Raw genomic sequence first — 72,089 nt, 5'->3', positions numbered from 1 at the left:
GAAGTGTCCTTCCTTATCTTTTTTGATTAATTTTGAATGAAAGTCAATTTTATTTGATATTAGAATGGCTACTCCAGCTTGTTTCTTGGGACCATTGGCTTGGATAATTGTTTTCCACCCTTTTATTCTGAGGTAGTGTCAGTCTTTGTCACTGAGGTGCCTTTCTTGTATGCTGCAAAATTCTGGGTCTTGTTTGTGTATCCAGTCTGATAGTCTGTGTCGTTTTATTGGGGAATTGAGACCATTGATGTTAAGAGATATTAAGGAAAAATGATTGTGGCTTCCTGTTATTTTTTTTATTAGAGGTAGAATTATGTTTGTATAGTTATTTTCTTTCGGGGTTGTTGGAAGATTACTTCCTTGCCTTTTCTAGGTTGTAGTTTCCCTCCTTGCGTTGGCGTTTTCCATCAATTATCCTTTGAAGTGCTGGGTTTGTGGGAAGATATTGTGCAAATTTGGTTTTGTCATGGAATATCTTGGTTTCACCATCTATAGTGATTGAGAGTTTTGCTGGATATAGTAATCTGGGCTGGCAATTGTGTCCTCTTAGGGTCTGTATGATGTCAGTCCAGGCTCTTCTAGCTTTTATAGTCTCTGGTGAGAAGTCTGGTGTAATTTTTATAGGTCTGCCTTTACATGTTACTTGACCTTTTTCCCTTACTGCTTTTAGTATTTTTTCTTTGTTTTGTGCATCTGATGTTTTGATCATTATGTGACGGGAGGTATTTCTTTTCTGGTCTAGTCTATTTGGTGTTTTGTAGGCTTCTTGTATGTTTATGGGCATCTTGTTCTTTAGGTTAGGGAAGTTTTCCTCAATAACTTTGTTGAAGATATTTACTGTCCCTTTAAGTTGGGAGTCTTCATTCTCATCTATACCTATTATCCTTAGGTTTGGTCTTCTCATTGTGTCCTGGATTTCCTGGATGTTTTGAGTTAGGATTTTTTTGCATTTTGCATTTTCTTTGACAATTGTGTCAGTATTTTCCACTGTATCTTCTGCACCTGAGATTCTCTCTTCTATCTCTTGTATTCGGTTGGTGATGCTTGTGTCTATGACTCCTGATCTCTTTCTTAGGTTTTCTATCTCCATGGTTGTCTCCCTTTGAGATTTCTTTATTGTTTCTATTTCCATTTTCATATCCTGAATGTTTTTGTTTAATTTCTTCTTTGTGTTTTCTTGCATTTCTTTAAGCGATTTCTGTGATTCCTCTTTAAGGGCTTCTACCTGTTTACTTGTACTCTCTTGTATTTCTTTAAGGGAGTTACTTATGTCCTTCTTATAATCCTCTATCATCATCATGAGAAGTGATTTTAATTCTGAATCCCGCTTTTCCAGTGTGATGGTGTGTCCAGGGCTTGCTATATTGGGAGAACTGGGTACTGATGATGCCAAGAAACTTTGGTTTCTGTTGCTTATGTTCTTGCGCTTGCCTTTCACCATCTGGTTAACTCTAGTGTTACCTGCCCTCACTGTGTAAGACTGGAGTCTGTATTTCCAGTTATCTTGCTTGTTGCAGAGCTCCTCAGAGTCCAGATGTCTCTTTGGTCTTATGATCCTAATCTCCTGGGTGGAAGAATTCCTGGGACTCAGGCCACCTCTTGGATCTGGAAATCCTTCTGCTCTTGGTGCAGTGGTTCCTCTAGGATGGCTCAGGATACAATTTCTGCCAAGTGCAAACCACCTTGGTGTCTGCTGCTCTGAGTGCAGTGGCTCCTCTAGGATGGCTCAGGATTCAGTATCTCCACAGGAGCAGACCAAGTCTGTGTTGGCTGTTCTGAGTGCAGTGGCTCCTCTAGGATGGCTCAGGATTCAGTATCCCCACAGGAGCAGACCAACTCTGTGTCTGCCCCAGCCCAAAGGACCAGGCAGGGGCAGAAGGGAAGTGAAATTCCAGAGGGGTGGAGTTTGGGTAGCTGGAGTGTCCTGAATGTCCCTGGCTCCCAGATGTATCTCTGGGGCTTAGGGAGTGAGATGGAGTTCTTACCGGCTGCTCTGAGTGCAGTGGCTCCTCTAGGATGGCTCAGGATTCAGTATCTCCACAGGAGCAGACCAACTCTGTGTCTGCCCAGCCCAAAGGACCAGGCAGGGCTCAACATTTCTTTAGAAAGCATAATGTCAAGTCAAAGGTAAAAGCTGAAACTAGTTCTATAAATAACCAATAATTTGAATTTGGGTTTGGATGGGCTTAGTTCTATAAGTTGAGATATAATCATACTTAAATTATTACAATTAAAACGAAATTTTAACTTCTTAACAAACAATATAGCTATTATAAACATCATTTCTTTTTTTTTACCAATATCTTCTTGAAAGAAATCAAGAAGTTTAAAAGTCCTAGAATTCATCAAGTATGAAAGCCCAACTTTAACACAGAAGTAAGAAAGATATAGGCAACTGTGCTTCTGTGCAGATACATTTCACAAGCTGGGGAGAAGTTTTATGTACTAATATATTGTCAAAAAAAGACCTCATCAATTAGAGAAGTATGGGCTCTTACCAAAAGACAATGCATGAACAAATCAATTCTCTGTGAGAGTCTATGGGGAATTCCCTTTAGAACAGTGACTGTTCTCCTAGGCATTGTGGAGTTGAACCATCTACAGAGAAACTTCAACAGTTTCACTGGGTTTTGCAACCTTTGGAATCATAAACAAAGTGACTGCACACCATTGTGTTTTTATTATTTATTTATTTATTTATTTATTTTGTTATTTTATTTATTTACATTTTAAATGCTGTCCTCCTTCCTGGTCTTACCTCTACAACCTTCCCCATTCCATCTCCCCTCCCCTTTACCTCTATGTAGGTGCACTTCCACCCCCCCAACACCCACTCCCTGCCTCATCCCTCTACTATTCCCCTATGCTGGGGCATCAAGCCTCCATATGACGAACGGCCTTCCCTCCCATTGACGCCAGACAAGGCAGTCCTCTGCTATATATGTAGCTGGAGCCATAGACCCATCCATGTATACTGTTTGGCTGGCATTTTAGTCCCTGGGAGCTCTGGGTAGTCCAGTTAGTTGATATTGTTGTTCTTATGGGGTTACAATCCCTTCAGCTTCTTCATTCCTTCCTTTAACTTTTCCATTGGGGTTCCTGGACTCAGTCCTATCATTAGTTGTGAGTATCTGTATCTGTATTAGCTAGGTACTGGAAGAGCCTCTCAGGAGGCAGCTATACCAGGCTCCTGTCAGTAAGCATTTCTTGGCATCAGCAAGAGTGTCTGGGTTTGCTGTCTACAGATGGGATGGATCCCTAGGTGAGACAGTCTCTGGCTGGCCTTTCCTTCAGTCTCTTCTCCATTTTTTGCCCCTGTATCTGTTTAAAAAGGAACAATTCTGGGTTAAAAATTTTGAGATGGGCGGGTGGCAACATCCCTCAACAGGGAGACGTGCCTAAAATGTGTATTATATTTAAAATTTTGTGATTTTCTACCTAAGGGTAGAATTTAGAAGAAGACTTGACAAATCTCTACTTCAAGTAGATAACGTCTGATATGTTTAGACAAATTTTAACTTATGTGGAAAATATATTCCTTCTGCTTTGAGTTGTATTATTTCTGAACTAAAAGAGATTTTGGTAAGGTCAAAGAACTAGATGCTCTTCTGGTACCAACTCCAGATGGAGCTGGCAGAGAATGCTACCCCAAGTTCCAGATGGAGAGCTTTACTCCACTTAAATCTAGTGGGAAAGTGTACTAATGAATGTCAAGGGGATGGAGAAGAGCACGAAAATAGACAAAGACTCTCCATGGCATGCGTCTAGAGCTCTGCCTCCCGAATATGACTACCACCAATTTTGTCAGAGAGCATGTTTTAAAAATGCAGATTCTGTTTCAGTAGTGGGGTTGGGGCTCAGGTACCTTCTTCTTCTTCTTCTTTTTCTTTTTAGTTATTTATTTATTTTTTAAAATCAAATCATAATTTTTACTTATTCACACAGGGGTTATAAACACAAAAAGGCAGGACATGGGGAAGGGAATGACACCAGAGCATGGGTGTACAGGGGGAATACAGATATCTTTCAGAACAAGGTATAGGCTGGGTGAAGGTTCAGGAGACAGGTCACTGTGACTCTGCCTATGATTCACTTTTTCTACCTAATCATTTGGAAAGAACCAGGGATGCTTTTAGTAACTAGTGAATAAGTGAAGCCACACAGAAGAACACATACCCAGTGGAATGTTTCCTTTCTTTTTTATTTAGCATGACATGAAAACTTAAAGAGACTCTAGCATTTTCAGATTAGAAATCCCAACAATTTAAGAATTTTATTAGGCTGGGCAGTGGTGGCGCACACCTTTAATCCCAGCACTTGGGAGGCAGAGACAGGTGGATTTCTGAGTTCAAGGCCAGCCTGGTCTACAGAGTGAGTTCCAGGACAGCCAGGGCTATACAGAGAAACCTTGTCAATGCTACCTTATCATTGTTACAATACTTAGATTCATTTAATTAGACTGTAGAAATGTGATGATTATAATTTCAAAAATCTTTGAACATTTTCTAAAACAAAAACATACCAAACTGGCAAATTCTGTGGCTCTTTTATTTTTTATTTATTTTTTCAGAGTTGAGGACCAGACTAAGGGCCTTGCGCTTGCTAGGCAAGCACTCTACCACTGAGCTAAATCCCCAAACCTCTGTGGCTGTTTTTTAGTTAATGGACAAGAGACTTTCAAGCACTAAACATGCCTCTCTAATCTTTTTTTCAGTGAATCTGTGACTTGTTTGTTCCTCAGGCTGTAGATAATTGGGTTTAGCACAGGAATTATGACTGTATAAAACAGAGAGTCCATCATACCTTGCCCATCTGTTTGTTGAGATGCAGGGAGCACATACATGAAGAGAAGAGGCCCATAATATAAAGACACAGATAAGAGATGGGCACCACAGGTGGAGAAAGCCTTCTTTATACCTTGGAGAGACTTCATTTTTAAAATTGTAAACAGCACGAGTGTATATGAAACCAGGACAGTCATAATGGTGAATACCTGTATTGAGCCAGACAAAATAAATACTAATAGAAGGTTAAGAGTAGGGTCAGTACAGGAAATATTATACAATGGTATGATATCACAATAAAAGTGATGGATTATGTTAGAATTACAGAAGGTTAATCTGAATAAAAACAATACATGAAACAAGGAATGAAGAAAGCCACCTACGAATACTGAAACTAGTAGGCGGATGCATAGTCTGTTGGTCATAATAACTGGATAAAGTAATGGTTTGCATATGGCCACATAACGATCATAAGCCATTGTACCCAAAAGAAAGCATTCTGTGGTCCCACCAAATGCAAAGGCAAAAAACTGTATCATGCACTCAGAAAGTGATATCATCTTGTTCTTGGATAACAAATCAAATAACATATTAGGAGTCACTGTGGATGATATCCAGGCATCCACAAAAGCCAAACTCCCAAGGAAAAAGTACATGGGGATATGCAGGTTGGGGTCACTCCAGATGAGAACAATCAGACCTAGGTTCCCCACAAGAGTGATGAGATATATCATTAAGAATAGCAGGAACAGGGGCACCTGCAGCCCTTGATGATCTGTGAGCCCTGTGAGAACAAACTCTGTCAGCAGTGTTACATTCTCTTCTTCCATGTGCTGCTCACCAGACATTGCCTGAAATGAAATAAACATTCACTAATATTTTAAGGTTAACATGTGAACAGGATTTGATACGAAATCACATCTTTACCAGAACAGTCTTTTAGTTTTTCCAAACTTTTTGGAACTGGGATTACAGGTGACTGTGAGCCTCCATGTGGGCCCTAGACACTGAACCTGGGTTCTCTCTGCAAGACTAGCAAGCACCCATCCTCTTAGCCATCCATCTAGACACGGTTTTGCCATTTTTTATTTTAGCACTGATTTCCATTCAATTAACTCAGTTCCTATGTTAAACCAAAGCTGTACACATCCAAACTGGAGAGAAGAAAGAGGCAATGAACGAATATTAAGCACAGTGATCAAAGAAAACATCAGGTGTTATCCAGAAGACTGTGTATTGTGAACAATAAAAAAAGACAATGAGAATAGTTCAGAAATAAACTGTGAAGTGCAAAAATAACGTGCTAGTGTACTAGTTCTCAACCATTCTAATGCTGCTACCCTTTAACAGAGTTCTTTATGTTGTGGTGATCCCCAACCATAAAAATATTTTCGATGCTACTTTATATCTGTAACTTTGCTACTTTTTATAAATCATAATTGAATATTTGTGTTTTCTGATGGCCTTAGGTATCCCTGGGAAAGGATTGTTCAACTCCCAGATTGAAAACTTGAGAACTGCTGTTCTATGGAAAGAAGAGAGAGAGAGAGAGAGAGAGAGAGAGAGAGAGAGAGAGAGACAAGAGGACTTTCCTTTATTAAATGGAATTTAAAATCATAGAATAACAAGTTGTTCATGTAAAAGGAGTGGCATGAGAATAAAAGAAAAATGAATGTTACAGTACACTCCATCAGAGCACAGAGGGCAGTAGATCCACCTGACTCTTCTATAAAATACTTTAAGCAAATTCTCAAAATGAAGAGTAGGAAAGTAGAAAGAAATTGAGATCAAACAGAGGAAAAAAAAGGAAGAGTGAGGAAAAAGCTAAATTTATGTGAAATGAAAGAAAATGAAAGGCCATGAAAAAAATAGCAAAAGTAGCCATCAGAAGTTGCTAAGTATGGTTAAAGCAAACCATGGAGGGAAGAGAGAGCATGAAAGTCTCACAAAGCAAAATAATGAGAAAAGCTCAGAGGCCTGAGGGAAACATTTGCCCTAACCATGTGTTCATTAATACCTGTTTTATCAGAATCACTTCACTTTATTTAAAAATGCAAGTCTATTTTATGGAATTTACTTATAGTTAAGAGGCTTCAACTTGAATTTTTTTCCTTTTTTATAAGTAGAGAGATAGTGTCTGAAGGTTCATTCTGTTCTTTATCTCATATTTTTTGCAAGTAACAAGAGCCAAATACTGACTCATGACTATATGAAGAATATGTCAATCCTTGCACATATAAAGTAAAATTTTATACAGAATGAGTTTGCTTACTTGCTATCTCAAAAGTATTGAAAATCCTCAAATAAAGTATGTATACGTATCTTTCAAATAACATATATATGCACACATATATATGTGAGCCTGTGTACACATATATATAGTCAAATATACACACATTCATTTAGATATATTCTTCTATGAATAGATAATTAATATTACATATAAATTACTCATACTTCTCAGTAATTTTCCAGTTTTACCATACATTTGTTCATCTACATATAATTGTAACATGAAGAGCCATGAAAGAATTACTACTTAATAGGTATTTAATAGGTAAATCTTCAACTTTAATCAGAGATTGTATTGATCTTTATATAATAATTGTCTAACTATTTCTTATACAATCATAATGTCATCAGTCTGAAAACTGATCTTGGAGGCATATATATTTTATCTCAGCACAACTGATAAGGTATTCATAAATATGGGGGGTGATAATGAAACTTGTTACATGGAATAGTTAATAACCATGCTTCTTGTCCATATTTTAGTCTAAAAATAAAATGTATGGATTTTCAATTTTTGCTTTTTGAAAATATTCCCTGAACATTTTCACATATTGTACATAAATTCCAAAATTACTATAAATTTATAGACTTTTAATCTTGTAAATTTTAAATCTTCTTTACAAAGATTATTAGGAAATATTTTCAATGTTACCAGTATCTTCTAAGGAATTATGGAAATCCTTTAAAAGTCTTTGAATTTTTCAAAAGCAGAAATAACACATAACAGCCCTGATGTGAGGAGTGTGTAGTTCACTGACTCACTCAGATGGCTTCACTAACAGAGCTAAGAAAACGATGTTTATATCACTGCTCCTGCATCCTAGAAGAACACACTTGTGCATTTTTTTCCTAGGGAAGATGTGAAGAACTGAAATTCCCCTCAGAATGCCTTAGGATTCTCTGTGGGATAAAAGGAAGATCATCAACTGGGCATTGCTGATGGAGGTGTGTGCAAAATTCAGGTCTCCCCAGAGGATCGATAGACAACAAATCACTCTGAGCAAATCTAGCTTAAGAAATTAAACTCAGATACAATGTCATCATATTTCATCATCAGTGACATGCTTGATGACTTTGTGGCAACTTTGGTTTAGATATAAAATTGAATGCTGTAGGTGATTTGACGTCACGATGTCTCTACTAATCAAAACATAATTTTAATTAAGCAGCTGTCTATATTTCCTACAAGAGAAAAATCAAAAAATAACATTGCTCTGCTAATACAAATAACATCTTACATTTAAACATGTCTTAACTCACTTAATTTAATCATAAATATAATATTCAAAATTATAATAAGCTATAGGGATACATCAGAGGAAAAATAAAAGCAAATATTATAGGGTAGCAGCCAATAGCTTTTCTGTCCAAATAGGTCCATAAATTTGAAAATGTGAAAGACCAACCAAGGTGATGCTAACTGGGAGAATTTATTTCAATGAATAAGTCTTTAAGAGACATTTTATATTCAAAAACAGAATGTGTGAGCGTGTGCATTCGTCTGTAAATGTGTATCCATATACATATCTATATACATACATTTTTATAACAGAGGAATATTTCATAACAATAATATGCTTTATTTCTTGAACTGATAATAAAGTCAAACTCTGTATTATAGTTTTCTATGTATTATTTATTTCCTTTTCCTCCAGCAAATATATCTTCTGATCATGGTACTTCAAAAGGCATGGTAATGTTAGATTTGATCCTTTGTAGTTCTGAGCACTTAGTATTATTACCTGGATAGGCTTGATAAATTATTTCATTGAATTTAATTTTATGAATCTTCATTTATTTTTATGGCCTATTTCCTAAACCATATACTGTTTTAAAAGTTTTGCTTGGTATAATTTATTGAAAATAATCTAGAAATCACTTCAAAGTATGATCTATGTCCCAGAGTACCAGATAATCAGGAACTGAAAGGTCAAGGTCACCTGAGCAAATAGATTTGGGATAGCCTGGACAAGAGTGAAAAATGTGCTACTGAAGTTGTTAAACAGTTAAAATAAATAAAGTACATGAGTAATTTTAATTATAAGAGGTTGTAATAGATTAAAATACAAAGACATTTTCTGTAATGGTCTTGATCATCCACATACTTTGGTATGCAGAAGTCTTTCAAACAATCTTGTTCAAATATCAAGAGATGACATCATGCTGTTTCAAACTCTGAAATTAAGTTCCTAATACATTTAAACAAATTTTACAAAGAACGTGCATTTTTGAGATAAGCTTACTATTCTCACAGCTAGTAAGCATCTAGCGAACAACAGTTGAGATTTCATCTTATCACAGAAAGAATGTGATAAGATCAGAATCACAAATGATGACAGATGTTGGTATGGATGTATGAAAAGGGTAATACTTATTTACTACTGGTGAATGTGCAAACAGGTGTAGTGACATGGAAATCATTATGAATGTTCTCTGAAAAGCTAGAAATTGGTCTACCACATGATCCAGCTATACCTTTCTTGATCATATACCCAGAGGACTCTAAATTCTCCTGTAAAGATATCTGATCACCCATAGTCATTGTGGTACTATTCCTATACCAGGAGCTGTGTAGTATTAATGAATCATAAAGTTCAGTGAAAGAAATTAGTTACAGCTTTATAACTTTCTCGGTGCTTCTGACACCCACTAAACTTTCAGAAGCATGCATCCTCTGAAAGGGGCACCGGAAGGAAGGATATATCAAGGGCAAATAAGTCAAATTAGCATATGTTCAACATTTTCTTATAGTCAGATCTCAGAATAAAGCCAGACTGAAATTCCTTTCTAGGACAAATCTTGGATTTCACATAAGTACTAGCCTTTCAATGGTTCTCCAGCTTCAGATGTGTCCCCTCAGGGGAATCACTGAGAACAAAATGAGTTGCAGGTATCTTGGGATATGGATCTCTGGAATTACACCATACCATAGTATTGCCTGTTTTAAGTATTTAAAGTACTTTAATCTTTCCAATTGTTTCTCTATAATGCTTTGTCACAGTCTATCAAAAATTCAAGTTTAAGGAAACTATCATTTTAGTCGTGTGATACTTATGTCTACCAAGATAAAAACAGTGGAAGCAATAGTAGTTTGAATTGGTATGCAGCAACTGTTCTAGACAAAGTATTGGATTCACACTTATTCTTTTACATTTGTTTTTTATGTCGTGTGTTTGTGTGTGTGTGTGTGTGTGTGCCACAGAGCATCTACAAGGATTAGACAAAACCATGGGAGTGAATTCTGTCCACCATGTGGGCCCTGAATGAACTGAATTCAAGTATCAATTCCTTTTTTTTAATTTTTATTTTAAAAGCTTTTACTTTTAAAAATATTTATTTTATTTTATGTATATGAGTACACTATAGCTGTCTTTAGACACATCAGAAGAGGGCATTGGGTCCCATTACAGATGGTTTTGAGCCATCATGTAGTTGCTGGGAACCAAACTCAGAACCTCTGAAAGAACAGTCAGTGTTCTTAACTGCTGAGTCAACCCTCCCAGCCTCTCAAGCCTCAATTCTTAAGGGTTGGTAGCAAACTTTTACCAGGAGAGAAGAGATGTCTCACCAACTATCGACTCTGTTGTCATTAAAGAGAGTAACATACTTGCTGCATTTTGTGTATTTGTGAAGACCAGTTCATTTCATTTTCAGAAACATTTTTGTAAGTCTCACATATGTAAGCTTCTCTGATACAAACAACAAAAGAGATAGCAATCTATGAGCCAAAGCTAAGAGTCACACCAGGTCAGGTTAGGCCCAAGAAGTACAAGTGATTAAATTCTTCTAATGAGTGATGTTTTCTGTTCTAGTTGAGGTTATGTAAAAGCTTTGTAGGAAAGCAATCATGGTCATAGTTTGTCAGACTATGAAGAAAATGCACTGCTTCAATTTTAAAATAAGATGGGGCAATAATGGTAAGGGTGGAAAAAGATATGGCAGGGATTCTGTGTGAAGAGGACTTTTGAAGGAAAGAAAGTATGTAAGACAGTAAAGTAGGTCCAGAAGACCTCTAAGTGATGTGTCTTGGATATAACAAAATTTTCATTTGGAGAATTTTGAGACTTCAGAGTTAGAGTAGGCTTCACTGGAAAGGATTTCAAATCACACCAATGTGGGAAACCCATGGTAGAGAAAAAAATGTAAATGTGCCCACATCAGCATATAGAATAGATCTCTGCAAAATATATGCAAATGAATACAATTAGATATTAATAAGGTATGTGGAGATAGTCTTATAGTTATGGAAATACTAAATATAAAAAGGGAGATGATTTCATTTGTTTTGGTTATGAAAAATTACCTCAAAGCAACATCTACGAAAAAAGAGAGTATCTGCAGGCTGGAGGATGTAAGAACTACAGTTTTATATAAACAGAGATGAGTGGATTCTATAGCAAGGGTCTCTGCTGCAACAATAGAATTGTGTATGGCATTTCTGTGGTGATAAAAAGGCAGGGTGGAATTGTAGATGGATAGCTCAGGAGGGATAAAGACTTGTGCAATGTGTGAAAGGCCAGTAGGAAAATTATTCTCTCTCTCTCTCTCTCTCTCTCTCTCTCTCTCTCTCTCTCTCAAACTTATGCATGCATACACACACACACCCTCATTTGCATGTGTCTTCTCATTTTTACATTTCCCCTAAAATTCACATTGTTCTACAATACTATACTATAATGTGTTACCATTGTTTAATCTCTGGTAATATGCGCTTAAAGCTTTCACTTTTCAAGCAGACATTTCAATAATTGTGGCTAGAGTATTTCAGTCAATAGCTTTAGTTTACTTAAATTGTAAAAAAATCAACACCCTTTCTTCCCCATCTTGTACACTTTTCAGCACATTTCTCTCAACTTGGTTGGCTTTTTTGAACTACTGTCATACAATATAAAGCAGCACTAGAAACGGCCTTACCAGGAACCTTAGACTATAGAAGTGGCCTCTGTTCACTCAGACAAGAAATCTAAGCTCAGAGCATTGCCTCACAGTTCTCCCTTGCTTTCATGATTATCATCTTGCACTCTCTTTTCAGATGATTTCTCTTGTAAGTTTTAGATTGATTTGCTCTAAGAAGTTAAATTAAGTATGTCCTACATAAGTGAAATAAAAGATATGTCGCTGGCTAGCCATATACCACAGATCTGTTTCTATTCACTAAAACAAAAATGTATCTCCTCTACACAGGTAGATATGGTATTTCTCAAAACTACACAGCAGTATTGGTATCAAGGAAATAATATTTAAGCATGTTTTGTAGAAATATTATTTTTAACACTTATATATACTTACATAGCTACACTAAAAAAGACTAAATAACATAATAAATAAGCTTAAACGTTGATTCCATTTGTTTTCTGCTGTGATTGTACCTATATATAATAACATTTGTCAGAAAGGATTCATGTTTCTGATACATTTATGTTTTAAGGAGATTTTAGGCACTTATGCTTTTGTTTGTTAAAGTTTTAAGTGAGTTACAATAGTAAAATATCTTCATATTTAACACTTGACTTCATATTTAGCACATTTAACATTGACTGTTTAGTGATTATTTACCCAAATGTAACAGATAGTTGCAAGAAATCTAAACATTTCTCTTTAATAATTTTGCCAATGAATCGATGACTTGCTTATTTCGAAAACTGTAAATAATTGGATTTAACACAGGAATTATGACAGTATAAAACAGAGAGTCTATCATATCTTGATCATCTACTTCTGAAGATGCTGGGTGCACGTACATGAAGAGAAGAGGCCCATAGTATAAAGACACAGAAAGGAGATGGGCGCCGCAGGTAGAGAAGGCTTTCCTTATGCCTTTGGAAGATTTCTTTTTTAAGATTGTAAACAAAATAATAGTGTAAGAGACAAGGATAGTTGAAATAGTGAAAACTTGGATTGAGCCAGAGAAAATAAAAACAATGAGGTAATTAAGAGAAGGGTTAGTACAGGAAATCTTTAACAATGATATAATGTCACAATAAAAGTGATGTATCATGTTGGAATTACAGAAGGTTAATCTCAATAAAAAACCTTCATGAATCAAAGCATGAATAATTCCACCTACAAAAGACAAGACTATCAGCCACACACACAGACCATTGGTCATAACTACTGAGTAGAGCAAAGGTTTGCATATAGCTACATAGCGATCATAGGCCATCGCTGCCAAGAGGAAACATTCTGTGGTTGCACTGATATTAAATAAAAAAAATTGTACCATACATTCAGATAGAGTGATCATCTTGCTCTTACCAAAGAAGTTAAGAAGCATCTTTGGAACCACTATGGAAGAAATAGATGTATCTACAAAAGCCAAACTTCCAAGGAACAGATACATGGGGATGTGAAGGTGAGGGTCAGTCCAGATGAGAGTGATCAAACTGACGTTTCCCACAATGGTGATGAGGTAGATCACCAAGAAGATGAGGAACAGAGGAATTTTCCACAATTCCTGGTGACTCAGTCCTGTGAGAACAAACTCTGTCAGCAGTGTAGCATTCTTTTCCATGGTGTCACTGGACAGTTCTGAAATGAAAGGTAAGTGTGCATGAGTGTAGGTACCCATGGAGATCAGAAGGGAGTGTAGTATCTTGAGGAGCTGGAGTTACACACATTCATAAGCATGCAAGCTGCACAAGAATTAAGCTCCAGTCCCTTGTAAAAGTAGTACTGCTCTTAACCTCTGAGTCATCTCACCAGTACTGGATGTCAAGGATGCTAAGCAATTAGAACACACTGACCATTTTAAAAAACACTCAGATGTTACAAAGTAAAATCAACTGGCTAGCCTACCGTAGTGGTCCTTAAAATGGGACAGATACTAATGATGGCAAAATCAAGCAAAACACCGACAGTCAAACTAAAAACACTGGTAGGGCAAGTGAAGAAAATCTAAGTGCTGAAATTAAGAATCTCTCAGGAGCTTTGCTGAGAAGAGCTGTATGCGGAAACAAGCTGTGTGAGAGAATAAAAGGAACGAGTAAGCAGCAGGATCCCTTACGGGAAGCTGAAGAACCATGGACAGTTACACCTTGTCTTGTGATCTCATACTTTATGTACAGAATGCCTACACATGTTTTAAATATAAGGATAAACACATCAAGAAGTTAAGAGGAAGGAACCAAGAGAAAGAACAATAGGACAGGAAAGGGATATTTGCGTGGGCAAGAAGAGAACCAGTGCAAGAAGAGACATAGCACTGGAGTGACAGATCACAAACCATGGGGAGAAATTGACATCAGTTTCAACTAAGTATCTCTAGAAATTGTTCTGATTTTATCTGAGAAAATTCTCATTTTTTCTAGTTTTTTTTTTTTTGGCAAGATAAAACTAAATGCTTTATTCCTTGTAGTCTCAAATAAAAGAATTAGAAATTTTCAAATAAATTCATGTTTCAATTGTAAGTATGGGAAAGAGTCATCATGTCATGGAATGATGTTCTCTGCATGTTTCCTGTCTTTTCATACGTGAAGTGTATGCTTGTGTAAAACAAACACACACAGAGATGAAACATGCAGTTTATATATACTTTATGTTACTCCCCTCTGTATCTTTGTAAATGTTTTTTAATGTAAATCATTAGATGAAGACGAGAGTATAGAGGAGTTAGAGAATGTTCCCAAATAAATAAAATAGTCACCTTTACTGAATTTACCATAATTGTTTGCTATATAAGAGCAACTTAGTATTTTAGCTCATCATCACTAAACATTATGGTTAATTAACTAGGTAACAAAGCATCTCTATCCATGAGAATTCAGGTTAAATTATTCTGTTTATTCATATTTAATCAGAAAATAAAATATACAGACATTGCTCTTGCTTTTTTTCCATATTTATCTAGACTCTGAAAGGCAAATCTATAATTATTATATATTTAATGGTGTTTTGGCTCTTCATAGAGAGGATACAGAATCATACAGAAATCATTTCTTTCTTACCTACAGCCTGGAAAAAACTGAAGAGATCTTTACTAAGTGTTAGGCTTTCTAAAGCAGAAACAAGCACAGTCCTACAGGAAAGCAGTAACCTAAAGAGCAGTTCCTAACACAGTGGCTCATAGTGAAGTCTTCCTTCTATAAATGCCGAAATTGTCTATATAATTTTACTCTCAACCCAAGAGTCAGGAGTAACTTCCTGTGCTGGAGGAGAAACAGAAGCTGAAATTCCCACCAGGAGCTCCAGCATTCCCCATAGAGAAAGTGCAGTTGCTGTGCTCAGCACTGTGAACTGGACACATGTGAGGAGTCCAGATCATCCCATGGGACATTGCAAACATTGTCCAAATATGGCTTTAGATACAGAAACTGCATCTTCTGCCACCATTTTTAAAAATCACAGTTGATATTTCTGACAGGAAAACTTTTGTTTAAATAACTTCTTTAAGTTTGCCTACAATGCTTCTTCATGTCCTCATATGAATGCTATTTTCATTCCTTCTCATCCGTTCCTTTTCCATCACCCTCAGCATGCCCCCTCTTTCTACCAGCTGCTGCTTAGTAGTGGTTGGAGATAAGGCAGTTTAACAAGATTGAGATGTGTAGCAAGAGTTTGCAAGGCACAGAGTGAAAACTTTTATAGTGGGCTCTTCCTGGGCAGATATTCACAGGAATATCTGTGAAATTTCAGTATCCACAAAATGGCAGAATAGGAAAAAGAAGGCTCACTGATTACTTTTAAAGGGTGTAGAGATGAGGAAAGCTAACAAGGATTCACAAATAAAACATTGAAAGACTATTTTTTTATCCTTTCAAGCAACTCACTGAGCATTAGAAAATTATATCTCCCTAGCAATATCTTATTTTTGTAATAACTTACTGACATTAAAATTGATTTATTTATGATAAAAGTGGTCTTATAAATATCAATGTATTAATTATTTCCTTTTCCTATTGACTTCATTTACTTAATTTTTAGATGACCAAGACTTATTTCCTATACTTCTATATGTTTCTTCTGCCTTGCTCACAAACATGTCACCTAATACCATATTAATAAAGTCTGTAAAAAAGAAGCTCAAAACATGTAAAGGCACTCCTTTGCACTCCACATGGAAACAGACTGAGTTAAGAGTCTCTCTCTCTCTCTCTCTCTCTCTCTCTCTCTCTCTCTCTCTCTCTTTCTCTCTCTCTCTCTCCCTTTTCTCCTCCTTCTCCCTCACCTCTCTATCTCTCCCTGATAAATGCATTTCTCATATCATATCTGATATTAGTATTTCTAAGAGAAAATATACAAGTTCTAAATAACTGCGGAAGTAACTTCAAAAAGTTAGTAGATTTAATCTGTTTAAACATAAACCTATATTGTTTGTCATGATACAAATATTTGAATAAAATATTTAAAACTGTGCTTGTTAATCTTCTGTTATTGTGGTAAAATTCCATGACCAATAGCAAATCATAAAAGAAAGAATTTATTTTTGGGTCATGCTTCCAGATGATTAGGATCCATAATGGTGGGACAACATAATGATGGAGGCAACAGGCAGTTAGGGCAAGAATTTGATTTGACCACACTTCATTACTATATCAGGAAACACAATAAAGTGCAAATAGGGCAAAGTTATAATTTTCAAAACTCACTATCATCAAACTTTCTTTCCTAAAAGTTCCATAACTTCCACAAGCAGCATCACAAACTTGGGACCAAGTATTTACCTACAAATGCATGAACTCTGGAGGGACATTTGTCATCCAAACCACTACTGGCTACTCCCCTACTCCCATAGGCTAATGACCATCTCAAGATATAAAATGCATTTCTTCCAGTTTTAAAGTCTCTATAGTATTTAACAGTCTCAATATTCAAAGTCCAAAGTCTTTTTTGAGACTCAAGGCAATTTCTTAACTATGACCCTGTAAAAACCAAACCAAATTAAACCAAAAACCAAATTGTATAAGTCTAATACATATTGTCACAGAATACACATTCTCATCCCAAGAGAAATGAGTCAGGATATCATGAGGAAATGGTGAACCAAAGCAAGGCAGAAACCCAGGAAGACAAGCAGAAATCCTTTAGATTGAGGTCTGGTCTGGGGCTTTAGTTTAAAAAGACTTATATGATTCTGCCCCTCCAGCTTTGCTGCCTCCAAAAATGCATTTTCTTGAGCCTCTTATCCTTCCTTTATGTATCTTTTCTTGACAGATTTCTCATGGCTCAGGTATCTCCAATATCTTGAGTTTCCAGTGCACCTCAGTCTTTGCTTTCACAGCTTTGTGTAAAGGTCACTCAGGGCCTCTTGGCCTTTCAGGGCCCTTTTGAAACAACCCTAGTCATGTTACACACCATGACTAAAAGCAACTTATGGAAGAAATGGTTTACCTTGACGTATAGTTCCGAAGGGTCAGAGTTCATAATGACTTGAGTAACAGGAAGCTAAAGCAGAAAGCTGGCTGATCACATTTGGTCAGCATACCAGGGAATAGAGAGAACAAACTGGAAGTAGGATAAGACAATACACTCTCAAAGCTCATCCACAGTAATGTACTTCTTCCAGCAAATCTGTTGTCCTAGAAATTCCAGAATATTTACAGATTCCCTCGTCATCTGGGTACCAAAACGCTCAAATATATGAGTTTTTAGGGAATATTTCTTATTCAAACCATCACAGACAACAACATTTTAGGTATTTTATTAGATAAATCATCTTTGTGACAAGGTATTTTCCTGCCCATTGTATTTGCAGTGGAGCTTTGTGATTGGGCAGTAGAAGAGGTAGGCAGAGTGAGGAGTTGGGAGGAGAAAAGAAGAGGAAGGAGAAAGAGGAGAGGAAAGACGGCAGGAGACTTCTATGACTCTAGAAGTCTCAGGTAGTTATACATGTCAAAAGGTTTGATATTGGGTAACAATTCTAATTGTATAGGCATCTTGTGTATTGAGTATTTGTTGATATATAAATCTATTGGATAATCTTTTAAGTGTTAAGAGTCTTCATTCTACTGGGTACCATGAGCACAGCGAATACTGTTGAGGATTGAGCCGAGCATTATGAGAGTGGCAGAGTTGGCCCAAGAGCCACACTTAGAGCCATAGACTCCACAGACCTGATCAGTGGCAGCAGCTGCCCCACTTTTTTGTGGGTCCTGGGCTGGTGCCACCATTAGAATGGGAACTTAGCACGGGAACATGGCAGCAGCCAGGGAGTCAGGAACATGGTGGTAGCCAGAGAGCTAGCCAAGCCAAGCTGCCGGTATTTTTGTTTGTTTGTTTGTTTGTTTTGTTTTTTCAAATAATTTGCACTACACATCTTAAGTCATAAATGTGATTGAAATTTTTATTTAGCCATTGTCAAAGACAAGAAAATTAAAATTCAAAATTCTTTGAACATTTCTTTAAAACATTAAAAAAGATTACAGAGAAAACTGTGACATTTTTAATATTAAATAAAAACCAAGTATTTTGTGAGGTCTAAGCCTTTTCCCTTAACATTTTTTTCAGAGAATCCATGACTTGCTTGTTTCTCAGGCTATAGATAATTGGATTTAACACAGGAATTATGACTGTGTAAAGCACAGAGTCTATAATATCTTGATCATCTGCTTCTTGAGACAGAGGGAAAACATACATGAAGAGAAGAGGCCCATAGTATAAAGACACAGATAAGAGATGGGCACCACAGGTGGAGAAAGCCTTCCTCATGCCTTGGACAGACTTCCTTTGTAAAATTGTAAACAACACTAATGTATAGGACACAAGAACAATTACAATGGTGAAGACTTGAATTATTCCAGCAAAAACAAATATCAGTTGAAAATTAAGAGTAGAGTCAGTACAGGAAATCTTTAGCAATGGAATGATGTCACAGTAAAAGTGATGCACTATATTGGAATTGCAGAAGCTTAATGGAAATAGAAATCCCTCATGTATTGAAGCATGAAGAATTCCACCTACAAAAGACAGGACTAATAGACATACACATAGTCTATTAGTCATAATCATTGGGTAAAGTAAAGGTTTGCATATGGCTACATACCGATCATACGCCATAGCTGCCAACAAGAAACATTCTGTAGTAACAAAGACAGCAAAGGAAAAGAATTGTATCATGCATTCAGAGAAGGAAATCATCTTACTCATCTGTAAGAAATTGAGCAACATCTTTGGTGTCACTGTGGATGATAGACAAGCATCCACAAATGCCAGATGACCAAGAAAGTAGTACATAGGGATATGTAAGTGAGGGTCATTCCAGATAAGAGCAATTAGACCAAGGTTCCCTACAATAGTGATGAGATAGATCACCAGGAAGAACAAAAACAAGGTCACTTGTAGCTCTGAAGACCCTGTCAGCCCTGTTAGCACAAACTCTGTCAGTGCAGTTGAATTTTTCATTTCTGAATCCTTAATGAATAGCCCCTGAAATAAAACACATGAAAAAGAATGTTCACCAGGATTCATAAATCAAATATCAGGAGAGTACATTTGATATAGACTAATAACCATATCATAGCATTTTATTTATTTTTAAAAATAGCATTTGAAGGAGTTATATGGAAGAAGTTAAAAGCATCTATAAAACTAATTTCTCACCCATCTTGTATTCAGCAGCTTTTGGCAAGAGATAGAGTGTTTTACAGATTTGTTCACTCTATCCTACACACTTAGATTTTGTAATGAAAATATATAAATGAAAACACATAGACAAAATAAAAAACAAACAAACAAACAAAACTTCCAAGCAAAAACATGGAGAATTTGGCCCTTGTGCACTGCACTTTCCAGAACAATATTCTGCAAGAGTACTAACTGCCTTCATCTATAAAGAGTTGGGAGTGTGATGTTTCCCCTTGAATGATATTCTTAATTCCTTTTGGTCTTTTCATGTCATCCAACTGCATTCTAACAATGTCTGTAAGAGATTCGAGCTATAATCAAAGGGAAGATAAGAAAGAAAACCTTGGAGAGGCTCCTCCTAGCAGCCAATGGAAAGTGATACAGAGACTCACAGCCAAATGGTTGGGAGAAGAGTTGAAGGACCTGAAGAGAACAGGGACTCAACAGGAAGAACAACAGTGTCTGCCAACCTGGATCCTTGGGGGCTCCAGGATACTGAATCATCAACCAAAGAGAGAGCACGAGGTGGACCTAAGACTCCTGTTCATATGTAGCAAATGAGCACCTCGGTCTTCACACAGGTTCCCCCCAAAACTGGATCAGGGGCTGTCCTGAGCCTGTTGCCTGGCTGCCTGGCTGGCTGCCTGCCTGCCTGTGGATCCCCCACCCCAAAATAGAAAGCCTTGTCTGGATTCAGTGGAAGAGGATGTGCCTAGTCCTGCAGCAACTCAATGTGGGGAGGTAGGAGTGGGGTGGTAGAGGAGGTGGAGGGTATTAGAGTGTAGGGTGACACACATAAGGGGAATTACCCATCTCAAAAGAGAAGGGGAAGGTGGAAGGTGCAGGAAAACTTGCTTGAGTGAGTACTAGGGGAGAGGAGGGACTGATGTTGAGATGTAAAGTGAATAAATGAATTTTTAAAAATGACTCGGGGTGGGGGGCCAGAACAGAAAACCCCTGATCAAAGTCATACATACCTGTAATCCCCACACTCAAAGGATGGGAGCATAAAAATTATACCTGGAACATGTAGCATGATACTGCCAATTTAAAAAATACCTAACCAGAAAAACATACTAATCAAAATTCACCTAGAGAGTTGAGGATTATGACCCTAAAGAAAAGATAGGTATTAAGAATTACCAAAGAAAATTATACTGTCAGAAGTCAAATCCAGTGCTCTAGTAGGATAAGCCATAGAGATCCCTGATTGCTTAAATTAAGAAACTTAGGGACTTTGCTGGTAATGTCAAAGAGTAGCAGTAACTGAGTGGCATCAGGAATTCCTCAGTGAAGGAAGATGCTCCAGAGGAGCCAAAGCTGTGGACAGCTTGTTTGCCTGTTCATAATTTACAGACTGATGCCTGTGGGACATGTTTAATAAATATATCAGAGAGGATAAAAGGAAAGAGGAGAAAAAGTACAGGAAAGGGAAATTTGGATGCATGAAAAGGAAGACGAGAACTAGAGTCTCGTAAAAGAGAACAAAGTAAATGTGAAGCCATAAAATAGGGCAACCAGAGAAAGGGCAGAAGCTGAATGCAGGGCAGTTCCCCATGCCCATGCTGAATGCCTATCTTCTTTTCTCCCTGCTGCTGTTTGATGACTTGATTACTTCCAGTTCTGAGTATTTTTTTATTTTCTTTTTGAAAAACTTAAAATAAATTTTTCTATAAATTTGTGCTTCCAAAAGGCACGGATAGAAATTTTATGTCACAAATTGTGTGCTGAAGAAACACATAAGCATGTCTGACTGAAAGTTCTTTGCATATTTAAACCATACTTTATGATGTTAAAACTAAAGTTAGAACTGTTTCTCTAGATATCTTTCCTGTTTTATTTGATAGTATTTGCATCTATTTTGATTTATTTCTTTTCTGGCAGAATAAGATTGTGCCAAACATTTAATCCTTATACAAGAGATACGTAGGATGTCAATATTTTCAGTCATTAAATGAATTGTATGGAATGTGTTTCTTTACATGCAGTCACAAATGTGCATATTTATATATCAAGTATATATGTCTTCGTGAAACATACATCTTCTACTCTTGCTTCTCCCTTACAAGTGTACATCTTTCTCTGTGTGTGCGTGTCTAAACCTGTCAGGAATGTCTTGTCATTCATATATATATATGTTATAGGTGTAGATAGATATATAGATATATAAATATATAGATATATAGATATATAGATATATTCAAATAAATTATTCTCAGAACTTGACAATATAGGGGAATTATATTTAAGGAACTAGTCTTAAAGATTTTAATTAAATATACAAAGTAATCATTTTTTTATCATTATGAGAAGAAATTCATACATAAGAACAATAGTTACTTAGGGCTTTAAAATCAGTATCTTAGTTCAAGAAAACTTAATTTCCTGTTAAATGTAAATATACCATCATTAGTAAAACAAATTATTGTTAAACTATTTTGTTTCTTCATATTTGTAAACAAAAATTAAAATATAAAGATAACCATTTGTTGTTCTTATTTTACACTAAGCTGGGTTCTGACAAGCTAAATATAAAACAATCACAGCTTAAACAGCATTTAACTCTTTAGACAATGGATTCATACTATGGCATAAACCATCTCTCTTACCCATATTGTGAGAGATGTCGTAGAGGACTTTAAGAAGTGTTGAGATTTTGAAAGCAGTCGAGACGTCAGCAGTGTAGAGATATTGGAAGGCTGGTAGCAGTTCTTACAGCAGTGGTTGGTTTGGAAGCTTTTATTTCATAAACGCAGGGAAAAATTGCTAACTGTATATTCTCCTTTGACTTGAGGTCAACCAATGGCAGCCCTGAGAGGAGAACTCAAAATCCCACCTGAGGTCACAAGCACTCCCTGAAGACAAAGCGCAGCGCTGCCCTGCTGCGCAGTGTGGATTCGACACACGTGAGGAGTCCAAATGGCTCGATGAGCTTTTACACTGTGAATATTCACGCACAGTGCCCAAGCCTAGCTTGAGAAGATGGAATCTCCCTCTTATAATACTATTTCTGATCACTAGCAACACTCCTGACAGGTTTAGGCGGTAATTAATTTTTAGGTCAGTATACAAATGATATGGAAATGTTAGGCTGTCTACTAGAGGGAAGGTAACCTTTCTCAGCTCTTGGTGAACCTGGTTTGGGAATATAGGATCTTAGAAAGCTCGATGGTCCCCAAAACTACCTTGAGCTTTCAGGTTTGGGTCTAGAAAGCTCAAAGAATGAAATTCGGAAACCAAAGAGCTGTGCTGCAGGGAGAAGTTTATGACTACATATTTGTTTTTTATTGATTATGTTATTTATTTACATTTCAAAGGTTATTTCTCTTCCAGGTTTCCCCTCCACAACCCCCATCCCTTTCCTCTCTTCCTGCCCACCCACTCCTGCCTCAGCTCCCTAGCATTCCCCTATGCTGGATCATGGAGCCTCCACAGGACCAAGGGGCTCCCCTCCCATTAGGTGAGAACCCAAGAGACAACAGAGGGAAGAGGAAAGAAAAGAAGTGAGGCAAATGAAGAGGAAAGGGAGGAGGGTGAGAAGGAGAGAAGAAGGGAGGGAGAGAACCACAGGAAGGAGGGGAGAGGGACAGAGACAGACAGACAGACCTACTACACCCAGCACTTCCTCACATCAAAAAGTAGCAAAAGCCACAGGAGTATTAAATGTGGAAACAGGATTAGCCTCATTTATTCTTGTTACACTAGCCCATTTGAAAAGTGACAGAAAACTCACCATGTTTGTGTGTAGCTCAGAAAAAAGAAAAAAAAAGATGTATAGAGCAAGCCTAATCAGCTTTACAAAGTGTTGCACCCTGTGACTCAGCAACTCCACTGTTGCTCCAGGAAGCTACAGCTGAATGAAGGAGGCACTGTTTAGGTTACTGGGAAGTCTTTGTGGATGCAGCAAAGCCCTGAAATCCTTGGTAGGAATAGTCAGCATTTGGGAAATATTACCTCCACTCATCATAGGCCTCCACCAAGCCTGCAAGTACAACCTCAGGCTACCTCGTGACCATGTGACCTGAGTTCCCTGTCATGAATTAGGTGTTATCTGACATACAAGACATTTGTTGGACATCGTAATAACTTAAAATTGGGCTAAGGGATATTCACCTTACTGGTATTATTTATATAAATATCTATGTCAACTTTACATAAAAGACAAGCATCATCTTAAGGGTATTATGAATGGTCTTCTTTCCATGAGTTCTATTTATTTCTTGGTTTATAGAGGCATTCAAATAATGATAATGATAATTATAATAATAATAAGTAAATTATTATATATTATATAGTTTATATACAATAATATATATCATATATCATATCTGTGGCAACATTGACAAAGATGAGCAACATCTTAAGGCTATCATAAATAGTATTCCTTCCATGAGTTCTATTTATTTCTTGGTTTATAGAGGCATTATAATAATAATAAGAAGGAGAAGAAGGTATATATATATATATATATATATATATATATACACACACACACACATGTGACACAGAGAAAGACTTTAAGGAAGTTATCCTATAATGGAGCGACAAGATTCCTGTTAAACACCATAGGCTAGCAAATAGAAATTCCAGTGCCAGGAATAGTTTACCCCTTTTTGAAGTTGTTGAACAGAGAGATCCCATAGATCCACAAAGATTAAAGGCTATTGTTATGGCTTCTGGCAAACCCCAGAATATGGTAAGACCCATCTGCTGAAAATACCACATATTTAAATCACAGAATATTGGAAAATCAAGCTGGTACTCACCTGGAAGCGTCATCTCTTCTAGTTAGCCTTCACTGTTCTGAAAGATGCTACATATATTGCTGTAGCAGAAAGATAATTATCAGTCTTGATTGGTGAACATTTGGAGCTACAATTATAACCAATCTAATAAGGCATGCACACCTCTGCAATAATTATATGAATCACTTTTTATTATACCTAAGGCACATTCCATGATTCCATGTGTTGAAACTCATATCTGTCATTATTACCATATACTAGGTCCCTCTAGCCTGACTGCATAGGGGTTGATGTCAAAAGTATCACCTCTCCAGGAAAAAGACATCGGGATGGATATGTCCCTCATGCCTCACTGGACAATGACAGGGGGACCGGAGCCATTACAGGGTCCCCTTCAATTACTGGAGGTCAGGCCTCTATCCCTGCCTTCACAAGATTAGAATCGCCACAGCCCTTCTATACTTAGAGAAGGAAGAAGATGTCAGGGGCAGCCCTGATTATACACTGAAGGCCTAAAATCAGCCATAGGTCTAAAATCAGCAATAGGCCTGTCATACATGTATACTAACACCAAGTCGTGGGTCTCTGTGGAAAAACATTGAAACAGATGACTGTAAGCTGTTGTAAACAGGCGGCTTTTGTGGAAATTTATCGGCCTGAGTAGTCATAGACCTTATAAATAGGTAGCCTTGGCAGATAACACCAACTTAGATAAGGACAAGTGAATCATAGGCAGAGTCATAGCGGCCTGTCACCTGAACCTTTACCCAGCCGATACCCGGTTCTGAAAGATATCTGTATTCCCCCTGAACACTCACGCTCCAGTGTCATCCCCTTCCCCACGTCCTGCCTTTTTGTGTTTATAATCCCTGTGTGAATAAGTAAAAATTACGATTTGAAAAAAATAAAATAAGTACCTATAGCTAGACAGATCATAGGCCCTAGAGATAGAGTCTGCTATTATTATTGTCCTAAAGTGGCATAGTATTAAACCGAGTCCTAGTGACTTGTCATTATACCTACAGATTAGTGCCTTTCTCAGTCCTCACCAGAAAAACTTCTTTTTGCAGTAGGTGGCAAGTATCACAGAGACACACAACTGCTTAAGGTATAGAGAGAATAAGAGACTACAGAATTTGTCACCTTTCATAGGACATCTATATCTGTTTTTTAATTCTCAGAGATTATTGCAGGAGAAGAAGTGAAGAAATTAAAAAGCCACAACAATGAAGATGCACACATGAACTCAAAGCACTTTGAACATCCCCATCCTGAGGCTTTGAGTGTTCCATTAGGGATTATAAGACCTGCCCTAATCTTATAAACCTGAAACTCCAAATTAAAAACAATATTTGTTAAAATATGGTTTTTATTATTCAATATTAATATTAAATATCTTCCTGCTATATATAGAAATAATCTACATACAGAGAGACACATTTTATTATAAGAGGAATATTATTTTATTAGTGTATGCTCTTTTTGATTACCATAAAGACTAAAGATGAGTTGAATTATCTATGGAATTATCTATGCCAAGCCAACAGTTGGCCTACGTTCATTATATGATTAAGAGGAGTAATACATCTTTATTTCATTCTTCATATGAAGTATGAATTTTAATTTCATGAATTCTTCTTTAAATCTTCTTGTCTACAATCCACCATACTGTGTGTTGCAAAAGATGGAAAGGGTTTTAAGACTTTAAAGTGTAATCTGAACAAGTTTGTAGTCAAAATTAAGTATTATACAAGGTCAAAAGTAATCCAAAAACAATAAATACACTCTTAAGGACTTTAAATTAGTAATATTCTCTTTAAGATTATAATCAGTGCTATATAAAATTCATCAAACTGGCCATTTCCTTAAAAATATGTATAATTTCACTTGGAAATTCGACCAAGCTTTCCACAAATGTAAAAAGAAAGTCAAGATAAATCAACTCATAAAAAAAAAAATCTATGTGTCTTACAGTTTAGAGGTTTCAGTGTTATTAATTAATCCTTTCTTATGAGACTTGACACCACAGTCCACTTACATTGGGAAACAAAGCTGTTCATTTCATGTCTAAAGAAGAAAATATGAGAGAAAAAGGCAAAATCAAAGTCTCACAATTTTTTTTAACAGGATGCATTTATTAAGAAAATCTTCCACATCATCCATATGCTAAAGTTCACACAATGTGTCAATAGTTTCACATGGAAGTATGAGACTCAGATGGAAGTATGAGATGTCTTACGAAAGGACCTCAAACAATTCCAGGGTGAAAAAACATAGGATGTGGGAAACTAATATGCTTTAATATGTCTAAAACTACAATTATGCTCACAGATAAGATCACATAACATATAAACTCTGTATTCACACAACTACATACATATGTACATCTCTGTATCACTACATCTCCACATATATTAGCGATAAAAATCCACTAAAAATTTATTCAAGAAAGATCTAATCTAAAAACTACATGGTAAAAAGTTTTGGAAAGGAAAAGATTTAACAACTGAAGGGTGTTACATTGCAAAGTTTTACAATGTAGATACATGAGAGGAGTGGTGTCTGCAGTGAGGTTCTCAATAGCCAATTTCAGTGTATGGATTAAAAAAAAACAGATGTGAGACTGAAGATGGTTTATTTATTCTGCATTCATGATGTGCATAACACTTGCAGTCAAGGTCATCTCAAATATAAAACATGCATAATTTCCTCTTTTTACATATATGTTCAAAATAAACAGATAAAAACAAAAATGAAACAAAAAGAACAAAGAACAACAACAAGAACAAAACACTAGAGAGTAGGACATCGTATCTTACCACTATGAGCTTAGCTTATATACATTTATGATATGGTTTCTTCAACTATACACTCTAATAACTCTTAAATTACCCATTTAAATGCTAGTTAATTCACTATTATAAAATCTAAGCTCTTGAGACCCTTCTCCCATCTTCTACCACTACATTTCCTCAATAAAATCCCTAACATATTTATTTCATAAAAATTGTTAACATTTTGATTTACTGGAACTTCCTGGATGATGATAAAACACAGAAGTAGAGAAAAGTCAAGAATAGGCCAGATGGTGAGCAAAATGAGCCTCTTTTCACTCTCCCAAGCACAGTGACCACAGAGCATCCTTTGACAGCCTGCCCACTGCCTTAATCTTACACTTGTACTCCAGTGTCTTCTTGCTTCCTTGAGGAAAACGCAGGTAGAATTGCTGAATGAATCATCATTTCCAAACAGAATTTAATAACAGGCCTTTTCATATTTTTAGCAGCAATCCCAAGGTTTGCATCTGTTTACAGAGACGTAGCACTGCATCATCAGAACAGGAAAATGCTCTATGACTCTCCAAGTTGCCCATGACATCATATTCATGTCACTTTCATAGGAACTACACTACTACAAGAGCTAGTGTACTAATATCATAATAAATAATATAGAAACCTGTTCAACAGTTTGAATTTGATTTCTGTTGTATTTATTTTATTATACTAAGTCTTTGGATAATTTAAAATTCATTTCAAAAATGATACATAAACAAAAGCTAATTTAACAGTAGCTCTGGAGGGACTGTGAAAGTGCAATAGGAAAGAACACTTGCTTCTCAGGATGAATAATTGTGGTTGCATCCCTAGCAACATGATATCCAAATGTCAGTAGGAAAGAGCTTCCATTGAAGATCAGATCATGGCTCCACACACATGCTTTTTATTTCAGTGATATAGAGGGTGTAGAAAGATTACCATGGTTAACAGGTTAAAATTATAGCTCAGAGTCCAGTGAAAGACATTCTTTAAGAAAGAAAATAAGAGTGATTAAACTGGACATTTGACTTTTTCTGACCTCTGTGCAAGCTTCAATAACCAAATGTAACAATTCACAAATAAGTATGCCTACATCACATACATACACAACAAAACAGCAGCAGCAACAACAAAAACAATAACAACAACAATTCTAGGCTGGATTCATTTTCAAAATACTTTGACAATGTACAAAATATAGCCACATTAAATCTGCACAATTTTGCCATGTTTTAATAAGGGCACAAGAGACAATAATGTGAACTCTAAGTATTTCTCTTTAAAAACCTTTCCAGTGATGTTTTTACTTGCTTATTCCTCAAACTGTAGATAATTGGATTCAGTACAGGAATTATGATAGTGTAAAATACAGAGTCCATCATATCTTGGTCACTTACTTGTGGAGATGCAGGACGCACATACATGAATAGAAGAGGGCCATAGTACAAAGAAACAGAGAGGAGATGGGCTCCACAGGTGGAAAAAGCTTTCTTTATGCTTTTGATAGATTTCTGCTTTAGGATTGAAAACAGAACAAGTGTATAAGAGACAAGAATAGTTGTAATAGTGAACACCTGAATGGAGCCAGAGAAAATAAAAAGCATCAGGTAATTGAGAGAAGGGTCATTACAGGAAATCTTTAGCAATGGCATAACATCACAATAAAAGTGGTATATTATGTTAGTGTTGCAGAAAATTAATCTGAATAAAAAGCCTTCATGAATTAAAGCATGAATAAATCCACCTGCAAAGGATAATGTTAAAAGATGTACACAGAGTCTATTTGTCATGATCACTGGGTAGAGTAAAGGTTTGCATATGGCTACATAGCGATCATAGGCCATGGATGCCAAGAGAAAACATTCTGTGGTTGCACTCACAACAAATGAAAAAAACTGTATCATGCATTCAGAGAAAGATATCAGTTTACTCTTGGCAAAAATGTCTAGAAGCATCTTTGGTGTCACTGTGGATGATAACCAAGTATCCACAAAAGCTAAACTTCCAAGAAACAAGTACATAGGGATGTGAAGGTGAGGGTCATTCCAAATGAGAGTGATCAGGCCAAGGTTGCCCACAATGGTGATGAGATAGATGACCAAGAACAGGAGGAAGAGGGGGATTTTCCACTGGGGCAGATGAACAAGCCCTGAGAGAACAAACTGAATGAGCAATGTTGTGTTCTCCATTCCCGTGTCCTCACTGGATGTCCCTGAAATGAAACATGATACATGTCACATAGCATTCACTAAAACGTGTAGAGTAAGATGAAATGTTGGGTAGTAGAATTTAAAACACAACTTTGTATCAAGATGATCACTAAATTTCATTTCATATCACTACATATGATGAAAACTTTTCTTCAGAATGAAGAAATTACTTCAATTTATTATTTATTATTTATAATTTATTATTTATTATTTATTATTACTACATTATTCCTATAAAGATCTTGAACACGTTAACAAATTTAAAGAAAAGATACCTTTTAAATTTGTGTGAAATGTATGAAATTACAAATTGGCTAGGTGTAAAAGTTCTGTGTCTATGTTAAAGGTTCATAACCAAGGCAAGAAATGTTTTAAGACCCTAGATTAAACAATGAATTCAACTGAAGGGTCTTAGTCAATTCAAATACATTAATTTAATAAAGTGAAATCTTACAATATATAGTAGCTTGGAAATTTCTTTCAAAATTTATTATAAGGAAGTGGAGAAAATCAGGTTCCAATAAGGAAAACAGAAGTCAGTAATATAGAACACTCTTAATGTACCTAGAAGCTCCTATGTACTGCAGAGTTGTTTAGGAACATTTATTCAAACTGTAGATTGTAAGATCATAATTTGGCTTAGGAGTTTATAAACAAGAATCTATTGGTCAACCTTTATAAAATTTCCCCAGGTGCTATCAAATGAAACACATTTATTGAAACATGAGTGACTGGACTTCATGGATGACTAGGAAGACAAAGAGATGAATTTGAAAGGACTTGTAATATCAACCCACTATTATACAGTGACATATCACTTAGGAACCTGAAGTTCAATGGAATGAAAATAACATTTGTTGGTTATGAATGCAGTCTTTTAAAAATAGTTTTCACAATTAAGATACACTATTCTATTGGCCATTATCACTGAACACTAATGGACATTTAGTAGTTTTTGTTTACTGAAGGTTTGACACTAATGATTAGGTAGGACTACCTAGCTCTGTTCTTACAACCACGTTTTTCCAGCCAATTACTCTGATACCCTCAGAATTTCTATTTTAAAACCAATCATTTCCAGAGTCCATGTCACTTCAAAGTAAACAAAGGAAATAATACAGTAATAATATAGACCAGAACTGAGCCAGTTATTTGAGGGATGTGGTTTTAACGGGGCGGGGGGAACTAATAAGAATAAAATGGATAAATATGGTGTCAGAAGGCAAAATAAAGGATTTTTAGGGGTAAATATCAAGAGATCCCTGAGTGTTGAGATTAAGAAAATTTTAATGGCTTGGTGAAAGTAGTTTTCTGCATGTAATCAGAAAATAGCAGGAAATGAGGATGAGGATGAGAGGACCATGCAGTGATGCTCTGTGTTCTGACAAGTATGGGGGAGAGTTGGCATTTGTTTGTGGCCCTATCTTTTACCTGTAGAACATCTAAGGAAAAGCATTTTACCTGAAAAACATCTAAGGAGAAGATGAAAGCACTAACAAAAGAAAAACTACAACCAACATGAAATGAGAGACTTGGATAAAAAGAAATAAAATGGAGAAAAAGAAGCAGGCAGTGCTTAACAAAGATGGATCTATCTAGAAAAAGAGGGAGAAAGAATAGTGAGGAGGCAACATAGGACTGAAAATTTAGAATGCCTCTTTCTCTTTAATAGTTCATACCACATACACACACACGTAATACACACACATATATACTTATATACACATAAATACACACTATATATAATACACATACACACATATATATAATACACACATTTATATATCTAACACACACAGACATACACATATATTATATATATATGTATTATATACACACATTTAGGGAGATATCTATATCTATGAGATATATGTGATATATATTACATATTGCATATGATATATATTATATAAGGTTATATATATATATATGAAACTATTTGGAGAGAGAACATGAGACTATTTGGAGGAAGAAGAGAAAGAGGAAATGATGTAAATATATTATAGTCTTCCAAATTAAAAATAAATAAGTAAATAAAAGCTTATTTAAATTCATACTTGAAATACATATAGAAAAACAAAATTCTGATGTTATATTTTCAATGTTTGTCTTAGATTTGTTGTTTATTAACTATCATTGATCTTGCATAAAACATTTCTTTTTATAAAAATCAAAATACACATTAAGTTTCAGTTCATTAACTTTTTGTAGTTGATGCATTTAAATGTATATGGTCAGTGTATAAGTTTTTGTTCCTGTATTTACATGATTTTTTTTGATGTCAAAACAAACAGAAAATATTTTTTTGCAAATCTTAATAGTTTGATTAAGAACACATATCCACATTACTCTCCATTCTATTCTTATTTTGATTAATAGAATAAAAATGATCCAAGTCAATTTTGCATAGAGATGATACACACTATGCCAATAATCCATATTTTAGGGTAATTTTTATGGGGATAGTGTTTCTTTCATGGAGCTCAAAGCATACCAAGAGAGGCAAATTCTCAGATTGCTTGATGTGTGGAGTTGAAACAAATCATTAATACAGGAAAGAGTAGCCAAAATATCTTTGTCATATTCCCATATGTATTTACACACACACACACACACACACACACACACACACACACATATATATATATATATAATATATATCAATGTATAATATACAATGAAATCTTCTATATGTAAAGTTTGCTCTAGACATTTATAAATAGTATGCATTATGTATGAATATGTAATAATGTAAGTATTATTGCTATAAGTAGAAGCAACTTAAATCTACTTGTAAGTAACTGAACTTTAAAGACATATGAAGGAACAGAACTAAACAACGACTGGCTCTCTTACCAAAACTATCAGAAAAATTGCTTATATGAGAATCATTTCTATTTCATACTAACTTTTGAGTGAACACCCTACTTCATATTTAAAAGTCATTATAGTCAGGAAAGATAGCCCAGATGTTAAATGCCAGGATCACAAGCAAAAGTAAATTTAGTTTGGTAAAAAGATTTCTAAAAGATTTAAAGAGAACAATTAGAACTATTTTGCCCATTTATATTTAGTCATGAATTGAAATATACAGGCAATTTTTAGTTGTTATCTTCATTTACATCATCTATATATAATTATTATGAATTAAAATGGCCTCTTAAATTTCTATGGGAAGCATGGTGAATACTACATAGCTTATTTGTTTCTTACCCATTTCAAGTTAAAAAAAAATGCAACGGTCCTTTTAAATGTTGAGTGTTCTAAAGCAGAAAAAAAGCAAAATGTATAAGACAAGGAGACCATGTGCAACGGTCATCTTCATCACAATTTGTCTGGAGGTTTCATGATTAAGCACAGCAAACTGTGTTTATATGACTTTTCATCCAATACAGGAGTCTTTATACCACTGCCTGATTTTTTTCATAAAGAAGAATTGAAGAACTAGAATTCCCACCAGGACACCAGAGTTCACTGGAGGCAAAGGCGAGGCTTCTCTACTGGACACTGTAGAATTGGACAGAATTATAAATTAGTTCCACTGGGCACTATAGATTTCAAAACCATAAATCTTTATTTACTGTATGAGACTCTAATTTTGCCACAGAAATTATACTTTATTGTGCTATTTCCTATCACACTGTGACAGGCTTAGCCAAACTAATATACAGTTTTATATTTTTAAGGCATAGAATAGTGTTTTTCCTGAGTTCATCAAACATGACATGATCATGTCAATGATCAACTCTCTCTCTCTCTTTCTCTCTCTGTCTCTCTCTTACAGTGTGAGTTGTGATTCATATGTGGGGCTGTGAAACATTTGGTGGTTGTACTGGTTTTCTAAATGTATAAAAACCCTGAAATTCATTCAAAATGACATATGTAACAAATCCAGGTTAGCTGTGGCCATACTTAATCCTGCTGCACTAGGTTTTCACTACAGCTTTGGTGAACATACTGGTGCAGTTTGCACCGCAAATGTCATTGTTTTAAGCAACATAAAATTCTATTTTAAATACCTGACTCAGAGTGCAGGATACTGTGGGATATGAATTGTAATTTTTACTATACACATGATATACTTTTCTTTTACATAAGCATGTTGATTTTATTACATAAAACTAAAAACAAAAAATTCTTATCATCATTTCATAGCAATATCAAATTGGCCTGTGTTTTGATACCATTCTACTCAAATGATGAGTTTTGGTTTTAAAAACTGAGTCCCATGCTCCACCATGCCATAGGGGCACATGTTCTATTATGTTCATAGTGGCCTTATTTGTGATAGCTAGAAGCTGGAAACAGCCCAGATATCCCATGATAGAAGAATGGATACAGAAAATGTGGGCCATTTACACAATGTAATACTACTTATTAAGAACGAGGACATCCTGTGTTTTGCAGGCAAATGGATGGAACTAGAAACTATAATCTTAAGTGAGGTAGCTCAGACCCAAGAGGACATACATGATGTGTACTCACTAATAAGTGGATATTAGTACCCCCCCAAAAGTACAGAATAACCAAGATACAGTCCACAAAACTCAAAAAGGTCAACAAGCTGAAGGGTCCAAGTGAGGACACCTCAGTCCCACTTGGGAGGGAGAAGAAAGCAATCACAAGTGGGGAGGGAGGGACCTGGAAGGGAAGTGGACAGGGGTCAGGGTGAGAGGGGAATCTGATCTGGTATTGGGTGAGGGAAAAGGACTGAAGCCCTGAGGGCCAGCAGAAAGAATGGAAACAGGCAACCTCAGGAGGTAGGATGTTGGGGGACCCTCCAGAATGTACCAGAGACCTGGGAGGTGAGAGGCTTTCAGGATTCAAAGAGAGGGACTTTAGATGAAATACCCTACAGTGGGGAGAGGGAACTTGTAGAGCCCACCTCCAGCAGGAAAACAGGGCATCAAATGAGGGACAGGGTTGCCATTTCACAGTCAAAAACTCTGACCCATAATTGTTTCTGTCTGAAAGGACTGCAGAGAGGAAAATGGAGAGGAGCCTGAGGAAAAGAAGGTTCAGTGATAGTCCCAAAGTGGGATCCAGCTCAAGTGGAGGTCCCAAGGCCTGACACTATTACTGAGGCTATGGAGCACTCACAAAAAGGACCCATCATGACTGCCCTCTGGAAGACCCAAGAAGCAGCTGAAAGTGTCAGATGCAGATATTGGCACCCAACCAGTGGACAGAAGCTGCTGACCCCTGAGGTTGAATTAGGGAAAAGCTGGAAGAAGCTGAGGAGGAGGACGACCCTGTAGGAGGACCAGCAGTTTCAGTTAATCTGGACCCCTGAGATCTCTCAAACACTGGACCGCCAAAAAAGCAGGATACACCAGCTGACATGAAACCCCTAACACATATACAACAGAGAACTGCTGGGTCTGGGTTCAGTCAGAGAAGATGCACCTAACCCTCAATAGCCTGGAGGCCCCAGGTCAGGTGGGTGGGAGTTGGGGGTGGGGACATCCTCCTTGAGACAGGGGTAGATTGGAGGTATGGGATATGGAACAGTCAGAGGGTAGACTGGGGGGGGGAATAAAATCTGGAGTGTAAAAATAAATAAATAAATAAATAAATAAATAAATAATAAATAAATAAATAAAATACAGTATAGCTTATAATTCCAAAATAAAATTATTAAATGAAATTTTACTTGGAATTATAGAATTTCCATCAATTTATGAAATGATCATAAATATACTTTGCCATTTTGCATTAAATGGTTTTGCAAAGTGACATTGTTGGCATTGATGGTCATACAGTCAAAATAGTAATCAAGTCTGAAAAGTGTTCACAATAATTTCCATATCGCAGTAGTAAATATTCAGCCAAGACTTAATCAATACTTTAAAACATGTAAGTACAATCATTCATTATTGAAATTTGCTTTCTTAAATCATGGATAAAATTACATGTGTATCAAAATATGTCTTAAAAAATTCCATCAATGGTTCATTATTAATTGGATTGCCAACCTGAGACACAAAGGAAGAAAAGAAACTGCAAGCGTGGGATTGCAGTACAGAGAGGACTATATCCATCATTTCCAGACATCAAAGTCTGGCATCTAAATTCCCTGTAGATCTTGTTAAAATTCACATTCTGCTGAAGTAGTTGAGTGGGCTGAGGAGGAGTCTACTTTGATTAAAGTGATGCCTGAGGACACTGATGTCAGCAAGCCATCACTGAAAGAGCAAAATTATCAAAAAAAAAAAACCCTTGAATACTATATATGTGAAATTTCTGCAGTGAAAGAAGCAGAGACAAGGAAGAATTGGCCAATGAGGCAATGTGTTTGAGATTACACAGGACTTGGAGGCCTAGTCACAGTCTATATACTTTACTAATTTAGAAGATTTCTCTGGTGGAGGATTAACAGGACAGTAATACATTCCAATTGTTTTCCTCTTTAAATATATTTCATTGGTTCTTTGAAAATTCTGTGCAATATGTTTGTAATCATAGTCAACCCTTTCCCCTAGCTCCTTCCAGATCCTTGCCCCATTGCTTCACTCAACTTCATTCAATTTTGTGTTGGTTTTGTTTGATTTGCATCCATCAAGTACAGTCTTTGGTGCCTACTCTTGGATATGTGGTTCTCTGGTCATAAAATGCCCTCAATGATGAAGGAAGACTTTGCTGATGGTAAGGGGTAATGGAATATGGTGAGTGTATCATGAACAAATACAGAGCATACCTATGGATTCTGCTTCTCCTGATTATGGATAGAAGCTTTACAGGTTTATATTCCTGCACATTTTTGGCCTACATATGCAGATCTTGTCTGCTGGAGTGCGGATCTGGGAACCTGAAAGAAAGGGGGCAGACTACAGTTTAATGCTGTAGACAATCTTACTTCAGTTTCAGTGTACTTTTATACACAAATATGACAAAGAAAGTAATGACCCAAGAAAAGTAGTTTGAGTTCAGAAAAATATAATCAGAGAAACACATAAGAAAACATCGGTAAGCACGTACTAAATATTAACAGAGCAGCCCCTTTCCCAGAACTTTCTCAAGACAGACCAATTTGAACACAGTTGCCTGGCATACACTTTAGATTATGTCTGAGAAAGCACAAAAGCAAGGCAGAAGCCGATGTCCAGATTCACCATACACAGAGTAGATTGAGTTCTATAGCTATGACCTGAAATCCAACAAGAATAAACAAATCTTATAAACTGAATGTGAATGTATTTCACAGAAGGTACAAAATCATATCCTACAACAATTCAGGGAAGAAAATGCACCTGTGGTAAAATGCCCTCTGCCTTTTTTACTGGAGCCTCTCTCACAGTTACCTGATGAATTTTTCACCATGTGTCATTCCTTTGACTGTGATCCAACATATTACTACTAACAGTGAAGAAGTGTTTCTCTTTCCCTATAGCCTAGCAAACATGTGCTGTCATTTGTAATATTGATTTTGGCCATTATGACTAGGGTAAGATAAAATGTCAAAAATATTTTTAGTTTATATTTCTCTGATTTCTCTTATAACTAAAGATGTGAACATTTAAACCTTGCCTTATTTGTGTTTCATCTTTAGAGAATTCTTAGTTCTGTATTCCATTTTAAAATTGGGTTATTTTTCTTGGTGTCCAAGTGTTTAAATTCTTTATATATTCTAGATACTAGTCTTCTACTCAAGGTATGATTCAGAAAGATTGTTTCTGTGTCTGTAGGCTATAATTTTGCTTTAAGTGATGGTGTCCATTGTTATAAGGAGGCTTCCAGCTCCACAAAGTCCCCTTTATGAATTGATCGTCTTAATTCCATCACATTCTATCAATGTTCTGTTCAGGGAACCCTTTCCTGTGCCCATGATGTCAATCAAGCATACTCTCCTCCTTTTCTTCTATCAGAATATGGAGATCTGATCTTATATTAAAGTATTCTATCTACTTGGATTTTAGTGTTACATGGGATGATAGAACTGAATCTATTTTCATTCTGAATGAAGTTATCTAGATTGACCAGTAACATTTGCTTAAGACGCTATTTTTTTCCAGTGTGTATTTTTGACTTCTTTATCATGAACCAGATATCTGTGGGTGTGTGAAATCGTGTCCACAACTTAAAATCTGACATGATGATTTCTCCAGTAGTTCTTTTATTATTTAGATTTGTTATAGCTAGCCTTTTAGTGTGTGTGTGTGTGTGTGTGTGTGTGTGTGTGTGTGTGTATGTGTGTGTGTGTGTTTCTATATGAAGCTGAAGAGGATTTTTCAGTTTCTGTAAAGAAATGAGTTACATCTTGTTGAATCACTGGCCAAAGAGAACCCATAGACTCCTTCACCTCTGGCAAGCATTACAAAACATTGCCAAAATCCTGATTCAAAGCCCTATTGCCAAAGTTACTACTTGCTTACATCATGGATTATGGAAAAATCAAGCTGCTTCCCAACTGGAAGTTTTAACCCTGCTGACTAGTATTCATGATGCTGAAGGTAGTATAAATGCTATGTATGTACAAAATAATCATCAGCCTCAACCAAGTATGAGTCCTGTGACCTACTATTTCCTCACTATAAGATTCAGATATACTGGCAACATAGTGGCACAAATGCTATTGGAAAAAAAACAAGCATGATTTATTTGGATTTGAGGAATACGTCATAGGTTGGAGCTAAATCCTGACACAGTTAATGATGCCAAGTACTTGAGACTAGATAGGCCATGGGCCTTAGGTTGAATAGTACTATTGTTATTATGCTAAATGATCATAGAAAAAATGGCTCCTCATGATACATTGCCATTTTTATAGGTCAGTGCATTACTCAACACTCATCAAAGAAACTTCTTGCAGTATATGGTAATTGACAAAGAAATCAACAAGTGGAGAACACGCAGACAGTGAGAAACCTTGGAGCACTCAACCCAAAATGGAATGCTTTTATCAAATTTCTCCTTTTGATCAAATTCTTCCTTTCAAGGTTCAGGAATCTACAAGATGTGACAACTGTAAGAGCCAGAGGTGGTAGATGACTAAAAGAAAACTGTGTCTTAGCCAGGCAGTGGTGGCACACACCTTTAATCTTAGTACTTGGAAGGCAGAGGCAGGTGGATTTCTGAGATCGAGGCCAGCCTGGACTACAAAGTGAGTTCCAGGACACCCAGGGCTACACGGAGAAACCCTGTCTCGAACAACCAAGATAAATAAAAAAATAATAATAAAAAAAAGAAAAAGAAAAAAAGAAAACAGTGTCTTCTATACACAAGAGGGCTGATGCACATATGTACTTACCAATTTAAGCAAGATCAAATCCCATGGAATGGATTACAAGCTGGGCCAGACACTGGTTGTCCATTTGTTCAGTCTCTGCTTCATTTTTGTCTCTGTATTTCTTTTAGAGAGGAGTAATTTGGGGTCAAAAATTTTGAAGGTGGATAAGTGTACCCAACATTCCACTAAGGGTCCTGTCTAGCCACTGGATGTGGCCTCTTCAGGTTTCATATCACCACTGTTAGGCATTTGACCTGATGTCACCCACAATTAGTCCTGGGAGACTGCCTAATCCCAAGTCTCTGGGACTTTCTGAGGTTTCCCCAGCTTCTACCCCCAGTGACTGCATATTTCCATTAATTCTCTGGTTCTCTGTGGTTCTCTCCAGTCTCAGCAGCATAACTGAACCTCATTCCCTTTTCCACTCTCCCTCCCATCTTCCACAAAGGTTCTTCTCTCTCTCTGTCCCCATGATTATTTTTTTCTCTCTTCCAAGAAGGACTGAAAAATTCTCACTTGGGCCTTCCTTCTTATTTAACTTTTTAGGGTCTGTGAGTTATATCATAGGCATTCTGTGCTTTTTAAGCTAATATCCACTTATTAGTGAGCACATAACATGCATATCCTTTTGAGTATGGGATACCTCACTTGGGATGATGTTTTCTAGTTCTATCCATTTGCCTGTGAAATTCATGATGTCCTGTTTTAAATAGATGAACAGAATTTCAGTGTGTAAATGAACCACATTTTCTGTATCCATTCTTCATTTGAGGGACATCTGGGTTAATTCCAGTTCTAGCTATTATGAATAAGGATGCTATGAACACAGTGGAGTATGTGTCCTTGTGATATTGTGGAGCATCTTTAGGGTATATGCTCAGGAGCAGTATAGCTGGGTCTTTAGGTAGAACTATTTATAATTTTCTAAGGAAATGCCAGATTGATTTCCAGAGTGGTTGTGTTTACATTACAGAATCTTTTCAGATTCAAGAAGTTACATTTATCAGTTGTTGATCTTAGAGTCTGAGCCATTAGTGTTCTGTTCAAGAAATTTTCCCTTGTGCCAATGTGTTTGAGAATATTTCCCGCTTTCTTGTCTATTAGATTCAGTGTATCTTGTTTTACGTTGAGAGCTTTGATCTACTTAGACTTGAACTTTATGTATGGTGATAAATATGAATCCATTTGCATTCTTCTACATGCAGACCACTAGTTAGACCAGCATCTTATTTGAAGATGCTTTTCCTTCACTGTATAGTTTTGGCTTCTTTATCAAAGATCCAGTGCCCATAGGTGTGTGGGTTTATTTGTCGGTCTTCGATTCTATTCCATTGATAGACTTGTATGTCTCTGTAACACATGCGTTTTAATCACTATTGCTCTGTAGCACAGCTTGAGGTCACAAATGCAGATTCCACCAGATGTTTGTTTGTTTTCGTAAGTTAAGTTGAGAATTGTTCTTTCAATGTCTGGGAAAAATTGTGTTGGAATTTTGATAGGAATTATATTGAATCTATAGATTGCTTTTGATAAGATGGTCATTTTCATATAGTACATGAAGTTATAGTTGAAGCAACAAGACAACTGAAAGAGATCAAGGGAATACAAACTGGAAAAGAATATGTTATGATAGTATAGATAAGTGTCCCTAAAAATTCACAAGGGAGCTCCTACAGCTGATAATTCACTTTCTATGAACTGGATGGATACAAGATTAACTAAAAAGAAAAATAATCACTATCCCTCCTATACTCAAACAACACATGGGCTGAAAAGAAATCAGAGAACCAATACCTTTCACAAGACTCTCAAATAATACAAAATATCTTGAAGTAACTATAACTAAACAAGTAAAAATTTTATATAATAAAACTTAAAGTCTTTGAAGAAAGAAATTGAAGAAAATATCAAAAGATAGAAAAATCTCCCATACTTCTGGATCTGTGATATTAATGCAGTAAAAATAGTCATCATAGGAAAAGCAATCACAGATTCAATTCACTTTCCAACATAATTTTTGCATATTTTGGAAAGACAATTCTCTACTTCATATGGAGAGACAAACAAAACAAAACAAAAACAGAATAAAAGAACTGCTGGAAATCCCATCATTTTCTATTTCAAGTTATAGTACAGTGCTATAGTAATAAAACTATATATCTATAAAATAGATACATCAGTGGTATCAAATAAAAAACCCAGACATAAATACACACACCTACAGACACCTAATTTTTCTGTATAAAGAAACCAGAAATATATACTGGGCAGGGTGGGGGAGTATCTTTAACAAATGGTGCTGGTCAATTGGATGCCTGCATGTAGTTGAATGCAAATGGATCCACATTTATCACCCTGCAGAAAACTCAAGTCCAAGGTGGATAAAAATCCTCAACATAAATCCATATACACTGAACCTAATAAAAGAGAAAGTGGAGAATAGCCTTGAATGCATTGGCACAGGAAACAACTTTCTGAATAAAACACTGATAACACAGTGTTAATAAATGGGACCTGATGAAACAGAAAAGCTTCTGTAAGCCAATGGATACCACGATTTGGACAAAAGAATTAGAAACATTTTTTTAACCAATTCTACATCCAATAGTGGAGTAATATCAAAAGTATGTACAATATTCAAGATACTAGATATTTTAAAAACCAAATAATCAAAATGAAGAATGGGTTAAAGATCTAAACAGAAAATTCTTAATAGAGAAATCTCAAATGGCTGAGAAACAGACAACTGTTCAAAATTCTTAGCTACCAGTAAAATGCAAATCAAAACTAATTTGGAATTTCATCTTACACCTGTGGGAATGGCTAAGTTTATAACACAAGTGACATTTCATGCTAGCAAAGATGTAGAACAAGGGGAACACCTGTCCATTGCTGGTAGAGTAAAAACTTATCTAGCCACTATGTAAATCAACATGGTGTTTCTTCAGAAAATTTGGAATCAATCTACTTCAAGATCCAGCTATACTACTTTTGTGCATATAGTCAAAGGATGGTTTAATCCTACCACAAAGACATTTGATCAGCCATGTTCATTGGGGCTTTATTCACAATAGCCCAAAACTGGAAACATCCCCCAATAAAATAATGAAAAAAGAAAATGTGACACATTTACACAATGGAGCATTACTCAGCTATTTTAAAATAATGTTATTAAAATTGCAGACAAGTTGATAGAACTAGAAAAAAATCATCCTGAGTGAGATAACCCAAATACAGAAAGATAAATATGGTATGCCACTTACGAGGTCATATTACCTATTAAGTAAGTGTGAACAAAATTATTATCTGGGCTGGAGAGATGACTCTGAGGGTAAGAGCTCCAATTGTTCTTCCAGAGGCCCTACGTTCAATTCAAGCCATAACATGGTAGTTCATACCCATCTATTATGAAATCTGCTGTCCTCTTCTGGCATGCCAGCATATATAGAGGCAGAACACTGTATACATAATAAATAAATACATCTAAAAAATACCTCTACAATCTGTGGAACTTGAGTAGTCAGGAAAAGGGGAAGGCTCTAGTGGGGAGGCATGGATCTCCCTGAGAAGGGGAAATAGATTTTAACTTATGGGTGGTTGGGATATGAGGGACAGGAATGAAAAGGAGCATGTGCCCATGGATAGAATGGAGGGAGACAGTGTGAAGAGAGATATCTGGAATTGTGGGATATTTGGTGTGTGCTGTAGAAACCTAGTACAATGGAAACTTCCTGGAATCTATTAATGTGATCCTAATGAGAGCTCTTAGTAAAGAAAGACATAGAGTTTCAAACTGTCATCTCTGGAAGTCAGGCAAAGCTTACAGTAGAGAAACTGAGTTGCATTCAGTTAAGTTGCTGGTCAAAGGAGTCCCATTAATATCTTCAAACAAGCCAGGTTGATGCTAAGACAAAAGTATACTTTCTATAAACTGACAGCAAAGACACATTTCTGAGAACAATGTACAAATAACTCATAGAACAGGAAGAAGTTGACCTGGTGTCTACATGGGTTTGTCACACCTATGTAGACATTCTACCATCACACATTCTATCATCTTTGGTATGGGAAGGTACTCTTCAGGCTGCCAAAAGAGAAACCTGGATATCAACTCAGCCAGAAACACATTAACCCACAATATGTTTTGCCTGTCAAATATGCTAGTGCAATGGTTGCACAGAACTTTTGAGGGAGCCAATCAAAGTTTTATTCAACTTAAGGCCAGCTCTATGAGATGAAACTCATACTCTACACTGCTTGGGTAACCAATAACCAGAGACTAGATAGACCAGAGACTTAGGGTAAAACCAAATACGATTGATAAACAAACAAACAAACAAACAAACAAAAATCAAACAATAAAATAATTCCTAATGATATGCTGCTGTACTCAGAGATCTTATGAGTTATTATCAGAGAGGCTTCTTCAGGCAGAAAATGGAAATAGATGCAAAGACCCATAGGCAGACCTTAAGAAGAGAAAGAGTCTACATTATTGGAAGTCTCTATTAAACCCCTCCCCCTCAGAGCTCAGGAAATCCTGTGGAAGAGGATTATAAATTATAAGAGTCATGAGGGGATGGGATAGGGGGTTTCCAGAGGGGAAACAGGGAAAGGGCATAACATTTGAAATGTAAATAAATAAAATATCCAATTTAAAAAAAATAGAGTCATGAAGATATCAGGAGAACATGGCCCTCTAATTTAAATAAGCCAGGCACATATGAGCTCACATTGACAGAAGCAGCAGTCACAGGGTCTATCTGAGTCTACACCAGGTCCTCCAAATATATATTATAGCTATTATTATAGTATTTTTATGGAACTCCTAACCATGAAAATGAGAGTGTCCCTGATGTTTTTGTCTACTCTTGAGACTTTGTTCCTTTTGTTTGGTTGCTGTGTTCAAATTCAATAAGGAAATTTTTGCTTCATCTTACTATGTTTTATTTTGTTATAGTTGGCTGTTATCTCTTAGAAGCCTTTTCTTTTCGAATGAGAGAGAGAAAGAGAGTTGATCTGGGGGAGAGAAGAGGTGAGAAAAACTTGGAAGAGTGGAGGGATGGGGAGCTGTAATCAGGATGTATGGGAAAAGACTATTTTCAATAAAAAAGAGATATAATATGACTATCAAATGCAGAAAGAAATATAAAAAAGATAGGTATGAAACATTTTTCATATTTTTATGAAAAATACCATAAAAGGAAACAGTTTGAGATGGAAAAAATTTTGCATGTAAATTAATTTGGCTCCAACAATTATTGATTTTTCCAGATGTGAATGCATAAATGATTAAGAATGAAACTAAATGATCAAGGATGAAACTACGTTAACTACATTACCCAATGAATGAAAGATAAAACATAATGATGGTATGATTAATTTGATTAATTGATTAATATGATTAATTTCTCTCAGCTAAAGGCTATTAAATTTTTCTTAGGTCAAAATTATGTACACTGACATAAAAATTAATTCTGACTTCATACTTACAAAATTAAGGATTTAAATTACTTTGAAAGGAAAAAAGCACTAGTGAATTAGCTTGGAGAACAAAGACTTTTATGCTCTATACATCTATGGCATGAATTATTTGAAACACAATGAATAGAATTTACCTAAGTGCCACTAGAACAGAATAAAAATATGTCTTGATGTTATATTCGTATGATTCCTACAGGGTTAAAATTTTCCTTAGTCAGAATATTATTGCCTCAGCAGTAAAAACTATTATGCTCAGAACAATTACTCCTAGTTGAAGAATTCTTTCTAAATTATTATTTTGAGTGCTTTCTTTGTTGTTGTTTTCCTGTTGTTTTGTGAGGAAAAAGACCATGAAGTTGGGTAGGCATGAAGGTGAACAATATCTGGGAAGTGTCTGAGAATATGTGATAGAAATGTAGATGTTTCCAAAAGTCCTGTTAAGCCTCACGAAAATAATCATTTGGAGGCTGGAAAGATGGATCAGGGGAAAGATGGTTTGTTATGCAAGCACGAAGACCTGAGTTTAAATCCCCAGTATTCATGTAAAAAGTCAGGATCAGGGAAAAGCAAGCCTGGGATAGGATGACCCCCATCTGGTGCCACATAGGTCCAAGCAGAGAGGGAGCTCTAGTTGAGACAACCCCAGATGACCACAAGTCTGATGCGAAGCAGGACGAGGTGAAAAGTGTACACCCAAGATGTCCTTGTCTTGTGTCGTACTCTATGAATGAATCATAGCACTCTTGAGACCACTCCTGAGAAAACTCCAGATATCCAGAGACCCCAGGCAACCCTAAGATGTGTAAGTAAGTGGTGAAGAAATGGAAGATAAAAAGAAGCAGAAGGATGATGTATGCATAATGAATAGAGGCAGAACTGGAGATGTGAGAGTAGTGAGGAACAACCTGTTGTGAGTAGGTAGTGATGTTAACTATGGCCATCGTGAGGTCCTGGCCTTCACTGCCACTAAGAGCCACGTCTGCATCTGTGGCCCTGCAGCAATGGGGGCCAAATATCACCAAAGGCCAGGCAGATCCCCCTGGTCTGAACTTCCCTCCAGGGCTGTGTTGATGTCTTAGGGCTGTGGAGAACTGCCCCCACCCCTTACTGGACATTATGGAAGAGCTGGTTCTGAAGGCACGGGAGCAGGAGAACTAGCCTAGCCCTTCGCCAGCTGTGGTACTAGAGAGAGCAGATCCTGCCCTCACCGGCTGCAACAACACTCAGAAGAGCAGGCTCTTCACCTTTCCAGGGCAGTACATTAGAGCTGGCCCTAGTGTCAGGGTGACCAGTTACAGGCCCCAGGGAGGGGACATTTGAGGTTTTGAAAGAAGAAACTGGCCCTGCAGCTTGTCTGGTGTGTGGTACATTGGAATGGGGAGAGAAATCTTCCCCTCATCACCACCTCTTCCACCACCTTCATCGTCTACAGTGGGCAGAGGAGCTGGCTGTGGGATCATGAGAGTGGGAGACCTGACCTTGTCTCCTACTGGCAGAAACACTCAGAAGAGTGAGCCCTGCACCCCACCTGGGCAGGAAAAAATAGGACTTGACATGGTTGTTGGGGTTGCAGAGGTACCACCTCAGGGACATCAGAGACGGAGAGCTTTCCCAGTTCATTGTTTGAAGTGGCACTCAGGAGAGTGGGCCCTCCAACTCTCTTCCTGGGCAGCATAATAGAGCTGGCTCTGCTGGTATGGGTATGGGTGAGCTGGATCTAGGATATTAAAGATGGAGAGTTGCCTATGCACTTACTGGCTGCAGCATTGGAGGAGGTAGCAGTGACATTGCTGGATAGCTTAACAAGTTGGTATAGGTTCAGGGAGAGCTGGTGAACTGATCAGGTCAGATACCTCCCAGGCTCAGATCAAGGGCTTTGAATTGATCTACCCCAACATCTACCCCACCAATGAACTGTAGGCTTAGATTTCTCAAAACCTACTTTAATATAGGTTCTAAAATGCTTCAATCTCCCTTATCATCCTCTGGCCAAAAGTAGGGGAGAAAAATGGTTAATAGGACAAGGAACATGTGGACCTTTTTAGAAGTAATTCTTTGGGACAATTCCAATCTTCACTGTCGGAATATCAGCAGTTCAGTTCAACAGTGTCACCATACATGAATCAGCAGTAGAGGCTCAATTCAGAATAAACCATAAGGCTCTGCAAGTCCAAGGATGTGGCAAGAAACAGCCAGAATACCTTCAGAAGTTCTTTGGTGTACTTTTCTCTACAAAGTCACTAGTGAAGATCAGCGAAGACCAGTGAAGACCGGTGAAGCATTGTAAAGCCAACCAAGGCAAGGAAATTGTCAGTGAAGTGTTGCAAGGTGAACCAATGCAAGATCATTTTCATGATGTCTGTGGGGTTATACTTATATTCTTTCTAAACATCATGTAACATCTCAAATGTTAGCAACACATAACATGCCCTTTTACAAGACAGACACCAATAAAATACCACATGTCTTTTCAACAAAATATCCTCTCACATATCTACTTCAGCAAAGCATCCCCTCATAAGACAGCTTCCAAAAAAGAAAAATCATATGACACAACTGAATCTCTAAAGGAACCAGAAATTTCTACTTAATATCCCTCCTTCTGCTTAAAAAAAAAAGGCCTTTTCTCTAACATTACCAATCTACATACAATAGAAATAGAAATAATTATAAGAACCATAAAGATATAACTTTACATTTTAACTTAAAGCAGCTGACCATTGAACCCCTGAATACATGATGATGAGATCTATATACATTTGTTTCCCATGTTCTGCAAAATTAAAAACATTAATATGACAGATATCATTTCTTGATATGCTTACAGTTGCTACCAGCAGGTACTTTAATCAAGATATTTATAGACACATAGAATTTCTTTAGGAAATAAATACTCAATACACTATTAAAAATTACATATTACATATAAAATTTATTTGAAAAGACCAGAGTTTGATTATGTTACAGATATTTAATTTGCTGATTTAATTTTAATATATCATTACAGATTTAATTTAATAATTAAAAACTGCCATTAAAGTGCCCATTAATGATTTAAAAAATTTTTATGAAAATTATACAAACTAAATATTATACTTCATCATTTAGCAATATATCTGCTTCCTATACTTGATAACTCAAGATCAGAAATTTTGATGTATTTAATAAATGGACACCAAAATTTTTCTGAAAAACATTTATGACTTTATGATTTTTCTCAGAGCACCTAAAACTTCCTTGTTTCTTAAGCTGTAAATGAAGGGGTTTAGTAGAGGAATCACGATGGTGTAAAACAAAGAATACATTTTATTTTTATATTTACTTGGTCCAGACCCAGGGCTGACATACATGAAAAAAAGAGTTCCATAGAACAAAGAGACAGAGAGCAGGTGGGCACTGCAAGTGGAGAAGGCTTTTCTTCTGCCCCTCTCAGACTTTGTTTTCAGAATAGAAAAGAGGACATGGGCATAGGAGACTGCAATACTCATGAAGGTAATAGCTTGTATCACAGTAGAAAAAATGAAGACCACAAATGCATTAATAGATGGGTCAGTGCAAGAAATCGTATAGAGTGGCAGGATCTCACAGTAAAAATGATCTATTATATTGGACTTGCAGAAGGTTAATCTAAATAACAAACCTACATGAACAAGTGGATGCAGAAAACCAATTATATATGAACCACTTATCAGACAAGTGCACACTCTGTTGGACATCACCACAAGATAGAGCAGAGGGTTGCATATGGCTACATAGCGGTCATAGGCCATTGCTACCAGGAGGAAACATTCTGTGGTTGCACTGGATCCAAAAACATAATATTGGGCCATGCATTCAAAGAGGGAAATCATCTTACCATTGTCTAGGATATTAACAAGCATCCTGGGTGTCACTGAGGATGAAGTACAGGCATCTGCAAAGGCTAAACTTCCAAGGAAATAGTACATGGGAGTGTGAAGATGAGAGTCCTTCCAGATGAGAAAGATCAAGCCAAGATTTCCCACCATGGTAGTGACATAGATGAATAGGAACACAAGGAACAGAGGGATTTGCAACTCTGTACGATCTGTTATTCCTCTGAGAATAAATTCAGTCAGCTGGCTCCTGTTCACCTCCATAACATACCTTCAAGCTGTTCACTGAAACAGATTTAGATGAAGAAAATATTACCAAGTTTCAAACAATATGGAATGAATGTTAATATCACATCTTATCTCTTACATGCTTATTAATTAACACTTACAAATATAGAATGTTTCTATTTTTGCAAATACATCTAGCATACAAAGAATGATTTTGAGATATAAAAATTTTAATGATATATTTTTATGAGAAATGTTGAAGAATACTCTAAAGACACCAATAAGGCTTTACAGTATGTCATAGTAACTCTAAGTTGCATAGAGAGCTGTATTTTATGCACCAGTAAGAATCAAAATTACTTAATGCATATGCTCAACAGTTACTTTAATAATGCTGAAAAATGTCCAAATTGTATAATCAATTTCTCAACCACTTCTTATATTCTTTATATTGAACAGTGTAAACAAGAACTTAAGTTTTAATAATATATGTCATTAATTTTCCTAAGACAAACAAAATGATAATAAATAAAACTAATATTTCAAATAAATATTTTTAATTTCCTCAATAAAATTATTCTGAGTAGTCATTAGTTCACTTAGAAAACTAATTATTTGGTATCTTCTGTATTATGACAGTGTCATTCTTAGCTTATGACATAGAAATGATAACTGAGATGATGTAACCAAGATGTTAGGAAATCCATGATAACAGACATGCTCACAAATATACTAGTGGTTTGTTTGCATATTAAAGATCAATACAAGAGCTGTCCTTATACTTGCCATTTCCAAAAAGTATGCAGGTGACAATATCTTTTAACAGTTTAACTACATATGCTTCTAAAGAGATTCTAGCAATTCTCCTGTTGCTCCTATAATAGTGATAACAAGGAGTATTAATGAAAGTTAGAATATAGCAATGGAAAAACTTCACAATCCTAAAACAAATAATCTTATGTAAATAAGAAATGCTAAGTGAAAAAAAGTCTTCCATAGGAAAGAGCACACACATTAGTTATCTAATACTAAATGGTCAGCCCTGAAAACATATACATACAAGTAACAATATATTAACTGAGATTATTTTTATGCAACTATGAATATAAGTATGCTATATACACATATATGTATATGTGTGTGTGCATATATGTATGCACATATATGTGCATAGTATCAATTAAAGAAAAGGTAGCCATGAATTTGTAAAGGAGCAGTGGTAGAGAATATATAGGAAGGGTTAGAGAGAGAAATGGGGTAATTACATAATAATTATATAATTATATACATTATATAATATATATTCTCAAAAATAAAAGTTATGATAAAAAAATGAGAAGAATTTCCAGTATCATCAGTATCATTATGATCCGGATTCCATTTAAGTGTTCACATGGTAAATTTTGTTTAAATAGAAAATTAGATGAGAATACAACGAAGAAAATTAATATGGAATGTCTATGGCAAAGATAAACAAAGCAATATGATTTGTCATAAAGCATTTGAAAGTTTCGCAAACTTGAGATAGTGGAAAGGATAGAATCTGTTGAAACTTGTATGGAGGAAGGGGAATCCAAGTCGGCATTATAGTCCACCATGTAGTCATAGACGTATTATGCATGATTTTGGACATAAAATATGCTTCAAATATTCAAATCCTGTGCCAATGATCTACAATAGAAAGAACAGCCCTAAGTAGCTAACTTTCCATGAGAGCATGGGTAATTTTTGGATTCATAGGCCCTAGGTTCCTATGAAAAGAGCAGCAGTCTGGTTGTCCTACCTTTTTCTTCTATATCATATTTATCAGTTTTTGGCAAGTTAGTGATATATTCAACAACATAATCTGTGACTAACAGAAACAGGTTTTTCAAAGCATAACTGCCCAACCCTAAAACATACAATATGAAAAACTGAAAGGTGAGTTAGTAAAAATAAAAAACTGAAATGAATAATCTTGAGACAGAAAAAATTTTATAAATGTGCCAAATGTTTTTCTGAGATAAAAAGAAATTATACTATAGAAATTATTCCTTTTTCTTTTTTTGGAGACTATTAAAAAAGTGAAGATTCATTGGGCATAGTAGTATATTCACTAAGTAGAGAAGCTGATGATAAATTTAATAATCATATATGTTAGCATTCTGTCTAAACCCCACCCCACAGTTACCTGGCAATAGCCAGATAAGCCTGGCCCACTATAAAAGGGGCCGTTTGCCCCTTCCTCTCTCTCGTTGCTCTTCTTCCCTTGATCCCTCTGCCACCTTGCCTCTTCCCCCTCTCTCCACATGTGGTCATGGCCGGCCTCTACTCTTCTACTTCTCTTCTCTTCTCTTCTCTTCTCTTCTCTTCTCTTCTCTTCTCTTCTCTCCTCTCCTCTCCTCTCCTCTCCTCTCCTCTCCTCTCCTCTCCTCTCCTCTCTTCTCTTCTTTTCTCCCTCCCCCCTCTCTCTCGCTCTCTTGCTCTCGCTCTCTCGTTCTCTCGCTCTCTTGCTCTCTCGCTCTCTCTGCCTCTACAACCCTCCTGGCTCCCCTCCCCATGCGCTGAATAAACTCTATTTTATGCTATACCGGTGTGTGGCTGATCCCTCAGGGGGAAGAGATGCCTCGGCATGGGCCCACTGAAACATCCCCTTCCCCCATACAGCTCCACACACCCACAGAACATACTCTCTTTATTTCTTTATCTTTTTATAAACACATCAATATATGGTACCCAACAATAAATCTCCAAAGACATCAGATTATTCTCATTTATTATCTTCAATGTACTCAGCAGTAAAACTAACTCTTGAGATAGTGATCTCATCCCTCCTGCATATTTCCAGCAATACCATCCAAATGAAGAACTAGTTGAGTGCAGAAATGACTGAGCTGAGGTGTCACACACTTCTGTGATTCGCAGCAGGTAGACAAAATGTTTCTGAGACTGGAAGATTTGAAGTATTAGTATCAGAATATGTTTACTCATTTAGTTAATAAATTATCCAGCATATTGGCTCTGTAGCATCTTCTAACATAAGGCTTTTTTTTTTATTTCAAAAATCTTGAGTCTCAATTATATCTCCAAATTACTGGGTTATCTGCTCTCTCTAATTAATGAATCTTGTTTCAAATTTTTATCTGCAAAGTGTTGGACTCACCAAGAAGCATACTCTCAGCAACCCATAACCCTATGGATTTTCATTGATGTCAAGAAGCAACATAGCTGAAAGGCTAATCATAGAAGTCTTCATGCATTCATATGACTGAGCTCAAATATCTGGTGTGTTTCTGTAAGGATTAAGAGGATCAGACAAGATATTTCATTTCTTTTCCAATCAGTACTACTTTTTACTGCATTTTGAAGACAAATCTTCTCAACAAATATATTTCTTGAATATTAGCACTTTAGTGAAAAAAAACTTAGTATTAAAAGATTCTACTTTTAAAAAATTACATTCAAATAAAATACTGTATCCTCACCTAATCTTGGTACAGAGAGAGATGCATGTTTATGCAGTGAAAATTAAATCATCATGAAGAACTCTTAAGATGAAGGATGGCACAGACAATTGCTCTCTTCAAGTTAATCTTCCTTAAGAGGAGTTGTGATAGAAAGATATATTTTCTTCACATCTTAAACACAACCTGTGATGTTAACAATGAAATTCTCACAATGCTACTAAAAGAATCCCAGTAGAATAGTTAGTCCCCGGATAGTATGCAAAAATTAAGAAGTCACTGCTAGGGAGCTTATTATAACAATTGTTCTTCATGTTTTCTTTCCTTTGAAAACAGAAACATTATAAATCAATAATAATAAAAAATGTATCCCAGTGAGATCCTTCTGAACTTTTAGATGTAACTGACTTTCCAGGTAAATTTGGTTTAGGATAAAACAACTGAGTACATGTTCTGGAGGGGGTGTAGAGTAAAGGGAACCCTCATTCACTAGTAAAGAGACTGCAAACTTGCCCAGCCTGTATATAACTATGTGTGTAGAGTTTAAATGAGTATTTTCCATCTGAGATTTTTAATCCTCTCTCCAAGAGCCAAAGACCATCTAACAAAAATCTTATCATCAGACAGGAGAAGCCTTCATTTGAGTTATTAATCAGAGCTTTCTAAAATTCTCCAAAAATTTTTATAAAACATTGTAGGCTATTGCTGTTGTCCTTGGTTGTACCCAACAGGGAGAAGGTTAGCCCCTATCACTGAAGACATCATGCCTGAGCTGGAACTGACCTGAAAAATCTCCTCCCTATAACAGAATTTCATGATTCCAGAAGGCACCAAGTAAGCTTCAAAAGGAAAGAAGCAAACAATAATCCTACCTAATAACGATGTCTATGAACCACAACAATGACCAACATGGTACAATAAGGTAATAAGGATGCGGTGGGAGCATGTGTAGCTTGACAGTACTTAACATTTCTCTAATTGGACCTAAGAATAGGTCCAAGAATAAGAAAACTATGCCTGATACTGGAAACCTAGCTAAATACCCAGGGCTAATGAAGTCATAGTTCTTGAAGAACCTACAACTACCACTTTATTAGATGACCAGAATACCTAACTAAACTCTAAACATTTGCCAGCATACCCACAGGTAAGTGTAGTTCCCATTCCTCATAAACTTCTATTTTCAACAGACAAAGATCACTACAGAAAACCACAACCAATCAAAATGCAGCTATGGTGACCACCTAACACATCTACAAAACACACCCCTAGCTATGGCTCAGGAAACATTGTAGAAGAGGAGAAAGAGTGTAAGAGCTAGAGTATCAGGCAATGTGCTGTGAGAGTGTGTCTTCTAGTAACATCAGAAGCTACAGCCATAAAGTCTCAGCAACTTGATTGCATAAACATGAACCAAACAAGGACAACAGGCATTCCAAAGTGGATGGAGGAAATCCCATGAGGCCTCAAATCTATGCAAAGAAACCTACACAAATTAGGAATGCTGAGCAGGGATGACATCATCTTTCCCATTAATACCAATTAATGAAAACAGAGGGCATGGATCTGAATGAGAGCAAGAGAAGGCTTATAGGAGGGCTCAGAGGGAGGAAAGGGAAGGAGAGATGATACAATTATATTACAATTTTGAAAGTAAAAGAAAACAGAGAGAATAAGAAGAAATAGAATCAGAGTAGAAGAAATGAAACCCTTCTTCTGTTCCTATTATTCTTAGGTTTGGTATCCCACATTTTTGCAAGTTTTGTGTCTGGAACCTTTTAAATTCAACATTTTCTTTGAGCAATATATTGATTTTTTTTTCAGTCCTATCTTCTATGCCTGAGATGTCCTCTTCCATCTCTTGTATTCAGTTGGTCATTCTTGCTTCTGTAGTTCCTGTTCCTTTCCCTAGGTTTTCCATCTCCAGGATTTCCTCTGTTTGTGTTTTCAGTATTGCTTCTATTTCCATTTTTCAGGTCTTGAATAGTTTTATTAATTCTCTTCAACTGTTTGTATTTTCCTGCATCCTTTAAGGGATTTATTCATTTACATTTTAAAAGCCCATATCATCTTTATAAGGTTGAGTTTAAGGACATCTTCTTGTGCTTTGACTGCGCTAGGATACCCAGGGCATTCAGTAGTAGGATATCTGGACTCTGGTGGTCCCATACTGCTCTCAATGTGGTTGATTGTGTTCTTATGCTGGCCTTTAGCCTTCTTGTTGTCCCTGATTTTGGCTGGAGCTCGTAACACTGGAGCTCAGGGAACTGAACACTGCTCACCTCTTCTGACTGTGTCCCTGTTGGACCCGAATGTTCCAGTGGCCTCCTCAGGAAGGCAGGAAGAGTACTGGGCCAGAGAATAGATCTCAGGGGACAGAACTCAATTCACTGCTGCTGGCTATGTCCCCTGGAGAACTCGGAAGGTAGTAAATTGGTTGGGATAGGATTTCACATAGATGTACCCGAGGCCCAGCATGTCTCCTTGGAAAGGCAGGCAGAACCATAGCCTGGAAGATAGGATTCAGGGAACATCATGCCGCTCACCTCTGCTGGTTTTTAATATTACATAGTATTAACACATGAGTTGTTCAGGGTTCTGCTTTCTCCCACAGTGTATTCAGGTACCACCATACACCAGGCTGGAAAAATGAAGCAGAGTCCAGAATATTTGGGATCTGCGGGATCCCAGTCTTGCTGGGAGTGAGCACCAGGGTGGTGGTGGTAGGGAAGGCCTTTTCCAATTATTTTAGTGTGTTATACCTCTTTTAGATGAAGGACTTCTCTGAAGATCTTTGGTGAAAAAGCTTGTGCTCATATACTTTATTAAGGGTGAACAAAGGCTGTACATGAACCTTCGAGAGTGGGAATGCATCTTCAGAGTGAATGTAAATCACTGACTAAAGTTTAATAGGAATGCTTCATTTTCATGGGGAGGCATTCCCCATCCTCTGTCCCCCACACTTCAACTCGCTGCAGGACTAGGGACACCGTCTCCCACTAAAGCCAGGCAAGGTGGCCCAGTTAGGGATGCAGGATCCACAGGCAGATAACACATTCAAGGACAGCCCCCACTTTAGTTGTTGAGGGAACTACATGAAGACCAATTTGCACCTTTGCTACATTTGTGGGGGTGGGGGACTAGGTCCAGCCTGTGCTCAAACTTTGGTTGCTGGTTCAGTCCAGCCCCCAAGTGTTCAGGTTGGTGTTTTCTGTTGGTCTTCTTGTAAAGTCTCTGTCGTTTTCAGGTCCTTCTTTCCTTTCAACTCTTCCAGAAGACTCCATAAGCTCCATCTAATGTTTAGCTATGGGTCTCTGACTCTCTTTCCATTGGCTGCTAGGTGGAGCCTCTGAGAGGACAGTTACACTAAACTCCTGTCTGCAAGGATAACAGAGTATCATTAACAGTGTCAGGGATTGGTTCTTGCTCATTGGATGGGCTTCAGTTTGGTCCAGTCATTGGTTATCCATTTCCTCCATCTTAGTTCTATCTTTGTCTCTGCAAATCTTGTAAGCGGGACATACTTTGTTGGTAGGTTGCTTGCCGGGAGCCAGCCCGGCTTGGTGGGAGGAGAAGGTGATCTTCTTTCTTCTCCTCCGGTCGGTCGGTCGGTCGGTCGGTCGGTTCTTCTTGAGGCATCCCAGGAGAATAGGAATTGGAAGAGCGTCGGCGGGGGGGGGGGGGGCCCCCAAGACAGGGTCGTATGAGATTCGGGGTAAAGCCTTGGTCTTTACAAGATATTTAAGGTTGCTGTCTAATAAGGTTTACTTCTCTACGTTACTGTTACTAAAGTTTACTTACTAGTCTACTGTAGCTGACCTGCTGTCTGTTTGATCCTCTGAGGCCAGAAGATGCAGTTTCTGGCCACTAGCACCTCAGCCGAGGGACAACAGAGGATTAGGCAAATATCCTTAATACTCTCTCTGCAGGCACTGCCAGACTCTAACTTAGGTCTGTTGGTTTGAGGTCGCAGGAAGAAAAGACACTTAAAGAAGTTATTGTAGTTTATTGCTAAGTGTAAAAAGTTTCCTATCTAAGGGGGAAAATGGAAAGGTCCTAAGTGGGAAAAAGGAAAAAAATTCTAACAAAGGAAAAATTCTAAGTAGAGAGGTTCTAAGCAGCGAAGAAGGGAGGGGAGAGAGAGAGAGAGAGAGAGAGAGAGAGAGAGAGAGAGAGAGAGAGAGAGAGAGAGAGAGAGAGAGAGAGAGAGAGAGAGAGAACTAGAAAGAGTGGGAAAGAGAAAAGTGAGGAGGAGTGAGAGAGAGAACGTCCCTTTGTCTTATACATCATTCAGAGTTCCTGATCACGTTACAAAGTTCATCACAAGTTCACACCAAAATTCAAATCATAAATTGAAATAGAAGTTTACAACAGAGAATGTTTACATGCATATCCATTAGGAGTAATTATCTGGCTAAACATCCATCACTTGTCTAGCTCCACAGGTTCACCGAAGGTTTAAAACTATAACTAAGAAATTAGTGACGTTTTGTATAGATAAACCCAGGCAATATTTTCTATTCTGTCCTAGCACCTATAATAAATCGTGAGTTCCTTTTTAGTGACCCTTGGTTAATTGTTTTACAACCACCTTGGAATGTGCTCTGAGCAGGAGATAGTCTGGTTACTATCTAAGTGCTGTTAACTGATGACACTTGGGAGACTGACAGAGTTCTCGTAGCAATTTTGACTATCAGAAAGGGACTTAATAGCAGTCCCAGTATAAAAGAGCTTAATAATCATTGATATAATTTTAGGAATTCTTATAGGATCATCATTAAGACTTAAGAAGTCATCTATTTGTCTATATAGGAACACTACAAGACAGTGCATCTTTGTGGGTCTGCAGAGATCTGCTACAAAGGGGAGTGGTATTGCTTAGTGATTGTTATATATGTTTAATAAATAATAATAATAGGAAAAGCATATTAGTAGCAGGATCTTTCCTAAAATATGTCCAGCATAGCCTTGCTGATGTGACGCACTTGTCGCAGATAATAATCCGAGGCAAGCATTTCAGGATGATCAACTGCTAATTATTAGCTTGTCCTATTATGGCTCCTGACAGTTGCTGTCATCCCTCTGCTGGGAGTCCTGCCTGGCTACAGGAAGTGGCTACATCAGAATCCATATTTTCAGCTGCTAGAAATCTCAGTTAGAGTCACCCCCATAGACACCCTGGGCCTCCCTTCATCCCAGGTCTCTGGCATGTCCTAGAGATTGCTCCTCCACCACAGATTTGTGTTCTGTCTCCCCTGTTCTCCCAATACCTGATCCCCCTGCCCTGCTCCCCTCCCTATCCCCTCTCCCACACAGTTCCCTCTTTCCATTCACCTCTGCTAACTATTTTATTTCCTCTTCCGAGAAAGATTCAAGCGTCCTCCCTTGGGCCCTCCTTGTTATTTGGCTTCTTTGGGTCTGTGGGTTATAACATATTATCTTGTATTTTATGGCTAATGTTCACATATAAGTAGGTATGTACTATGCATGTCCTCTGGGTCTGGGTCACATCACTTAGGATGATCATTTCTAGTTTCATCCTACAAAATTTGCCTACAAAATTCATGATGCCCTTGTTTTTAATTGCAGAGTAGTATTCCATTATGTAAATGAACCACATTTTCTTTATCCATTTTTCAGTAGAGGGACATCTAGGTTATTTCCAGTTTCTGGCTATTGTGAATAAAACTGCTATGAAGATAGTTGATCAAGTATTGTTGTGGAATGGTGGAGCTTCTTTGGGTGTATATGCCCAGGAGTGGTATAGCTAGGTCTTGAGGTAGAACTATTCCAAGTTTTCTGAGAAAACACCAAATTGATTTCCAGAGTAGTTGTAGTTTGCATTCCCACCAGCAATGGAGGAGTGTTCCCCTTGTTCCACATACTCACCACAATGTGCTGTCCCTTGAGTTTTTGAGCTTAGCCATTCTGAAGGGTGTAAGATGGAACCTCACACTCTTTTTAATTTGCATTTCCTTGATGAATAAGGGCATTGAACATTCTTAAAAGTGTTTCTCAGCCATTAGAGATTCCTCTGTTGAGAATTCTGTTTAGCTCTGTACCCTATTTTTAATTGGATTATTTTGATTGTTGATGTCTAACTTCTTGAGATCTTTACATATTTTGCATATTAACCTTCTGTCAGATGTACGGTTGGGGAAGATCTTTTCCCAATCTGTAGTCTGTTGTTTTGTACTACTGAGGGTGTCTTTTGACTTACAAAAGGTTATTAGTTTCATGAGGTCCCATTTATTAATTTTGATCTCTGCCTGAGCCATTGGTGTTCTGCTCAGGAAGTTGTCTCCTACACCAATGAGTTCAAGGTTACTCTCCACTTTCTGTTAGATTTATTTTATGTGGTTTTACACTGAAGTCTTTAATCTATGTTGAATTGAGTTTTGTGCAGGGTGATAAATATGGTTCTATTTGTATTCTTCTACATGCAGACTGGCAGTTAGACCAGCACCATTTCTTTTTTCTATTGTAGGGTTTTGCATTCTTTGTCAGGTATGTGAACATATTTTAGGGACATTGATTTGATTCCATTGATGGACCTGTCTGTTCCTATACCAATACTATGCAGTTTCTACTACTATTGCTCTGTAGTATAGCTTGTGGTCAAGGATGATGATAGCTCCAGAAGTTCTTTTATTATTCAGCATTGTTTTTGCTATTCTGCAATTTCTATTTTCCCATATGAAGTTGAGAATTGTTCTTTCAAGGGCTGTAAAAGATTCCGTTGGAATTTTGATGGGAATTGCACTGAATCTGTAGATTGCTTTTGGTAAGATGGCCATTTCACTGTTAATCCTACCAGTCCATGAGCATGGGAGATCTTTCTGTCTTCTGATATCTTCTTCAATTTCTGTTTTTAGAGACTTAAAGTTCTTGTCATATAAGTCTTTCAGTTGCTTGATTACACCAAGGTATTATATATTATTTGTGGTAATTATAAATAGTGTCTTCTCCCTATCTTCCTCCTCAGCCTGTTTATTATTTGTATAAAGGAGGGTTACTAATTTTTTTGAGTTAGTTTTGTGTCCAGCCACTTTGCTGAAGGTGTTTATGAGCTGAAGAAGTTCCCTAGTGGAGTTTTGGGGCTCACTTATGTGTACTATTGTATATATCATCTGCAAATAGTGATATTTGACATTTTACTTTCCAATTTGAATTCCTCAAATCTCCTTTACTTGTCTTATTTCTCTAGCTAGAACTTCAATTATTAAATTGAAGAGATAGGTAGAGAGTGAACAACCTTATCTTGTCCCTCATTTTAGTGGAATTTCTTGTTTCTCCCCATTTAATGTGATGTTTGCTATTGTCAGGCTGTAGTTTGCCTTTATTGTGTGTATATATGTACCTAGTATACCTGATCTCTCCAAGACTTTTAATATGATGGGGTGTTGGATTTTGTCAAAGACTTTTTCAGCATGTAATGAGAGTTCATGTGATTTTTTTCTTTTAGTTTGTTTATATAGTGGATTACATTTATGGATTTTCATATATTAAACTGCCCATATATTTTATACATTGAACTAAGTAAGATGAAGCTTACTTTATCATGGTGAATGATCTCTTTAATGTGTTCTTGGATTCAGTTTGCTAGTATTTTATTGAGTATTTTTGTATCAGCATTTGTAAGGGAAATTGGTCTGAAATTCTCTTTTGTTGTTGAGTCTTTATGTGGTATATAAGTATCTGCATCTGTCTCAGTCAGTTGCTGATAAAACCTCTCAGACAACAGCCATGTTAGGCTCCTGTCTACAAGCACAACATAGCATCAGTAATAGTGTAAATGGGATGGATCCCAAGTTAGGCAGGTCAGTGGATGGCTTTTCCTTTAGTCTCTGTTCTATTTTTGTCTCTGCATTTCCTTTAAACAGAAATAATTCTGGGTCAAAATTTTTGAAGATGGGTAAGAGGCCCCATCTCTCCACTGGGGCCTTGTCTATATAGTGCAGTGGTCTCTTCAGGTTTCATCTCCTCACTGTTAGGCATGTCAACTAAAGTCACCTCCATTGAGTCCTGGGAGCTTCTCATATCCCAAGTCTCTGGGTCTTTCTAGAGGTTCCCTTGACCTCCCATCCCACACAGCTGCATATTTTCATTCATCCCCTGGCCTTCTAGGTTTGTTTCCTGTTTACTCCCATGTATAATACTGCCCCCTTTTCTCCTGTCCCTCTCCTGTACCATCCAGGTTTCTGCCTCCTGTGATTATTTTGTTTCACCTTCTAAATGGGATTGAAGCATTCTCACTTGGGCCTTCCTTGTTAATCTTCATAATGTCTGCAAGTTGTATAATGGATGTTCTGTACTTTTTGGCCAATATCCACTTATCAGTGAATGTATACCATGCATGTCCTTTGGGGTCTGGGTTACCCTTCTCCAGATGATATTTTCTAGTTCATTCCATTTGCCTACAAAATTCATGATGTTCTCATTTTTAATAGCTGAATAGTATTCCATTGTGTATACATAATGACATTCTAGGATCAACTTTAGACATGTTGAGTAAAGGACTATATAGTTTTGAGGAAGGAAGTAGAAATAGCCAGGGTGGGGAAAGATCATTGGGTGAAGGCTAAGGAACTGAGATGTCTCATTAGCATGAAGGAATTCCAGGAATCTCATGTGCTTGCTGATCCAGTTCTCATAGCAGGTACAGGGGTTGGGGGTGGGAGGGAGAATGGTAGCCGAACCTAACCAAAGCAACTTGACATTCCACAGGTATGGGGTTTAGGAGTTTAGTTCTCCCCAGACAAGGTCAAAGAAGGATAAGCCCTGCTAATAAATGGAGTCCCCCATTTTGCACTGAGCTTAGAAGGCAATCCAGACAATGGTAGACTTTGACCTTAATTGGCAGGATTTCTCAACAACAAACTAACCAAAAAGCAGAGAGAGAATATCAAAACTAACAAATCAGAAATGAAAGGGGGTACAAAACAGACACTGAGGAAATCCAGAGAATCATATAAACATACTTTAAAAAGCAGTACTCCCTAAAATTGAAAAAGAAATAGATAATTTTCTAGATAGATACCACTTACTAAAAAAAGTCAAGATCAGGTAAGCAATTTAAATAGTCCAAGTGTAATAGAAGCATTAAGTCTGACAACCGAAAAAGACCCAGGGCCAGACAGTTTTTGAGCAGAATTCTACCAAACTTTCAAAGAAAAGCTAAAGTTAATGCCGATATTCATAAAATTATGTAAAAAAAAAAAACAGAAATAGAAGTAATAGTGACCAATTTATGTCATGAGGCCACAATTGCTCTGATAACCAAAGCAATAAAGACTCAACAAAGGAAATTTCAGACCATTTTCCCTTATGAATATGGATGAAAAACTACTCAATAAAATACTCAAATACTGAATCCCAGAACACATCAAAAAGGCCATCTATCATGATCAAGTAGGTTTCATCCTAGAGATGCAGGGGTGGCTCAACATGTGAAAATTAATAAATCTAATCCACTATATAAATAAAAGGAAAGGAAAAACACATACTCATCTCATTAGGTATCAAAAAAGCCTTTGAAAAAAAATCCAACACCCCTTCATAATAAAAGTCCTAGAGGGATTGGGATTAGGATATGTGGGCCATTTTTTAACATGACAAAGACAATTTCCAGCAAGACTAAAACCAACATTAAATTAAATGGAAAGAAACTCAAACGTAATTCTATTAAAATCAGGAACAGGAGAAGGTCGTCTACTCTCTCAATATCTATTCAATATAGTACTTGAAGTTTTATTGAGAATGTAGAGTTATGGGTCCTTCATTTGCTCCGCCACAGGGCACAGGCCTCTAGGGAGGCAGGACTCAAGAAGTTGACTGTCCTTACCCCACATTGTCGCTGGGTGGGTGTTGGGCCATAGGGAAGACCAGGGACACCACTCCAGGGGTGGGGAAGCACAGTCTTGGGTCCAGGACAGCTAGACCTGGCTTGGGGTCCCTGGGCCTGTGATGAGGCCAAGGCATCTGGCTCTCAGGCTTTGAGACATCCAGGTGCCACTGGAATCCATGGAAGAGTTGAGAACAGAGTGGAGGCCCAAGGGCTGTATTTAGCCAGAGGCCAGGGGGTATAAGGGGTGGGAAGGACAAAAGGGGGCAATGAAGACAAAGAGGGAAAGAGGGCAAAGGTGAGGGGGCATCTATCTTTTATTTCAGCTGTGATGTAACCACATAGACTACTGGTGTAGATAAATATGGACTAGGTGGACCAGGTGGAATATACGGCAATTGCCATGGTTACAGATCCATGGGTCCCTTTGCCTATGGGTAACATCACTGTCTTTGCTGGATTTGGAGGTGACCTGCGACTGCAAAGTCAGTTCCTGACTGTAAAGCCAGTTCCTAATGGCAACAGAGAGGAAGAAGAGAACTATAGAGGATACAACTTGGAAAGGAAAAACTCAAAAGTGTCATTATTTGGATATGATATGATAGTAAAAATTGATCCTAAAACCCTCTGTGGATCTCCTACAGCTGATAAACACCTTCAGTAACATGACTGGATACATGATTAACTTAAAAAAATTCAGTAGCATTCCTATATATTATTGACAGGTATACTGAGAAGAAATCAGGGCAACAATACACTTTATAATAACCTCATATATTGAAATATCCTGGGATAATTCTAACCAAACAAGTACTTAGCTTCATTATTGAATTAAGCAAGAGACCACAAAAATAGTTTGAAGTCAAAAAACTGTTTGTAACATGAATTCATAATCAAGGACAGAGATCCACATGGATGAATGTCTGGCTGCATGGCAGAGGGAAATGGAATGCATGCCTATTTGGGATTAGTGGCCAGTGACATGGCAAAGACAAGAGAGACCAACTGTGCGTGGTTATGGATGAGGGAACTGGCATAGATCAACAAGACCAGAACAAGGAGGAGCACTCTGTGCCCATTTCTCATACTCTTAATGAAGATTGCTTCACATAGATCAACCCATAGAGAGTAAGCTGTATTTCTGGTAACACCCACACCCATTCATAGATTGCAATAGTGGTTCTTATTGGAAGGAACATCTAATTTTTGGGCTGTAGGGCAATAGAAATCACTGGTAGAATTATAACAGTGGGCATTGTCTTGAGCCATGTGTTAACGAGGAAGGCAAGACAGGCTCAGTTCATACACAGCCTTATCTATGTAAATATATGATTCTGAGAAAGAAAAGTGAGTCACTGTCCCATAGCCCCATTCTAGTGGATTTCAAAGTGAGATACTTGAGAACAAAAGCTGTCTTAAATTTTTATTCCCTTACTAGAAAGACAACATTTCTCTGTTTGTATTGAGGGGAAAGGGTGCAGTGAGTATACACTTATGCACATACACATGTGGAAGTCAGGTGTCTTCTTCAAGCACTTCTGTGTGTGTGTGTGTGTGTGTGTGTGTGTGTGTGTGTGTGTGTGTCTTTCCCTGAACCTGGTCTTCACAGATTCATTAGACTAGCTAGATAGCAAGCTCCAGGATTCTTCTATAGCCTCCAGCAATGGTATTATTTGTAGGCATGCTCTGTCCTATATGTAGGGTTGTAGGCCCACGTGGGCTCTACCACAGGGCACAGCTGTTTGGGGAGGCAGAACTTGGGGAGTTTGACTTATCCCAGGTGTGTGCTGGGTTGTAGGGAAGCACCACTCTAGAGTTGGGAAAGAGAGGTCTAAGGTGTGAGAAAGCCAGAGCTGGTTTGGAAATCCCTGGGCCTGCAACAAGACTGGGGCCATGAGATTCTCAGACTCTTAGACATCCAGGCGCCACTGAGAGTCACAGAAGAGTAGAGAATGTAGTTAGGGACCCTTGGGCTAGGGACAACATCTAGCCCAGGGACACAGGAAAGAGGGAGAGGCTCTGGCTTATCTAATCAAAGATGGTCCTTATCTTGACAGAGGCAGGCTTGGTGATGGTTGTGACTAGGAACACAGAGAGACCTTCTACAAGAGACTAGGTTTCAGCTCTGTAGGTGGCAAAGGCCCTCCTCATGGCTTCACGGCAGATCTGGGTTAAAAAAAAAAGATACAGTCTATGGTTCTAAACAATTTATTGTCATAGTGGAAAATGGATGAGTAAAACCATACCCCACCTCTCAGGATAGACTTGAGATTAAATACCTTTTGCAACAGAGGAATGTCTGGGAAGGGAAGCTTCTTGACTAAGCCCTCCTGGCCTCTGGGTACCTCATTAGCATGGAGAACTCTGTTTTGGGGCTACTTGACGCAGGTCATATCCCTTTTATGTGATAAGCATGGCACATGTTCCAAGACAGGAATCTGACAGGGAGCTGGGAATCATCTAAGCCTCAGGTGTATGCCCACTGAGTCTCCGGGTCTCAACCTACTCTACTCTACTAAACTTCCTGGCATGGTTTTATATCCCACACCTATACAGGTTTTTAAATGGATGTTGTATATTTGGTCTCGGAGCTTCATACTTCTGTGGCAAGAAGTTTTTCATGTCAACCATTTGCATAAACATTATCCACTTCAACAATTTTTATTAATTCTTAGACAGTTCCATTCAAGTTATTTTGATACTATTCACCACAACCCTACCCCATATTTCTCCCATATCTACCCCCTTTCCCTATTCATTTCCAATTTATGTCCTCTTCCTTTCCATGTTTCTTTTTTTTTTTTTAAAGAAGTGCCTATCTCATTGTACATTCCTCTTCCTTTGGCTCTTAAAATTATTCTGTTCCATCTTCTCTAGCATTCCCTAAGCCTTAGGTATATGGTTGTGTTGCAAATGTATTCATTAGATATGGGCATTCTATGGTCACTTTTGATCTCTGCATTTTGATCAGTTCTGGCTTGACATAATTTCTATCTGCAAAACAACAACAACAACAACAACAAAACTTCTTTGATGATGGGTCATAATTACATTCATTTGTGGATGTAAGGGTCAGCATTTATAATGCAGTTAGAAATGATATGTGTTTAAGCAAGTGGCACAGTAGGTTCTCCTCTAAAATCAATGGCTTCCTACACTACCCGTTTTTAGCTAAGTACACTTTTTCAATAAGTATTTTTAATATTTTGCATTTATATCATTTCCCCAGTTATTTTAATGACTTTACACTGTATTATTTTCTCTCTTTACTTTGCTTCATTTCTCCTTTTCTTAATATTAGCATCATATTTCTTATTAATTTTCATATATGTATATGTGCACCTGTCTCTATATGTGAATGTGTATATACTTGTGTATGCATGTTCAGTAGCACCATAGGCCACCTCAAGTATCATTCTTCAGGAAACTTCAACCTCTTCACTTGGGTTATAGGATCTGTCACTGTCCTGGAGTTCAGTGAGTAGACTAGACTAGCTAGCCTCTCTCCTCATGTCTATTCCCCCCTCTCTGTCTCTCTCTGTGTCTCTGTCTCTGTCTCTCTGTCTCTGTCTCTCTCTCTGTCTCTCTCTGTCTCTCTCTGTCTCTCTCTGTGTCTCTCTGTCTCTCTCTGTCTCTCTCTGTCTCTCTCTGTCTCTCTCTCTCTGTCTCTCTCTCTCTGTCTCTCTCTCTCTCTCTCTCTCTCTCTCTCTCTCTCTCGTGTGTGTGTGTGTGTGTGTGTGTGTGTCTCCAGCTGTACTCTTAATTCATAGCTCTTTCCCTATTCTTATCTCTCTATCTTGGTGTGTCTGTCTCCATCCCTCAATCTACCTCTGTATAATATCTGTTTGGTATAGAAAAACATATATGTATGGGAGTATCTGTATATGTTCATGCATACAGAGGGAATAGAACACTGGTTGCCCCATTCTGTCACTCTCCCTTTTATGTGCTTGAGACAAAGTTTTTTTTTCCTAAACATGAAGCTATGCTGATGGCCAGCAAGTTCTAGCAGTGCTCCTGTCTCCATTCCTCACCACCAATACTAGGATTACAAGTGAATAAGGCCACCTCAAACTTTTTAGTGTGGGTGCTGGAGATTTTAACTCAGATACTCATGCTTAGACAATACACAGTCTTTTCTGCTGAGCCAACTCCTTGGCCCAATGCTAGTTATTTTTTATAACTCATATTAATTTTACATCCTCCATTAAGGTATTAAACTAGCTTGAGACTATTAGACTATTTTCTGTTTTAGATGGTATGCACAAATGGTGAAGAGGATTTTGAAAGTTATACCAGTTGCACCCAAATTAGCAAGACAATCTTCAAGCTGACTTTAGTAAAGAGCATGTTCTCTTTGGGTAGTTTTAATTAATTTCAAATAGTTTATATTTGTTAGTGCTTAAAATCTCTATAGAAACCTACTGATGTCAGGGTTGGGAAATCCTCTTAGGATTTGGCCAACGTCTTTAAATTTGTAGAAAAAGTCCATAGCTATTATTACTTGTGGATAGCCTGTGATCTTCATTTCTTCCTCCCACTTGATGAGTGATCAAAGTATATAGGTATTCTTAAATTCTAAGACCTTCACAATAAAGCAAATATGAACTTTCAGAAAGCACAACTCAGTGAAATGCAGGTAAAAAACTAACTTTTTAACCTTAAGTATAGGTATGATAAATGTTTACTTTTCTATTTTTTCTATTTTTTAATTATCATAATAATCATTTTCCCTAAATTTTGACTCTTCTCTTGGCTATCTATTCCATCTCAAATTCATAGATATGTGAAACCAAGTGGATGTTTAAGTCAATCTTATTTTATGATTGTAAAATAGAATCCCCAAATATATAGGTATGATCACAAATGGATTAAATAAATAATTCAGGCATATATTAAGAGTTTTTTCAGTAATGTTTTATGTATGTCATGAGATTAACATTTTTCCACAAATGAATCTCTATTAACATCTCACAATCTTTTTACTATCAGAGAACAAAACCACTTTGGCCATAAAATTTATATTATTCAATTTTTCAGCCAATGTGTCCCAGTGAATCACTAAGTATTGAAAGCTAGTAGCATTCTAAAGTGAAATGAAACTTAGATTCAAAAGTCTACAATTTAAGCTTTTTTCCTTTAAGTTTTCAAACTATAAGTAAAGAAATGAACCTATTTTCATGGAGCTCTAATGTGCCATGGCACTCTTTAGAGAGCATAATTTTTTTAAAGAAATAAAATGATAAATGTCAAGTTAATTATTTAAATAAAACTTTTTCATAAGGTAGTGATGTTAAGATTTACTTTGTAGATCCTTCTTCATATTGCAGACTATGCAGAAACAAAGAACTGATAAAGGGTTCATAAAAATACTGAAAGCAAAATCACCCATCCTCCCCCGGCTTCTATGAGAGTGTTCTCCCACCCATCCACCCAATCCTGTCTTGATTAATGACATAGAATCATCCATAGTGATCTTTGTGAAATTCATAAAGATAAATTTAATTTATAGACAAAATATTTTCAAGAAAATATTTCTCTTTCCCACTGAATACATTAAAAAGTTTGTTAAGTAAACATATATTTTATAGAAATATATTTATAGAAAATTTTATTTTAAATTTATTTTGATGATCTTTAACAAACCTGGCATGAAAATTATTTTAGAAAAATAAAAGTCAAATATGTATGCACTAATTTTCTATGATATAGCCACATAAATGCATAAAAAATTTTCTACAAAAAGAAATTGTTTCTTTTTACAATTATAAAAGTACTCCTGTAAATTTTGAGTTAAAGTTAGAGATCATAGATTCCAAATCTTAGGAAATAAGTACTCTCAACTAGCATAGTTAGATCCATTCCAGAGACAATAATCAGCAGGTGCACTAAGAAGAAATTTTCCTCCTATATGAAAAAAAGTAGGAACTTATATTCTGGCCATTACAATTTTATATCTCTGTGATTCCAGTGGCAACAGACAAGGTGAGATGGCTGAGAACAACTACTCTCTGACAAATGAATTCATTCTGGTGGGATTCTCAGATCACCCAGGCCTGAAGACACTTCTGTTCCTGGTGTTCTCTGCCATCTATCTGGTCACCATGGTGGGAAATCTTGGGCTGGTGGCCTTGATCTACATGGAGCCTCGTCTCCACACACCCATGTACATCTTTCTGGGCAACCTGGCTCTAATGGACTCCTGCTGCTCCTGTGCCATCACTCCCAAGATGCTAGAGAACTTCTTTTCTGTGGACAGAAGGATTTCTCTCTATGAGTGCATGGTACAGTTCTATTTTCTCTGTCTGGCTGAAACTACAGACTGCTTTCTTCTGGCAGCAATGGCCTATGACCGCTATGTGGCCATTTGCAACCCACTGCAGTATCACACCATGATGTCCAAGAAGCTGTGCCTTCAGATGACCATGGGCGCCTACATAGCAGGAAACCTGCATCCTATGATTGAAGTAGGGCTTTTGCTGAGGTTAACTTTCTGTAGGTCTCATGTAATCAAGCACTTTTTTTGTGATGTCCTTCCATTATATAGAATCTCCTGTACTGATCCACATGTCAATGAACTGATATTACTTGTCTTGGCAGGGTCAATTCAGATCTTTACTATCACCATAGTTCTAGTGTCTTACTCCTGTATCCTTTTCACTATATTCACAATGAAATCTAAAGAGGGTAGAGGCAAAGCCTTATCAACCTGTGCTTCCCACTTTCTGTCTGTGTCAATATTCTATGGGTCTCTTCTTTTCATGTATGCTCAACCACATGCAGTCAATGAAGGAGATAAAGATATGCCAGTAGCTATTTTTTATACTCTTGTAATACCTTTATTAAATCCTTTCATTTACAGTCTAAGAAACAAGGAAGTAATAAATGTAATGAAAAGAACTATGAAAAAGAGATAATTCTGCAACATTATAAAACAAGGATTAACTGATCTGGACAACTGATTTAAAGTTCAAAATATCTTTTTCTAAACCCACAAATAATGAGAAAGTGGTGAAATGAAACTAAAATTTTGGTTAAATTTATAAAGGACAGGAACACTTGAATAGAATATGTTCATACTGAAGAAATTCTGTTAAAACATGCTTGAAATTCTCAGGAAAAAAATTAAAGAACTCTTCAAGTATTAGAATATATCTAGTCACAGTTTACAACACATCTAATTAATTTTTGGAATAAAGTTAGTACCTCAAATGGTATTTTCCATTTAATATCATTAGCAAGTTTATCAATTTCAGATATTAAAGTTTCAAGTAAATTACAAGCTTTTATTTATAATCTTACCATAAGCATTGCCGTCAAAGGAAGATAAACTTCATGGTTCAATTTGATTTTCAACTTCACATTCAATTTCAAGAGATTATATTTTAACATATACTCATACAAAATATTTTCTTTCTAACAAGAATGTTTTCACATTTATTATTAGTTGTTTTTACGCTTATGTTTTCTGAACTTTTATACATATGTAAGGCTTATCTAGCAGTACTTCAGAATGATGTTATTACAATGAAATAGCTATATTTTAAAGTTTTTCCTTTATTCAATTATTTATCCATCATATATGATACTGCAACACCTGAGTATATTCATTAAATCGTTTTTTGTCTTCTCAGTGGTATTATTATTGATTGTTGATTGTTAGGAATAACACCCTCACCAATTCATATGAAAATCATTGCTATGTTCATCATTTTAAAAACAGTGAGATGTCGTTCAAGCCAGACGAAGTTAAAAAAGAACTGGTGAAAACTCTAAATATCTAAAATATCTAAACAAAACTCATATAAAACTCAAATAGAAAGAATGGCCCAGAAATGTACTATTTATTGTGCTAAGCTTTTATCTCTTATTGACAAATTAGACATTCTTCTGTTTTCCTCAAATAACAAATCTTATACACTGAAACACTCAGAAGTTTTCCATTTTCACTCTGATTCTGCCAAGAGTTTGAATTAATATTGCCTTTTCTCTAGGTGATTGAAAGTAGGGCAAATACACATTATCTTTTAAGTTCTTCAACCCTGTACAAATAACTACAAGAAATCTAAGAACAGGAGAAAGTTCTTCTTTACAGAAGAAGACTTGAACTGGTAATCCAGTACCAAATGGTCAATTCAAAAAAATTTATCTGTGAAGATATTTGTCAAGATATTTTACTGTTTCTATGAAGACATTTCTTTGTGAAGATATATGTATGGCTATATGTATATGATGTATATGTATATACACACATATACAATAAATAGACTAATATGTATATGTGTATGTATATACACACATATACAATAAATAGACAAAGCAAATAGACTAATGTTATGTTATATACTTAGGAGTATATATTCTTATATATTCTATTTAATAAATAGTGTATATATATTCTATTTTTATAAATAGAATGTATAAAAGGGGATGTATTTATATGAATAGAGTATATATGAGTATATATAAAGAGAATGTATAGTTACAATTTTAACACACATTTGTAGAAATAGATCATAGATTGACCGATAGATAGATGATAGACAGATTAATAAATAGGAATATAGATAGAAAATAAACAGTAATGATGTAATAATACAATCTCAAAAATATTTTTTAAAAGGACTTGGTCATTGTGTAACATCAGACATAAAATGTAACTTCAAAGTTAGTCTTTTAAGAAGTGAGTGTTTCAGTGGAAATGAAGTCTGTGTGTGAGCCATGGTATAGAACATGTGTAATAGGACTCTGTCTAGAGGAAAGTCTTGCAAAGTCACAAGCCATGTTTCCTTTTAGCTATTGCTTTTTATTCTGGTTTTCATTTCATTATCTCTGTGAAGATATTTGGCAATTCCTGCTATGCTGTGCCTTATTGAATCACAGAATGATTTTTTTTTATATTTTTCATTACTTACTTGTGCACGTTACACCCCAATTGCAGTACCCCTTCCGCCTCTACTCTCAGTCCCTCCTTCACAAGTCCTGCCCTATTCCTTTCTCAGAGAAGGAGAAGCCTCACACCTCTGGACACCACCCAGATCTGGGACATCAAGTCACAATAGGACTAAGTGCATCCTCTCCCACTGAGGCCCTACAAGGCAGTCCAGCTAGGGGAAGGAGATCCAATGGTAGGAAACAGTCAGAGACAGCCCCTGCTCTAATTGTTAGGGGATCCACATGAAGACCCAGACACATCTGCTAAAAATGTGTAGGGGCTTAGGCCCACTGAAGCATGCTCTTTGTTGGTGGTTCAGTCTCTATGAGCCCCAGGGACTCAGGTTTGTTGGCTCTGTAGATCTTCTTGTGGTGTCCTTGACCCCTCTGGCTCACTCAATCTAGTCATCCACTCTTCCACATGACTCCCTGAGCTCTGTCTGATTGATGTTTGGCTGTGGGTCTCTGCATCTGTTTCCATCAGCTGCTGGATGAAGCCTCTCAGGAAAGAGTTATCCTAGGCTCCCATCTGCAAGCATAGCAGAGAATCATTTATAGTGTCAGGGATTGTCTCTCTGTCTCTTGAGATGGGTCTCAATGTAGAAAAGTCATGGTTGGACATTTCCTCAGTCCCTGCTCTATCCTTATCCCTGTGCATCTTGTAGGCAGGACAAATTGTGAGTTGAAGGTTTTGTGGGTAGGTTGATGTCCCCCCTTCCTCCAGTGGAAGTCCTGATTGGCTATAGCAGGTGTTCAATTCAGTCTCTATATCCACCCTGCTGGAAATCTCAGCTAAGGTCACCCCCATAGACTCCCAAGAGCCTTCCCCTCCTCTGATCTCAGGCTAGTTCCAGAAACGTACCCCTCTCAATTTCTATTCTCTCTCCTCATCTCCCACCCTCCCACAATGCACTTGAACTCCATCCCACTTCCCCTCCTCACTTCTTCTCCAACAGAGTTCACTCTATCCTCCTCTGATATCTATTTTATTTCTCCTTTTGGAAGATATTTTTAACCCATTTTTCTAGATTATGATAAATTCTTTTTCCTCCTCCTTCATTGTTTGTTTTTTTCTGTACCTTCCATCTTCTCCTTACTTGCCTCCATTTCCTCCCCTCCCTCCATCTTCTCTGTTCTTTCATCTTTTCCTCCCCTCCTCTTCTTCTCCTTATTCACCTCTTCTCCTTTCCTTTTCCTCCTCCAGCTTCTATTTTCCTAATCTTCTGTCCCTCTTCTCCCTTCCCTCCCCCTTTCTTCCTCTCTTGCCTTCCCCCTGTTCCTCCCTCTTACCTCCTTTACTTTTCACTCTCTTCTGTCCCTTCCTTACTGTTTTCCTCTCTCCCTCCTTCTTCCCTCCTACTTTTCTCCTTTCCCTTTAAATATGTAAACCTCTACTTACCCAGTGATGGAAAGCTTGCAAGTATAAAATATATACAACTCACCTAGAAACACAGACACTATCAAGTTTATTTCCAATTTTGGAATAAACCTTTTTATTAATATATCTGAGCACCATCAACGTTTTAAAAATTATCACTGTAAATTCCTGAAATTTAACAAAGTTTCTCACTTTCAGTACTATCTAATTATGATTCTTCAGCTAATAGAAACTAATGGAGAACGTCAAGGTTGTTACTGATTCACTCTGTTATATCTCAGTAGTTTTTGACA

At 36.9% G+C, this 72,089-nt stretch overlaps 6 protein-coding genes across 6 annotated transcripts; 1 reads left to right on the top strand and 5 right to left on the bottom strand.

The window, feature by feature from the left end:
- Positions 1 to 4,684: 4,684 nt before the first annotated feature.
- On the bottom strand, positions 4,685 to 5,632 carry LOC114614642 (olfactory receptor 186). Its single transcript, XM_028760273.1, has one exon. It carries the CDS (start codon positions 5,630 to 5,632, stop codon positions 4,685 to 4,687), a length of 948 nt encoding a protein of 315 aa, XP_028616106.1.
- Positions 5,633 to 12,631: 6,999 nt separating this feature from the next.
- On the bottom strand, positions 12,632 to 15,133 carry LOC114614646 (olfactory receptor 187). The gene is made up of 2 exons (XM_028760282.1): positions 15,020 to 15,133; positions 12,632 to 13,604 (listed from the first exon to the last, which is right to left on the bottom strand). Exon 2 carries the CDS (start codon positions 13,585 to 13,587, stop codon positions 12,661 to 12,663), a length of 927 nt encoding a protein of 308 aa, XP_028616115.1. The 5' UTR covers positions 13,588 to 13,604; positions 15,020 to 15,133; the 3' UTR covers positions 12,632 to 12,660.
- A 3,355-nt stretch (positions 15,134 to 18,488) lies between these two features.
- Positions 18,489 to 22,343, bottom strand: LOC114614645 (olfactory receptor 183-like). The gene is made up of 2 exons (XM_028760281.1): positions 22,244 to 22,343; positions 18,489 to 19,436 (listed from the first exon to the last, which is right to left on the bottom strand). Exon 2 carries the CDS (start codon positions 19,410 to 19,412, stop codon positions 18,489 to 18,491), a length of 924 nt encoding a protein of 307 aa, XP_028616114.1. The 5' UTR covers positions 19,413 to 19,436; positions 22,244 to 22,343.
- Positions 22,344 to 28,412: 6,069 nt separating this feature from the next.
- LOC114614644 (olfactory receptor 187-like) lies at positions 28,413 to 29,409 on the bottom strand. Its single transcript, XM_028760280.1, has one exon. It carries the CDS (start codon positions 29,382 to 29,384, stop codon positions 28,461 to 28,463), a length of 924 nt encoding a protein of 307 aa, XP_028616113.1. The 5' UTR covers positions 29,385 to 29,409; the 3' UTR covers positions 28,413 to 28,460.
- Positions 29,410 to 47,312: 17,903 nt separating this feature from the next.
- Positions 47,313 to 48,233, bottom strand: LOC114614652 (olfactory receptor 5AC1-like). Its single transcript, XM_028760290.1, has one exon. It carries the CDS (start codon positions 48,231 to 48,233, stop codon positions 47,313 to 47,315), a length of 921 nt encoding a protein of 306 aa, XP_028616123.1.
- A 19,241-nt stretch (positions 48,234 to 67,474) lies between these two features.
- On the top strand, positions 67,475 to 68,401 carry LOC114614689 (olfactory receptor 5K3-like). Its single transcript, XM_028760321.1, has one exon. The coding sequence runs from the start codon at positions 67,475 to 67,477 to the stop codon at positions 68,399 to 68,401; it is 927 nt and encodes a 308-aa protein (XP_028616154.1).
- The last annotated feature ends 3,688 nt before the right edge of the window (positions 68,402 to 72,089 follow it).

The sequence above is a fragment of the Grammomys surdaster genome, unplaced genomic scaffold, assembly GCF_004785775.1.
Source record: "Grammomys surdaster isolate TR1022 unplaced genomic scaffold, NIH_TR_1.0 126398, whole genome shotgun sequence".
Classification (NCBI taxonomy): Eukaryota; Metazoa; Chordata; class Mammalia; order Rodentia; family Muridae; genus Grammomys; species Grammomys surdaster.
The sequence above is the reverse complement of the archived record's forward strand: the minus strand, read 5'-3'. Positions and strand labels throughout refer to the sequence as shown.

Bases quoted from the DNA above. Each gene is read 5' to 3' on its own strand.
- LOC114614642 (XM_028760273.1), bottom strand. From the start codon at position 5,632: ATGTCTGGTGAGCAGCACATGGAAGAAGAGAATGTAACACTGCTGACA.
- LOC114614644 (XM_028760280.1), bottom strand. From the start codon at position 29,384: ATGGAGAACACAACATTGCTCATTCAGTTTGTTCTCTCAGGGCTTGTT.
- LOC114614689 (XM_028760321.1), top strand. From the start codon at position 67,475: ATGGCTGAGAACAACTACTCTCTGACAAATGAATTCATTCTGGTGGGA.
- LOC114614646 (XM_028760282.1), bottom strand. From the start codon at position 13,587: ATGGAAAAGAATGCTACACTGCTGACAGAGTTTGTTCTCACAGGACTG.
- LOC114614652 (XM_028760290.1), bottom strand. From the start codon at position 48,233: ATGGAGGTGAACAGGAGCCAGCTGACTGAATTTATTCTCAGAGGAATA.
- LOC114614645 (XM_028760281.1), bottom strand. From the start codon at position 19,412: ATGAAAAATTCAACTGCACTGACAGAGTTTGTGCTAACAGGGCTGACA.